This window comes from Muscardinus avellanarius (assembly GCF_963383645.1).
Source record: "Muscardinus avellanarius genome assembly, chromosome: 1".
NCBI classification, from domain to species: domain Eukaryota; kingdom Metazoa; phylum Chordata; class Mammalia; order Rodentia; family Gliridae; genus Muscardinus; species Muscardinus avellanarius.
In genome coordinates, this window is record NC_137786.1 from 194,187,739 (window position 1) to 194,259,827 (window position 72,089).

General features: G+C 38.4%; 2 protein-coding genes across 2 annotated transcripts; one reads left to right on the forward strand and one right to left on the reverse strand.

Moving 5' to 3' along the window:
• Window positions 1–4,377: 4,377 nt before the first annotated feature.
• On the forward strand, window positions 4,378–44,942 carry ZDHHC13 (zDHHC palmitoyltransferase 13; the record flags this gene model as incomplete). The annotated part of the gene is made up of 16 exons (XM_080706317.1): window positions 4,378–4,520; window positions 8,732–8,854; window positions 10,590–10,667; window positions 12,205–12,349; window positions 13,944–14,008; window positions 16,778–16,940; window positions 17,161–17,286; window positions 22,686–22,819; window positions 24,973–25,079; window positions 30,167–30,285; window positions 31,794–31,856; window positions 32,780–32,873; window positions 34,721–34,804; window positions 40,117–40,274; window positions 42,449–42,546; window positions 44,804–44,942. The coding sequence occupies exons 4-16, from the start codon at window positions 12,221–12,223 to the stop codon at window positions 44,940–44,942; spliced, it is 1,479 nt and encodes a 492-aa protein (XP_080562443.1). The 5' UTR covers window positions 4,378–4,520; window positions 8,732–8,854; window positions 10,590–10,667; window positions 12,205–12,220.
• Window positions 44,943–48,707: 3,765 nt separating this feature from the next.
• Window positions 48,708–58,779, reverse strand: CSRP3 (cysteine and glycine rich protein 3; the record flags this gene model as incomplete). Its single annotated transcript, XM_080716516.1, has 5 exons — window positions 58,653–58,779; window positions 53,415–53,583; window positions 51,530–51,662; window positions 50,285–50,378; window positions 48,708–48,784 (listed from the first exon to the last, which is right to left on the reverse strand). Exons 1-5 carry the CDS (start codon window positions 58,762–58,764, stop codon window positions 48,708–48,710), a joined length of 585 nt encoding a protein of 194 aa, XP_080572642.1. The 5' UTR covers window positions 58,765–58,779.
• Between the last annotated feature and the right edge of the window lie 13,310 nt (window positions 58,780–72,089).

Consider the following 72,089-nt stretch of genomic DNA (forward strand, 5'->3'; position numbering starts at 1 on the left):
CCCACAACATCAGAACCTGATAAAACAGAAAATCAGAGATTTCTAGAAGATCAAATCAGGAAAATAACTGTAGAAATAATAGAGGTGTTTCGAAAAGAATTCAGAGAGAGCCAAAAAGAGATAAAGGATGCAATTAATGAAGTAAAGGCCTCAATTCAAAGCATGAACAACCGATTAGACCACATGGAGAACAGAATCTTGCTCTTAGAAGATGATCATTCCAAAAATGAACGCATAGTTTCTAATCTAGAAAAAAATATCCGACAGCAGGAATCTGACATTGAAGAAATATGGGCCCATCTTAAGAGAGCTAACCTAAGAATAATTGGAATAGAGGAGGGAAAAGAAAGTGAAACCAAAGGGATCAACAATCTCTTCAAGGAAGTAATAGCAGAAAATTTTTCAAACATAGAGCAAGAGGTTGATACACAGGTCCAGGAAACTTATAGAACTCCCTTTAGACAGGATCGGAGAAGAGGATCCCCACGCCACATAATTGTCAAAATGACCAATGTGGAAGCCAAGCAGAGAATCTTAAAGGCAACAAAAACAAAGGGCCAAGTGACATTCAGAGGCAAACCAATTAGAATCACTCCAGACTTCCCAAACCAAGTCATGAGAGCCAGAAGGGCTTGGAGTAACATATTCCAAACTCTGAAAGAAAACAACTTCCAGCCAAAAATTTCCTATCCAGCAAAACTTTCTATCAAATTAGATGGAGAAATAAGAAGCTTCCATGACAAACAGAAACTGAAGGAATTTATGTCTTCAAAACCAGCGCTAGAGAAAATACTCAAAGAGATTAACTACAAAGAAGAAATAGGTAACACTCACCAGAACCAGAGAAACAAGATTTTCCATCCAACAGACAACTAAGATTGGTTATCTGTGGAGATTCATTATTTATGTTAGTCTGTTACCTATCTCTAAATTGTATTGTTTGCCTTTATTCTTGTTAATTTTTAGTATTTCTAGTTGGGATATTAATATACCTTCAGATATAGCATTTGGAAATATTTTATCCAATTCTATTAGTAACTTTTAACTCTGCTTACATTGTCTTTGGATATACAATTTTTTTTTTTTTTTAGGGAGTTTGTATATTCTTCTGTTGCCTGTGCCATTGAAATCATATCCAAGAAATCACTGCCAATTTCAATGTTGTAAGGTTTTATGACCTGGATTTTCTCCTAAAAGTTTATAGTCTTAAGATTTATATTTAGGTCTTTTATCTATTTTGAGTTAATACTTGTATGTGGGATTAGGTAAGGGTCCAATTTTATTCTTTTCCATGTAATTATTATTTTTCAACAATATTTAGTTAAAAGAATATTATTTCCACCACCAAATGTTCGTGGAAACTTTGTCAAAAATAACTTGACAATATAGGGAAGAATTTAGCTCTAGGCTTGTATTTAATTCCAATGGTTTATATATCTGCCTTTAGAACAGTACTACACTGTTTCAATTATTGTAGCTTTATATGGTTTGAAATCAGAAAATATATATCTGCTAGCTTTGTTCTTCTTCAAGATCGTTTTGGGTATCTAGAATTCATATTCCATATTAGGATAGATTTTTTTCTGAAAAATAAATATATAAATATATGATAGTTTCACCAAAAAAACAGAAAAAAATATGCTCTGGTAAGAAAGAAAGCAAAAAGAAATATTGAAATGTTATCTTTAAATCATCAAAAGCTTGGCATCAGACAAATGAAACTGTTATGTGAGATTATCATTTTTAATTTTGGATATTGCTATAATACTAGATGTCAACCACTAAGCCAAGCATGGGAGGGAGGGATGGGGAGAGAATGGGGTGGGGATCGGGTGGGGACTGATTGGACAATGTATGCATGTATGTCTACAAAAGTTTGTATCCCACTATGATGTATGAATACAGTGCACCAATAAAATAAAATTAAAAAAAAAGAGTTATTTCCCCACATCCTCACCAGCATTTATTATGGGTTTTTTGTTTGTTTGTTTGTTTGTTTGTTTGGTGGTACTTGGGTTCCTGGAAACCCTTCTACTTCCGGGTTACACTCCTAGACCTATTTTTATATTTTTATTTAGAAACAAGGTCTCTTAAGCCAGCACGGCTGGCTTCGAACCTATGCGATCCTCCCGTCTCCGCCTCCCAAGCGCAGAGATTATGCGCCACCATGCCCGGCTGGTTTGTGTTTTTGATAATTGACATTCTAACTAGAGTTAGATGTACTCTCAGTGTAATTTGATTTGCATTTCCCTGATTACTGAAGATGATAAATATTTTTATATGTTTATTGGTTATTTGTATGTCTTCTTTTGAGAAGTGTTTATTCAGTTCAACTGCCCATTTTTGATTAGGTCATTTGTTACTTTTTGTTTTGTTTTGTTTAGTGTTTTTAAGTGTTTTGTGTATTCTTGATATTTGTCAACTTGCTTTTCTCACCTAACAACGTATCTTGTAGAGCCTTGCAGGTTAGTATTAGTTGAATATCATACTATTGTTTAGATCTAGCATAATTTTTTCAACTCTTCTCTTACTGCTAGAGATACAGGTTGATTTCAGTCTTTTGATTCTACAAGTAATCCTACAATTAACACTCTGTACATTTTACTTTTATAGGATTGATTCCCCCAAATAGGACTGAGTTTTTAAAAAATGATTTCTAAACATAGATACTGACCAAATAGCTTTCCCATTTACATTCTCAAGAGCAAGGTATATAGGTGTTCTTTTTCCTACAAACCTTCCACCTTCCTAAAACTAGATGTTATCAGTCTTTTTATAGTCTTGTCAATTTGATGGCTAAAAAATGACACCCCGTTTTCATTTTCAGGCATCTCCTAACCAAGTCGAGTGTGGTGGTGTTACATATATTTTTTCTTTTGTGGACTACCTTTTCTCAGTTTTGCTAGTGCATTGTATTTATCTGTTTCTGTTTGTAAATTAGGAAGATTAATCCACTGTTTATATACAGATTTGTCATCACAGAAAATTGACTATTCTATAGGCCTAAGTGGTAATAGAAAAGAAAGACAAAATAGGTGCACAGTAAGATTTTATGATCAGTTATGACAGTTTTATGATTTTATGACAATTGTCCCATTGGCTTTTCTTAGTCGTTTTGGAGAATTCTGTATTGGGTTATGCTAAGGTCTCAGTTCAGTTTTTCAGATTAGAAATAATCTTTTTGACAAGTAAATCTAAAACTTTAAAGAAGCCAGGCATGGTGGCGCACGCTTGTAATCCCTGCACTTGGGAGGCAGAGACAGGAAGATTGTGTAGGTTCAAAGCCAGCCTCGCTGGCTTAGGAGACCCTGTTTCCAAATTTAAAAAAATATAGAAAATGGGTCTGGGAGTGTAGCCCGGAGGTAGAAGGGTTTCCAGGAACCCTAGTATCACCAAAAAGAAAAAAAATTAACTTTGCCGTTTGTTCCTGCTTTTAAATATATGGTCTGAATATTACATTTGCTGATTTAGTTGATGGGACTAGTTTGACAGTGATTCTTTTTACCCTCCCAGAATGCTGCAGTCACTTCTGTATTAGATATCTGTTGCTACATAACAAATTTTTACATTTTAGTGGCTTAAAACAACATCTATTTATTATTTCATAGTTTCGGTTTCTGGAGTCCAGGCACAACTTATCTTTGTCCTTTGCTCAAGATCTCACAAGGCTGATATCAAGGCTATGTCCCATTCCAAGGGCCTCAGGGTCCACTTCCATGCTCATGTGGCTGTTGGCAGAATTCAGTTCTTCATGCATCTCTGATCAAGATCTGTTTTCTTGCTAGCTGTCAGCCAGGAATACTTTCATTTTTTGAGGTTGTTTGAGGTTTTTTGCAGTGTGGCCCTCTCATAGCCCCTTTGGTACCACAGCAGTTTGCTTTCCCAAGACCAGCAGAAGGATCTGCTTAGACAATCTTATACAGAATAACATCCCATCTTTTGCCATAGCCCATTGTTTAAAAGTCACAGGTTGCACCCTTATTCAAAGGGGAGGGATAATATAAGAGCTTACTGCATGAGTGAGTATCCTTAGCACTTGTCCACCACAACCTCCCCAAAGCAGGGGCTTGACACCTTCCTGTGATGTTAGTAGCCATGATCCTCTATCCAGTGCAAGTAATAAGTAATTTGTGTTTTTCTGGATGACCTTTTTCTTAGAATAAGAGATATAATTTTAATTTTTCTAATATTAAGCACCTTTTCTAGTGAACAGAATTAAAATAAAGAAAATATTCCCTAGAATTCACTTAAGGTTACAAAATAATTCTAATTTATTGACATAGATATTGTTGGTAGGTAGCACATGCTTCATTATGTAATTAGATACGACATTAATTCTTTTATATGCTTTGTCAAATTGCTGTTATTTTTCAGTGCAGGAATCACAGCCGTGGCCTCCACCCTCCAGGATTTGGTCGACATGGCATCTGTGCACATGAGAACAAAGAACTTGCAAAGGCAAGAGAAGTTCTTCCTCTTATAGAGGACTCTAGTAACTGTGACATTGTCAAAGCTACTCAGTAAGTCTTCCAAATGCTTTATCCTTATATTCTGTTGAATTACAATAATGTATGTGCAGTTCGTGGTGCTTCATGAACTCGTTTTCTTCACTTCACACTGGTAGTTCATTGATAGCCACACTGTATGTTTCTCATACTAGCATCAGAACACTTAGTACAGTGTACTTAATTGCTCATGTACCAGGCTTTCTCATTAGATCACGAGCAAAAAAGTTTATCTTCTTTGTCTTTGTAGCCCTAGGGGTTTTCCACCGTTCCTATCGTCTATTAGGTGCCCAGTAAATGTTTGTTGGATGAATGAATGATTTAGAATGACACCAAGACAACCTCTGAATTTCAACATAAAATGTACCATGACCTAAATATATAGACAAGTTGGGAAATGTCAGCTCATAGGTTTGTGGATATATTTCAGCAATTATTTACTTATTGAGCTCTTCCTGCATTATTGTGTTCTGGGTACAATGGAAGAAAGATAATAAAGTAGAAATATATTCTCTGACCACTTGAAACACATTATGGGTTTGTTTTGCTTGCACTGAAAATAGAAATATATTTTAAAGTTTCTATTTAAGATTGCTATATGTGGGTATTTATGTTAAGTCAGTTATTTACAACATTCACCCCCATGAATCTTGTTAATAATTAGCAGCTACCTTGCCTCTTACCGTGAATATATTTTGAAGTTTTTTGTCTGTCAGATGCATTAAGTAGGAATTCAGTTTTTTAGTAATCAAGTGTAAATCTAATTGCCCATCAATGTAGACTATGCCCATCTATCTAATCAACATGAAAGTAACTAGTGTTACCACACTAACTTGATATAATTTCTTTTGAAAGCAAAGCAAAGGTGCTTGGTTATTAACCTGTTTGGTTTAAACATTGACTAATGTTTATGTTTGTTAAAAATACATTGGCAGCCGGGCGCGGTGGCGCACGCCTATAATCCCTGCGTTTGGGAGGCGGAGACAGGAGTATCGTGCAGGTTTGAAGCCAGCCGCGCTGGCTTAAGAGACCCTGTTTCCAAATAAAAATATAAAATAGGTCTGGGAGTGTAGCCTTCAGGTAGAAGGGTTTCAAGGAACCCCAGTACCACCAAAATAAATAAATAAATAAATAAATAAATAAATAAATAAATAAATAAATAAATGAATGAATGAATAAATATTGGCAATTATCAATGTATTCTAATGACCAGCTTATATGAACTTTAAAGGCCTCAGGAACTCTATGTGAATATTATTTGATATTACTTATATGAAGATAGAGTGTGCTTAAGATCAATATTTGCTTTAAGTAGAATGGAAACATTTAAATTATCAGAAAATGTGAGAAATTGTGTTATAGTCATTGGGAATCTCAAAAAATCTCATCTCTTAAAATTTCCTTTAGATCTTGAACCTTCTCTAATGGTTGTAGAGAGACATTTAAGTAGTATTTGGGATGTGTGTGTGTTTGTGATTGCATATATGTGCCTAAGTTTTCTAAATTACCAACTCCAAATTTATATGTACTCTTATGTTTCTCAAATAAAGGGAGTGTTTCTTTTCCAATAAAATGTTAAAAGTTGACATTTAAAAGATGGAAAATATAAATATGTCTTGTATTATTATAAAAAAATCTACTCAATATTTTTGCTTAGCACTGTCACATCATGTCTTTGCCTTTTTAAAAGTGCCCCAAATATACACACAAACATTTTGATACGGTAGAAATTATTCTAATTTGACAGTGTGGGAACAGGAGACAGTTTTTACTATTTGGTTTGGTTTGGTGTTTGACTTTGAGGACATATAACTTTTAGGTCCTTCTAGGTAGATAGAGTTTAAAAGAAACTGCTAAAAGGTCTCTTGGGACTTTTGTTTTTAGTGAAAGGAAATGATGCTAATAGTTGATTTAAAAATTATTAAAGCAGTATAGAAAGGTACTTCTCATTCTAATAGCTGGTTAAGCATCTCTCAGGTGCAATCCTTTTCCAGTACTGTTTCATACTTCAGGCTCTCATTGCCTCTCTCCTGTATTTGTTCCAACAGCTTCTAAACTGGCTTAATTTCTGTTCTCACCCTGTTCTGAGCAGCTTCCACACTCCCGCTCATGTGATCTTCCTTAAAACTCAGTCTGAGCCAGGCGTGGTGGCACATGCTTGTAATCCCAGCATTTGGGAGGCTGAGACAGGAGGATCGCAGTTTGCGGACAGCCTCAGCTACTACTTAGTGAGGCCCTGTGCAACTCAGTGAGACCCTGTTTAAAAATAAAGAATAAAAAAATGGGGCTGGGGGTGGGTGTAGGATGGAGGTAGAATGCCCCTGGGTTCCATCCCTGGTACTGCAAGCAAAAAAACCCCCAAAAAACTCAGTCTGAATATTTTTCTCTTTTAAATCCTTTACTGGTGTCTTTTATTGATTTATACTTTAACGATAAAGTCTAAACTTCACAACGTGGCCTAGAAGGCCTTCGTGGTCTTTGTTTACCTCTTATGACCTTATCTCTTTTGCTGCCGTCTCCTTGCTTTATACTACAGCATTGCTAAGTTGTTCATATTTCTCTGAATATCCATGCTGTATTTAACATCTCTGATATTTTTAAAATTTATTTATTTTTTATTTTGCAGTGCTGGGAATGGAACCCAGGGGCATTCTGCCTCCAAGATACACGTCCCTAGCCCTATTTTTTTAGTCTTTTAGTCTTTTTTTATTTTTTGAAACAAGGTCTCACTGAATTGTGAAGAGTCTCGCTAAGTAGCTGAGGCTGTCTGTGAACCGCTATCCTATGGTTTCCGCCTCCCAAATGCTGGGATTACAAGCGTGAGCCACCATGCCTGGCCTTGATTTTTTTTTTTTTTTTTTTTTTTTTTTTTGGTACTAGTTAGTGTTTGAAACCAGGGGCACTCTTATCACTGAACTAAATCCTCAGGCCTTTAAAATATTTTTTAAATTTTTGAGACAGGATCTAAGTTTCTTAGACTGGCCCCAAACCTGTGGTCCTCCTATCTCAGTTTCCTGAGTAGCTGTGATTACAGGCATGTACCACCACCATAGCTGCATCTCTGATTTTTGTATATGCTATTCCTCTTACCCCAGATGCCATCTTTTCTTTTGTCACCCTGTAAATATAGCTTGTATGTCATGTTTCCTTTCCTCAAGGAAAAGCTCATCATTTCTTTCTCTGCTAAACCTATATCATGTTCATATTTTGAATATATTCCATTTCAGGTTTGCTTTTAGTGTTTTTCTTACATTGTGAGGTTAGTGCGTGGGTTTGGTTTGATTCCAGGATAAGACTGTAGTCAGGAGTCAGCATCATGTGCTTTTGGCACATGGTGGAGGATCAACTAAAACCTACTGACAGAGGGCAAATGTGAGGGTTAAAGTTTAAGGAAATCAAGTTCAACTCTAAATGGATTAGTCTGATCAGAAAGGAAACCAGGTTTGCTTTTTCTGTGTAGCTTTATACTATGTCCCCTTTGTACATGTCTTTGTTAATTACAGTTAGCCCTGTGTGTCTGCAGGTTCTGCATTATAGATTCAGTCAATTAAAGCTTCAACCATCCTTGGGTCAAAATATTCTGAAAAAAAATTATGTCTGTACTAAAAATGTATAATCTTTTTTTCCCTGTCATTAATTGCTTATATAATACAGAATACAGTATAAAAATTGGCTATATTTACATAGTCTTCGCATTGTATTAGATGTTGCAAGTAATTTAGAGATGATATAAAGTATACGGGAGGGTATATAAATTTGTATGCAAATACTATACCTTGCCTGGGCGTGGTGGCCCATGCTTGTAATCCTTGAGCTCAGGAGGCAGAGACAGGAGGATCGAAGCCAGCCGTGCTGGCCTAAGAGACCCTGTTTCCAAAAATAAAAAAAGTATAAAATAGGTCTGGGAGTGTAGCCCAGAGGTAGAAGTGCTTCCAGGAACGCCAGTACCACCAAAAACAAACAAACAAACACTATGCCTTTTTATATAAAGGACTTAAACATCCATGGGTTTTGGTATTCATAGGATCCTGGATCCAATCCTTTGTGGATGCAGAAAGACAACTGTATTTTATTTCTGTGTTGTCAGAAAATTTGGATAAAAGAAATTGTAAAAAGAAAAAAAGTCTGGTTAAATAAAAGACATGGTAAAAGGAAGAAATTTTTGGTATTTGCATTGATTTTAATGGTATAAACTATGGCTTTCTTTTTTTTTTTTTTAACTTAAGATACGGGATTTTTGAGCGATGTAAAGAGTTGGTAGAAGCCGGATATGATGTCAGGCAACCAGACAAAGAAAATGTATCACTTCTTCATTGGGCTGCTATAAACAACAGGCTGGATCTTGTAAAGTAAGATGGGATAGATGTATGTTAATTGTGTATTTATGACACTGGACCTTCCTTTCATTTGTCTTTTTCTTCAAGTCTGAGTACTAAACCATTTGTAATCTTATAAATAAATCCTTGGAACTCTTTAATACACATGTCTATTTTTATAAAGTTGAAGAACTTAGAGATCATCCAATCCAGGACTCTCACTGGTCCAGTGAGAAAAATTAGAGAAAGATGACGGGGGCATCATAAAGATATTTGTTAGGAAGTGAAAGTGAACTTTTTTCTTAAAAGAAAAAGCATAACAAAACAAACTTTTTCAGGATAGAAAAATATTCCATTTTTAGAAGAGACATTGTGATATTTTATACTGTAATGTTAGGAGGAATAGGTAAGTAGGGAATTGAGCCTTTTTAAAAACTTAAATGTGAGCTGGAGATGGTGGTGCACACTTGTAATCCCAGTACATGAGAGGCTGAGACAGGAGGATCACAGTTCACGGCCAGCCTCAGCTACTTAGTGACACCTTATTTCAAAATAAAGAATAAAAATTAGGGCTGGGGGTATAGCTTGGAGGTAGAATACCCCTGAGTTCAATCCTCAGCACCACACACACACACACACACACACACACACACACACACACACACACAATATAAAATTAAATGTGGAATACATTTTTAGGTGGGCATGTATCAGATTGTATAAAATATTTCCCTTCATAAAGCCTTACTGCCTACTCATTATTTTATGTTTGTTTTATACCTTATATTTATAAAAAGTAAATGAAAATGGGAATATACATATAATTTATATTATGGAATTATATATTAAAATCCTTGAAGTTTAAAAATTATAACTCTAGTTTACAATTTTTTTTTTTTGTACTGGGGGTAAAACCCAGGGGCCTTCTACCTCTGGGCTACACTCTCAGACCTATTTTATATTTTATTTGGAAACAGGGTCTCACTAAGTTGTTGAAAGCCTCACTAAGTAGCTGAGGCTGGCTTCGAACCTGCTTGTTCCTCCTGTCTCAGCCTCCCAAGTGCAGGGATTACAAGCGTGCGCCACCATACCTGGAAATTTACAATATTCTAAAATACATCATAGTCATAGGAAAACTCCTGGTATATTATTTAGATAATATGATAATATAATACTTTGAAATAATGAAATGAACTCTTAAAAGCCACAGAAGAAAATCATTCTCATAATATTAACTTTGTTCAGTGTATCATATCTATGTCCCAAAGTAGAGAGCAAAACATTCAAATGTCTAACTTTTCTGAAAGGATTTTAAATTAAATGTTTACTACTTTTAGAATATTCCCCCATGATGATTCTAATTTTGAACTGTTAAAAGTGACATAATTTTACCTTTTTTCTTCCAAGTGAAGGAAAATATCTGTCTGATCCTAAACCTTTTGAATGTAAAGTATTTTAAGAGTACTGTGAGTAGTTATCACGTGTTTGATATGTGAGTTATAATGGAATGGAATGCCAATTTATGGCAGGAATAATTACTTACTTAGAATTAATTACTTAGAATTAATTAATGATGTTAAGAATGTTTCACCAGGGATTTGTCTAGCCATTTAAATTTTTGAGACTTCTGTATATCTGGGTCCCTTAAGGAGAGCTATTATTATAATTTCTGTTTTCTAATACATTTATTACTAAGAAAAATTTGGTGTTTTCTGTCTATGAATTTAAAGTTTCAAATCGTATTTTCATTTGTGTCTGTTTTTAATAGGTTTTATATTTCAAAAGGTGCTGTTGTAGATCAGTTGGGTGGAGATTTAAATTCTACTCCTCTTCACTGGGCCATCCGGTAAGGTTTCTTGAACTCCTGAAATTAAATAGCTGTATATGGCTGGTAGATACTATGTGGCAAACCACAGAGGCAGACAGTTTGAAGGGCTTTCCCCTCCCCACTTTGTTTAAAAAGAAATTACAGTTTTAAAGCATTCCCAGAAGGGATCTTTTGGTGTTTAATTTAGGGCTTCATTATGATTATCAAACCCAAATATTAATGTTATACTTTCTTTGGTATAAATAGAATGAACATCTTTTATATTTTGTCATCTGAATAAAAGCAATAGTTTAGTGAACTGTGAACTTAATCAGTTCAGCCTTTTGATAGATGCCAATTTGGTAATTATAGTTGTAATTTTATCTTAATGATATTCTATTTCAGAATAAATGTATCTTAGCCAGGCCTGGTGGGGCACACCTGTAATCCCAGTACTTGGAAGGCTAAGACAGGAGGATCAGGGGTTCAAGGCCATCCCCAGCAATTTAGCGAGACCCTGCATCAAAATAAAAAGAGCTTCTGAAGCGAAAGGAATATATCTGGACACTTAGTGGCTTCTTATTTTGTTTTAATTCTGCTCTCTGGTTGGCATGAACCTGAAATAGAAGTGAGTAATTGTCCCCGTAAAGCAAGGAGCGGAAGCTTTTCTCCATAAAGAGTTTTGACAAGTCTAGAGGGTAACTCAACCCCCTTTAAGTTACTAGAGTACAGTTCTTTACATGAAAGTGAACAATATTTGAGTAAAACAATGTACGTTTCTTAGGGCATGGTAGCACAAGCCTATAATCCTAATACTTGGGAGGATGAGACAAGAGGATCGATCGCACTTTAAACGCTAGCCTCAGCAACTTAGCAAAACTCCATTTTAAAATAAAAAACAAAATCTGGGGATATAGCTCAAAGGTAGAAAGCCCTAGGGTTCAATCCCCAGTACCAAAAAGAAAAAAAAAAAGGAGAGAAAGTATTGCACATCTGAATGACGATTTTTTTTTTTTTTTTTTTTTTTTTTTTGGTGGTACTGGGGATGGAACCCTTCTACCTCCGGGCTACACACTCCCAGACCTATTTTTTTTTTTTTTTATGTTTTTAAATTTGGAAACTGGGTCTCTTAAGCCAGCAAGGCTGGCTTTGAACCTGCATGATCCTCCTGTCTCTGCCTCCCAAGCATGGGGATTACAAGCTTGCGTCACCATGCATTTTTTTGTTTTGTTTTCAAAACAGCAACAGTGAAGTCAAAGGGCTTTTAAAGTATTTATTGTTAGCATTAGTCATATAAAATTATTATTTACACATGGTAGCAACATAAGTTTTCAGTCAGATTGGGAGGTTGTCAAATTTATCACTTGCCCTCAAGGACTATGCATATAGTTCTAATTTGGGAGCTTCCAAGTAAAAGACATTTGTTCAATCTGTAGTGTTTCAAAAATCTTACTTTTAGAAAATGATCTTTATATTTAATCAAAATCTCTCATGTTTTAGGATATTAGTTTCTTTTTTTTTCTGCCTAAATAGTTTTCAACAGAATATAGCATGCAGTTTTGTCTTCTATTTACAGACAAGGACATTTACCTATGGTCATATTGTTACTCCAGCATGGTGCAGACCCCACTCTCATTGATGGAGAAGGATTCAGCAGCATTCATCTGGCAGTATTATTCCAACACATGTCTATTATAGCATATCTTATCTCAAAGGGACAAGTATGTTTTGAAATAAACCTTATACTCTAGCTACTATAATCTAAAAAGATTAAGGAGATTATTAGTTGTAGTCTGTTCTTATTTTTAAAAGTGGAAGTTGATGAATATACAGATATTAAAAGATTATCCTTAGTAAGTCTATTAAATGCTATGTTTTTAGTTTCACTGAAGGAAAAGGGCAGTCATTTAGCTCAGTAGCATATAATATATGTTTCTGAAACTTGCAAACCTGTAATAGTTTCTCGTGAGCCCAGTAATTTGCAGTTTTTTTTTAAAAAATAAATGACTTCAAAGCCTATATTTTGTTTCTCATTGAATGTAGAAATGGTAGTCAAATCACTAAATTAACCCATCATTTGCTTTTATTATTTGAGCCCAAATGGGAGGCCAATTTCAGTGTATACTTCTTATTGTTCTCTATAGTAATTCCATGAAAAATGACTTGCCTTAAGAGGCAGAGGATAAATTATAGGTTATTGGCAGTGGGAGTTTCACCGTCAGCTGTACTTGCCTGGAATATACCTTCTGGTAGCAAAGTAGTTTATATATTAACAGTCTGACCTGGGATAGTCATGGAAACATGTTTGCACAAATGCTGTTGGAGTAATTGTGCTCCCTTTAAATAAGCACTTTCTCTCAGACTTAGACAGTTGACGTAGAATAATTATAACCTCTTGGTTTCATTTAAGGAGAATGTATGAGGAGTCCTTGCTGCTTCTCTTAGGGCTTCTTTCCAAATGCTCTTCCTCCAAAGCCTGTAAGACTCTTCAGTTACTGAAACTCTTTGTCTTTGGCTTGGTTAGAACCATTATTACACACCTCAGACCTGGACCTATTTTATTAAAGGAGCATATTCTCCTCAGGATATGATTTGCTCCTTTTACCCTCTCTCTATTTTGAATAATAAAAATAATTTTTCATGTTTGCTATTTGCTACTTAAAATAAGTCCAAAAGTACATGTGTCCTCAGAAGGTAGTGAGTTCAGTCTTACTACAAGTGTTTACGTGGCGACTGGATAACTGTTTGAGAAATAATAGCATGAATTCATTTATCGATGGAGTTCTAAATTAGGTGACTCCCAGCGTCTCTGCATCTCTTAAGTTTGATAGTAGGTTTTTACTTTTCTTCCTAGCTGCCCTCCATTCACATCACATAACAGTTTTCATCATATATTCAGATTTTTCCTTTAAAAATATTTTATAGAGCTGGGCGTGGTGTGCATGCTTATAATTCCAACATTTGGGAGGCTGAGGTAGGAGGATTGCTGTTCAAGAACAGCCTCAGCTACTTAGGCCCTTTGCAACTCAATGTGATCCTGTTTCAAAATAAAGAATAAAAAATAGGGCTGGAGGTATAACTCGAAGATAGAAAGCCCCTTGGATTCATCCTCAGTAATGCAAAAAATATATATACAGAGATGTTCATGGATTTTTACCTTATTGAAAGCAACGGTGAACATTTTTTACACAAATAATATTTGAACCCTTTTTGTAGAAATAATAGTGGTGCTGAATATATTAAAGAAGTATTTCTGTTAACAAAGAGACTTCTGACTGTTTATGGTTTTGTTAACTGATTTTTCTTTTTGAATAGAGTGTGAATATGACAGATGTAAACGGGCAGACACCTCTCATGTTATCAGCTCATAAAGTAATTGGGTGAGTTCAATTAAATTGCCTCCATCTGAGTTTTAGTTCCTACAGCTTCTTTTTCTATGTATATAAATTTTAAGTATTTTAGTCTATGTGAGGTGATAGTACATGCTGATGAAGATGATTCCCACCCTGGGTCTGTGATATGGACTTTTAAGATCATTTTAGTTAGAAATGCACCATGGCAATACATTTTCTTTTTTCTGATAGTTTTGATAAAAAGTTTGAAAACCACTAATAAGAAAAATATTTCCTTATACAACAAAAAGTTCCTTAGCAAATGTTTGTTAACATCACTGATATTTCATTCTTCTTAGTACTTCTTTCTATTATTTACCTTTTTTTTTTTTTTTTTTGGCATGGTACTGGAGATGGAATCTAGGGGTGTTCTACCTCTAAGTGACACCCCCAGCCCTGTTATTTTGTTTTGAAACAGAGTCTCACTAGTTGCTGAGGCTGGTTTGGAATCTGCGATTCTCCTGTCTCAGGCTCCCAAGTACTAGGATTACAAGTATGTGCCACCATGCTGGAATTTCTTTTGCATTTTTAAAAGTTGGCTACAAGCTGGGTTTTTTGGCAAATATCTGTAATCCCAGTACTTGGGAAGCTAAGACAGGAGGATCACAGATTCAGGGATAGTTTCAGCAACTTAGTGAGATGCTGTCTCAAAAAAAAAAAAATTAAAAAAAAAAGGGCTGGGAGTGTAGCTCAGAGGTTGAATTCCCTGGGCCAAAAAAAAAAAAAAAAAAAGAGAGAGAGAGGGAGAGGAAAAAAGATGGTTACAAGTTTAAATGTTCTTATAATTTGAAATCTAGACATTAAATGTGCTTTCTAGAAAATAACATGTTTTTAGATTGTCTGACCTTGCTATTGACTGCTCAGAAAATAATAAGAGTCTGTTTAAATGTTCACTGTTCACATCAGAAATTTATATACTTATATTTTTCTGTATAATTTGTAACCATGTAATTAATGACCACCATGTATTCCAACTTCTGGTGTTCATCTATGCAAACACATACTGCAGTTTCCACTTTATCATTGTTTCTACCTTTGTACCAAATTGTCAGTTCTGTTTTTCAATTGGATTTTTCTTCTAGGAAATTCTTTCTAACGCTGGTGGGTTTTGTTTGTTTTGTGCCAGAGTGTGTGTGTGTGTGTGTGTGTGTGTGTGTGTGTGTGTGTGCATTACTAGAAATTGAACTCAGGGGCCTTCTACCTCTAAGCTGTACCCCCAGACTTATTTTTATTTTGGGACAGGACCTTGTTAAGTTGCTGAAGTTCTTGGGTCTCAGCCTCCCAAGTACAGGGTTTAGAGGCATGTGCCACCATGCCTGGCTCTCTCCCCGCCCCTTTTTAAAAAAGTAAAATGGTGGAGCTAAGGGTCAAATTTTGTTAGAAACTATTTTCTCACTGGTATACACTGATACATGCCTGTAATCCCAGCTTGGAGACTGAGACAGGAAAACAGCAAGTTGGAGACTAGACTGGACAACTTAGACTATTTTTCTAAATAAAAGTTAAAAAAATGGCTGAGGATGTAGCGCAGAGGTAGAATACTTCTGGTTTTAATCCCTAATATGAAAGAAAAAAAGGGAAAGAGAGAAAGAAGAAGGAAAACCATTTTCTCTTTATTGATTACTCTGAAGTCATTTTAGCCTCTGGAAATCTTCATTGAATAATCAAAGTAGAATATTGTTATAATTGAGAGTTTCTTGAATATGAAAAAGGGAAAGTATTAATGGTATAGTAAAAATGTTTTATTGAATTCTGTCTTCTATTGTATAGCTTTCTAAAATGTACAAATATTTTAGAATGCTACAGGTTGAACATTCCTCCTCTGAAAATCTGAAATATTTCAATATCTGAAACTTTTTTTTCTGTGTGTGGGTCTGGGGATGGAAGCCAGGGGCATTTGACCTCAGAGCTACACCCCCAGCCCTATTTTTTATTCTTTATTTTGAAACCGGATCTCACTGAGTTGCAGAGGGCCTCACTAAGTAGCTGAGGCTGTCCACGAACCACAATCCTCCAGTCTCAGCCTCCCGAATGCTGGGATTACAAGCTTGCGCCACCAAGTTTGGCTCAAAATCTGAAACTTTTGAGGTAAATTGTGATGTCACAGTATAAAATTCCACATCATGAAATTGTTTCATGTACAAAATTACTAAAAATAGAACTTCAGGCTATGTGTATATTAGGCATAAATGAATTTCTTGTTTAGATTTGAATCCCATTCCTCCAAATCTCATTATATATGTGTAAATATTCTAAAATTTAATAATCCAAAGTCTTATCATTTTAGTTCCAGGCATTATGGATAAGGGATATTCAACCTGTACTTTTAATTGCTTCATTTAGTAACTGACTAAGAGAGTATAAAATTAGCATTTGGCTTATCTGCTCAGATATAGCAATATAACATTAATACATTTAATTATTAATTGAATAAATAGCATTTATTATTGGCCAAAGCTAAATCTACAATTTAAAAAATGTTAATAAATCAACAGCATGAAAGTAAGGTCTTTATCTTTATTCTGCTATATTAATATTTAAATTATATTATGTGTATAACAGCCTATCATTTAATATATAGATGTCTTCTTAAATTTTTTAATCTCTTCTATTAGTACCTAGATTAGAACTCTGCACAAAGCAGTTCCTTAGTTCAGAATACTTACTAGTTGGTTAACTGATTTATTATTTGTATTTATCCTCAAATCATCATCCCTATTAATACTTTTTGGTATTTTTGTTGTTGTTTTGAGATAGGCCAGAACCAACTGGATTTCTTTTAAAATTTAATCCTTCTCTCAATGTTGTTGATAAAATACACCAAAACACTCCTCTTCACTGGGCAGTTACAGCAGGAAATGTTAATGCTGTTGATAAACTTTTGGAGGCTGGTTCTAGCCTGGATATCCAAAATGCTAAGGTATGACCAGTTATTTATCTCCCTTAGTTAAGTATATCTTTAGTTAAAAGACTGATAATTTTAAATAATGATAAGCTAAGTATTTGTTTTCAGTTGCCACAAAATAGACATAAACAATAATTGCTAACTATTCTTAAAATACATATGTCAAGTCTTTGATTCTGATGAAAACGTGTTTAACACCAATGATATATAAAAAAATATAACTGATTTTTTTAAGGGACAAACTCCTCTTGATGTGGCCCTACAAAACAAAAATCAACTTATTATTCACATGCTAAAAACAGAAGCCAAAACAAGAGCCAACCAAAAGTTCCGACTTTGGAAATGGCTACAGAAATGCGAGGTATTTTCATATGGTCTTATTTTATGGGATATAACAGTTTTATTTTCAGATTGATATGGAAAACCAGAGAGTTGGCTTTGTGCTGCATTGTTTCTACTGATGATACTTTCCCCATATACTCTACAACCCAAAGTTGGAAATTAGGCATTTTATTGTTATACTTTTACTGGTCATCAGATAGCTGGCTCTAAAACTATAGGTTACCTTGTGGATATTATGGTGTTCTGCATTTGTTTACTGAATGAACTAAGATGCAGATGGTTTCAATTTTTAGAAAAGCAAAAGGAAAAATACTTTGTTGTTGCAAGGTATTTTATAGAAACTTTTATTAAAGAAATTGTTTACTATTAAGTTATTTTTCTTTAAAGGAAAATAATAACATTCCAAATATTTTGTTAGACTCATAAAGAGGTGGATTTTAAAAATGGTAATGTTATTAACCTCAGGCATGATGTGACTTCATAAAATAAAATATCTGGAATTTTGAGAGATGAAATCCAAATTGTATTCATTTTTTTAACTTAGCAATTTTTCTGAGCATAATTCCTCTAAATTTTAAAATGAACTGAAAAATAGTCCAAGGAAGTTCAACTTGTTCTAACAAATGCAAAAGAAAATCTAAGTTACAATAGTGAATATATTACTTGAATTTGTAAAATGTGGTATTGAATTGATTCCATTATTTCTGTTTTTTCAAATATGATAGCATTATCTAACAAAAATTAGTAGTTACATATTCAGAGTGATTCAAAACTAACAGGTACCAGATTTCTCTGTAGAGGATCATCATGAATACGTATACCTATTTTGTATTTAGAAATGTGAAGGAGAAGAGAAAGGTTACCTCTCAGCCTCCTTTGCCACCTTCTCTACTTTTCTGCTAGTTCATATTGGTAGGATGCCCTTGGAACTTCTTTTTTCCTTGAACTTCTTTTCTATTCATTCCCTACATGGCATCTATAAGTTGAAAACTCTCAAATTTGTCTCTCTAATTTAGACCTTTCCTGATTCATAAGCTCATAAAATCAAGTTATCTACTTGATTCATCCAGTTCAGGGTCCAGTAGGACCTAAAAATAATCAAAAACTGAACTCCTGATTCTGTGGGATAAAGCAGAGCCAGTTCTTTGAGGGAAGTTTATTGCTACAAGTGCCTACATTAAAAAATGATAGCAATCTAGAATAACCTAATGATGTATCTTAAGATCTTAGAAAAACAAAAACCAATTAAGTTTAAAACCAGTAGGAGAGAATAATAAAGAGCAGAGTTGAAATTACTGAAATAGAGATTAAAAGAACAATACAAAGGTTAATGAAACAAAGAATTGGTTCTTTGGAAAGATAAACAAGATTGATAAATCCTTAGCCAAATTAACCCAAAGAGAGAGGGCTGGGAATGTAGCCCACTGGCATGCACGAGGCTCTTGGATTGATCCCTAGTACCACGAGAGAGAGACACCCAAGTTAATAAAATTAGACACCAAAAGGGGATATTACAATAAATATTACTGAAATCAGGAGATCATTAAATACTATTTTGAAAACAGATTTTAATAAATAAATAAAATCTAGAAGAAATCGGTACAAATATGAACCCACCAGAATTGAACCAAGAGGGTATAAAAAACTGAAACAGGGCCAGGCGTGGTGCCACATGCTTGTAATCCCCATGCTTGGGAGGCTGAGACAGGAGGATCACACAGGTTTGAAGCCAGCCTTAGCTACTTAGTGAGGTTCTCAGCAACTTAGTGAGACCCTGTTTCCAAATAAAATATAAAATAGGTCTGGGAGTATAGCCCAGAGGTAGAAAGTCCCTGGGTTCCACCCTCAGTACCACCAAAAAAAAACCCCAAAAAAAAACCTGAAACAGATTATCTCAACATGCAGAAATAGCCTTCAACAAAATTCAGTGGCCCTTCATGATAAAAGCCCTGAAGAAACTAGGTATAGAAAGATCTTACCTCAACATAATGCTATAAACAAAGTCCCTGAATGGGGGAAACTTGAAAGTTTCCACAAGATGAGGATGTGTACTGTTACCACTCTTACTTAATATAATACTTGAAATTTAAGCCAAAGCAATTAGGCAAGAGAAGTAAATAAAAGGGATACAAATAGGAAGGGAAGGAGTGAAATTATTCCTATTTACAGTTGATATGATCATATAGTTAGAAGACCCTAAGAATTCCATCAGAAGACTTTTACATCTGATTAAATTAAATAAAGTAGCAGTATACAAACTCAACATATGAAAGTCAAAAAGTTTTTTGTACAGTAATAACAAACCTGCTGGGAGAAGTCAGGAAAACAGTCATTCCCAGTAGTTTAAAAAACAAAACTAATAATAACAAAAAAGCCTCTAAGTGGAAGCCTAATCAAAGGTATGGATATTATATAACACTTAAAGAAATGGGAGAAGATAGGAAGACTTCCCATGTTCATGAATCGGCAAAATTAATAGTTAAAATGGCCATATTACTGAATGCAATCTATAGATTCAGTACAATTTTTTTCAAAATATCATTGACATTTTTCTCAGAACTGTAGAAAATAATTGTAAAATTCACATGGAAGCAGAGAAGGCCCCAAATAATTAAAACAATTCTGACCAAAGAAACCAGTACTCAGTACTTAATTTCAAGTTAAACTATAGAGTCATAATAACAAAATCAGCATGGTACTGCCGTGAAAACAGACAACAAACCACTGGAATAGAAGAGAGGACACAGATAAACCCATGCAGCTCCAGCTATCTTAGGCTATTTTACTCTTGACAGAGATGTCAAAAACATTTGGAGAAAGGATAGCCTCTTTAACAAGTGGTGTTGGAAAAACTTTTTACCCATATGTAAGGGTTAAAACTGGATTCCTGTCTTTCACTTGTACAAAAATCAATTGAAAGTAGATCAAAGACCTGAATGTAAGACCTGAAATTTTGAAACTGCTAGAAGAAACATAGGGAAAATACTTTAAGATATAGGCACAATGCTGGGCGTGGTGGCACACGCTTGTAATCCCCGCTCTTGGGAGGCAGAGACAGGAGGATTGCGCAGGTTCGAAGCCAGCCACGCGTGCTGGCTTAGGAGACCCTGTTTCCAAATAAAAATGTAAAAATAGGTCTGGGAGTGTAGCTCGGAGGTAGAAGGGCTTCCAGGAACCCCAGTACCACCAAAAACAAAAAAGATATAGGCACAAGCAATAACATCCTGAATAAGACTCCAGTAGCCAAGGAAATAATAACAAGAATTGATAAATGGGTCTGTAACAAATTCAAAAGCTTTTACACAGCAAAGGAAATAATTAACAGACTGAAGACACAACCTACAGAATGGGAGAAAAGCTTTGCTAGCTACCCTGACAGGTTTATTACATATAGCATATAAAAAACTCAAAACAGTAACAGCAAGAAAATAGATAATCCAATTGATAAATGGGCAAATGAACTAAGCAAATACGTCCCAACAGAATACGTACAAATGGCCAATAAAAATAGGAAAAAATGTTCAGCTTTAGCCATCAGAGAAATTTAAATCCAAACTATAGTAAGATTCTTATCGTAGTATAATCACGTATCTGGTCTGTTAGAAAGACAGGTTGGGTAGTTCTGCCTTCAGCTTCTGTCCAGAAGCTGACCCTTCTTGCCACTCCAGCAATGCCGTATTAGTTCAGGAGATGAATCTTTAAAAATGTAAATGAGACCCTGTCATTTATCTGTTTTCTGTGATGTCTCACCATTTATTCCAGAGTAAAAGCAAAGCCTTATAGTGGCCTGCAAGGCTCTGTGTGATTCAGCTTTTTGTACTGTAAATTTTATATAATAGGCCTATTTATCTTCCCAGCTACAATTTAAGCTCCATGAAAGAATGACCTTAAATTAATTGATGTGTCCCAAATGTCTAGAACATTCTTGTGCTCAAATATTTGTTGACTAAATCAATAGTATGACTATGACCATCTAGAGGAGAGTTACATCTGAGATTTAGAGTTTTAAGATCTTTAATTCTTACTCAGTTCTGAGGCTATATTTTGCTTGTAGATTATGATTTTGCCTTTGTTTTGTTTTGTTTTTATACTGGAGATTGAACCCAGGGGCATTCTACCTCTGAGCTATATATTTTGAAATAAGGTCTCAATAAGTTTCTAAAGTTCTTATAAGTTGCTGAGGCTGGCCTCAACCTGTGATCCTCCTGACTTGCTCCCCCACCCTGTACTGGTATTACAGGTGTGTGCCACCACAAACAGCTGCATTTACTTTTTTTTTTAATCTAAACTTGCTTCTTATGTTTCACCAAGCAACTTGAAATTAGAAACATTTTAAAGATAAGATGTCCCGTCCCTGTCCCCAGGTATGACCTAGAGAAGTCAAACTGGTAAGAGAGAGGGCAAAAAAATAACTTTTTTTCCTCTTTGCTACTGCAAAAGCCCTGCTTGCTTTTGAGATCTTGTTTTTTGTAATTAAAGAGACTGCCTTGCACAAATGCAGAGCCTTCAGTACAGTCTGATTCAACAGACTGTTGTTTCATAGACATTTTATTCATTTAATTCTAGTAAAAATAATAGGAATCATTAGCATTCTGAACACTTATTTCAGTCTTGATCTCCATGTTACATTTGGCACCAAGAGCTACTTACTCTGTTCTTGAAACTCTCTTTCCTGGCTGTCTCTGAAACCTGCCTTTCCCCCAGGTTCTCATGCTGCCTTTCTGGCTAGGCTTTCTGGGTTACCTTTCGGGACTTTGTTTCTCACCTTAAACTTTTATGTTCTCCAAGATTGGCCCCTCTCTATCAGCAAACAGTCTTGGGTATGTTGTTCACTTATGGCTTTGCCACCAATATACTAATAACTCTCAAGTCTTTTTAAATAGCAGACCCGGTTTTTTAATTGCCTCTTGGATACATCCTGGTCATCCTTAGGCATTTAAATTCCACCTGCCCCAAACCAAGTTCATCTTTTTTACAGAGTTGTTCCTTCTAGCCTTCTCTATTGGGGGATGCCCAGATTGAGCTTTTATAGTCCCCTTATTGAGTCTTGCGTTATATTGATTTATGTTTAGTTCCTTTATGCTTTTTGATATAAAATGCAGCTTGAAAGAAATTCTTTTTTAAAATTTCAATTTTCATTAACACTTATGTAAAAGACTACAGTTTCTTAGAGGAAAGAAAAATAAAATACACGTAAGCAGCATTTTATAAAATTCAAGGTTTTTAAGATTATTTTCAAGATGTGTAAATTGTTCAAATTTCAAATTTATCAATCAGCTAATTTTGAAGTGAAATTCTGTATTCTATTATATTGATTGTTATTATCTACTTAGGAAGTAGTTCTTGTACTGAACTAATTATCATTATATACTTAATAAGCATATGTGGCAAGTTCTAAAATTCTGAATCTCTCAATAGCTCTTCCTGCTGCTGTTGCTTTCTGTGAGTACCGTGTGGGCTGTCGGATACATACTGGACTTCAATTCAGACTCTTGGCTTTTAAAAGGATGTCTTCTAGTAACATTGTTTTTTCTGACATCTTTGTTTCCAAGGTGTGTATATATTAATCTTTGCAAGGCTGATTATTGCATTTCCTGTGTAATTTCTTATTTTTGTTGTCACCTGGAATCACAGATTTATAATGAGCCACAACTCTTACTTAACCACATGAAAATATCCTCAGGCTGGTGGGAAGAAAGGGTTTTGGTAATGTATTTTGGGGGCTGAGAAATTTGCTTTAATTGACAATTGGTGGAAAATAAATACTCTGGGACACTTTTTGAATTGTTATTTTGGTGAATAATGGGAAGATTTTTGTTATCATTCTTGTACCGTGAAGCATTTTTGCCTTTTTTCAGAAACATAATTTATAAAATAAAGTTAGTTATTTTTGCTCTTAATTTTTAGTTAAAACAACCTAATTAAAATGAAAGATTATAAAATAGTAAATATGATGTGGTTCTATATTTAGAAAATACTTATGTATGATTAAATGTAATTAATGGTTAAGAGTCAGACTGCCTAGATTAAAGTCAAGCTTTAATACATAGCAGTCTGACTTTAAACAAGTTTCTTTCTCTCTATGCCTCAACTTCTTTTCTCTTTCTTTCTTTTCTTTTCTTTTGTATTGGGATTGAACCCAGAGGCAATCTGGCATTCTTCCTCTGAAATACATCCCAGCTCTATTTTCTTATTTTTTATTTTGAAACAATATTGCTAAGTTGCTGAGAGCCTAAGTTACTGAGGCTGTCTTCTGTCTTTTGATCCTCTGTCTCAGCCTCCCAAGTGCTGGAATTGCGAGCCTGCCGCCACCATGCCCGGCTCTGTTTCTCCAACTATAAAGTGAGGAAAATTTTTTTTTTTTTTTTTTTTTTTGTGGTACTGGGGTTCCTGGAAGCCCTTCTACCTCCGGGCTACGCTCCCAGACCTATTTTATATTTTTGAAACAGGGTCTCTTACGCCAGCACGGCTGGCTTCGAACCTGCACGATCCTCCTGTCTCCGCCTCCCAAGCGCGGGGATTACAAGCGTGTGCCACCACGCCCGGCACAGGAAAATTGTTTTGATACTGTCTTCCTCATGGTTAATACATTTAAATGCCTAGAGCAATGGCTGACACATAGTCAGTAGTCAGTAATCATGTCACACCCCATTCTCTTCTTTCTTCCCTGTCTCAGTGAAATGCCACCCAGTTCCTCATTTGAATATGGGTGTCACCTTGGGTTCCTGTCATCCTTGAGTCTTACCCCCTCCTTTACTTCTTGCGCTGCCTCCATTTGGTTCGCTTCTCCCCATTTCCTCAACTGGTACCCCAAACCAAGGCTCCTGACTGGTCTCCTGACTTCAACTCCTATAGTTTATCCTATAGTAAGTAGTCAAAATAGTCTTTGTTATTTGGGAAATTTAGAACTAATATTTACATGAATTATATTAGTATCTTATTTTACTAATACCTTTTTTTTTTATCTTTCAAATACCTTTCAAAAGCACAGATCAGTCTGTCTTTTCTCCCTGCTTAAATCTCTCTATTAGTTCAGAAGAAACCCAGACTCCTTGCCTGAGGTATTGTGTGACACCTTCGACTTCTTCCCTCCTTGTCTGAATCTCTTGTTCCTTGTTCCCATACTGTACTCACTGCCTTCCTTCTCTTCCTAGAACACATCACTTTTATTCCCACAGGGCCTTGGCTCTTTCTGGTGTCCTTGTCCCGAGTGTTCTGACACGTATCTTTATGCAGTTTGAGGTGTCACTCAGGCCTTAGTTCAAGAATCATCTCCTTAGTGAGGCCATTCCTGATTAACTCTTTTGCATCACCTGTTTTTCTTCCTAACAATCACGTTTCTGCAGTGTAAAGCCTATGAAAGCAAGAAACTTGTCTCTGCTATTAAGCATTTTCATTCACTGAATAAAAGAAAACTGTAATGATGATAATACTTAGAAAAGAATCTAAAAGGAAATACAGTATGGGCTCTTTGCAGGGTGTGATTGTAAGTATTTCTAAGTCCTTTTGCGTGCCAGTATTTGGGACATATACTAGTACTGCATGGAAAGTGACAAGTGACACATAGTAAGCATTCAGAAGGTGAAAGCTATTGCAGTTGCTCTTATTATTATTACCATTTTCTATTGGGTAACTTAGAACTAAAATTTTCATGAATCTTACTAGCACCTTATTTTACTAATACTTTTTATTTTTTTTCTTTTAGGTTCTTTGTCGGATATAAGAACCTTGTTTATTTACCATCAGTCTTTCTGCTAAGTTCCATTTTTTGGATATTTATGACTTGGTTCATCTTATTCTATCCTGATATCCTTTAAGCTTAAGTTTAGATGTCTATCTCATTTTCCCTTTAAAAAGTAGTAATGCTCCTGTTAGCAATTTAGATACTTGAAATGACCCATTGAGTGCAACTTACACTCATATTTATTTATTAATTTTAGTTAAATGTTTAATGTTAAAAATCTTTATTCTGGAAGTTATCCCAGCACACTCTGGAAGTAGTAGGTATCTAGTATTAATTACATAGAGGTGAGAACAGTAGAACAGTAGAATGAGTTTTTTTTTTTAACTTGGACCCATAATAATATGTTGGAATTGTTTTGAGATTTCTTCAGGATCAGATGGATCTTTTAGCTTGATTAGCAGTTAAAATTAATGAATAAATCTCCAAAGCAGTAAGGTGGCCTAGATGAGAGAGATACTTGGGAAAATATGGCTTCCTTGGTTTTAGGTATTATCTAAGGCAGTGATTCTCAATCCACAGCAAAAATAAATTTGTTTTGCTACTCAAAACATGTGAAATGAAAGTTTCAGAAAAGAATGTTCCTAATGTGTACTTTATCTTATTTTATCTAATTTCTTTTTAAAAAATATCTAGTCATGACCCAGTTAATTTTTTATGACTTATTAGTAAATGATAATTCCTGGTTTTAAGAGGAAAAACAAAAACTAGCTCATGTCTAAAGAATAGGTTTATATCACTTGTTGATTAGGGCCTAGGTCTAATTATAGCTTAAGAGTATAGGGTCTAGATATAGCTTATTTTTTGCGATATAATAACAGTTTGAACCAAAAGCACTTGTATAAGAAGATTAAAAGCTAATAAATTCTAGAGTAATAGACATGATACTGAAAAGCAGTGACTGATATTTTTGTTTACTAACCCATGTGGCAGTGAGATAAAGGTTTTGAAATTGTGGGGGTTTTAATGAATTTCTAAAGTTTAAGCAATTTAGATTATTTCAGATTTTGCCCAGAAAATAAGATTGTTTTATATGAATTATTTTAATTTTGCATAATTGAGGGTTTTTTGTTTTTTAGGGTTTTTTTTTTTTTGTGGTACTGGGGTTCCTGGAAGCCCTTCTACCTCTGGGCTACACTCCCAGACCTATTTTTTTAATATATATTTTTATTTAGGAACAGGGTCTCTTAAGCCAGTGCGGCTGGCTTCGAACCTGCTCGATCCTCCTGACTCCGCCTCCCAAGCATGGGGATTACAAGTGTGCGCCACCACGCCTGGCTATAATTGAGTTTTTTTAAATTATAAGTTTACTATATGAAAATCTCAACATAAATTAATATTCAGCTCAGTGTAAAACTAGGAACTGCTCAATATTTTTGAAGATGCTATTATATCAAAATAATTGATTTCCATAGTTAGGCAGAGTCTTAAGATGTTGGAACTAACAAGATAGAATGCTTTACTTGCCTGTAAGACTTAAGACCCTTTGATCCAGAGACCTGTTTGAAGCTGCTAGTGGTGAGGGATGTGAGTCAGTAGGTGGCACACTTCACCATCAGAGCAGTATTTTTCAAGCAGAATGTTAAAGGCTGTTGGAACTGCCTTGTAGATGAACTGAGGTCTGCCCTGTAAGACCTGTCTTCAGTATCTAGATACGTCTTGCTTTGGATTGTCAAGTCAAAATTGAGTGAGAGCTTCTGCTCCCTCAGTCTCTGGTTTGTTAGGAGAGGAGGGGAAGGTGCACTGTGGAAAGCACACGAAATTTGGAATCAGACAATTATTTTTAATTTTAGCTCTTTTTTCGTACTAGTTATGTACAGTTGGCCAAGTAATTTGATTTCACCAAGTCTCAATTTTTTCAATAAATTGGGCCAAGCTTATAAAACATGGCTTTAGGGATCACTATGCTATGATGACTCTGAAGGGCTAGCCACAATCCTGATTGTATAATTGGCATTGTGTAAATAATATTTTATTATTAATTACTTGTAATGAATAAAATGTGTGAGCAACTACACACTGAAGCTAATTGTAAAGACAACTCTAGGTTGGCTTCTCAGATTATCTTTTTTTTTTTTTTGTGGTGCCTTTTTTAGTCCTGTAATCAATGTTTATGTATTCTGTAAGAAGGATTTGATAAAAGAGAATAGAACTTTACTGATAAGTCAAAGGTATGGTTAAGACTGGGAAAGAATCGATGAAACAGTGTTACACTTGTAATACTGGCTATAACTTACTAAGTTTAAGAAGTCTAAATCTATGTGAAGGTCTATCCTCCATTTCAGATAATCATCTGTGTAAGTGCATGTTATGGGAGATACAGCAATTTAAGGGCATGTATGAAAAAATCAGGAACTTTGAATGTCCATTGTGGCTAGTCCTTAGATGATAAGGAAGCCAGTGTGTTTCTGAACAGTATTATAAGGATTCTAGTATCCTAGCAAAGGCAATTTCACTGTCCTTTGCACTGATCAGTACACACCTGAAGTGCATTTACAATGATGACTAGGAACACGAACAGGAACTGTTGTGTAAAGAACATTGTTACTGTTATCCTGGAGATGCAGTCAGTGCCTCCCAGTTTTAAGTGTTTGGTAATCTGTCATTTGGAAACCAGTACATTGGGTAGACTGGAAACTCAATTAAAAAAAAAAAAAAACTTGAACACGGGAGGGAATAAACTCAAGTAGGCTAGATAAAAAAAGAACAGGTGTAGTGTAGATCTAAAGGAGTAAATGGAAACTAGTTCGTCAAAGTTATAGAAGGGTAAATTTTAGCACTACATCGAGAGACTTTAACTGCAAGAGTCACCAGCTTACAGCGGAGGCTGACACATCTAAAGTCTAAGTGCCTTAGGAAAAGTATTCCTATGTTCAAGGAGAGGAAAAATTTAAGTTAGGTCTTGAAGGTAGTTAGGACTTGGACATTCTGAAAATGTGGCTGTAGAGTGTTTGTGGTTCATGAACCATAAACAAGGGTATGAAGCAAAGAATGTGTCTTTTATGTGAGGGGATAGAGTGCAATTCATTTTACCTGTGGAGAGGGGAATTTAGTGATTTTTCTGGGATTTGTCTTGCAAGATATTCCGAGCAGAAGCCCCAAATTCATTCAGTCTGTGATACAAGATCATCATATGATTAAACTGAATGCATTTTTGAGAATATGCCATGTGTGTTGATAAGGACTTGGGAAGATTAGATGTGATTAATTAGCAAAAGATCTTAAGGAGAAGATAGGTGATAGGAGGAACTCTAGATGAAGAAGAAGATACTGTAGATGAGCAAATAAGGTGACCTAACTGAGGGGATGGGGGGGGAATTCTCTAATGTTCATGTACATTAACAAACATCAAAGAAAATCACTAAGCCAAACATGAGAAGGAGGAAGGGGGAGGGAATGGGGCAGGAATTGGGTAAGGACTAATTGGGTGATGTGTGCATGTATGTCTCCATCATCTTGTACTCCATTAAGATGTATGACTAAAATGTACCAATAAATTAAAAAGAATCTAAGCCAGGTGTGGTGGCACATGAAATACAAATAACTTCAGATTTTTAAGTCATCAATAAATCTTACTTGTTTTAAGCAATAAATAAAGCCCTTTACTTTGATAAAGAATAAATAAATGTTATTTGTTGAAATTCAATTTCATGCAGCTTCTCTAGTCCCTGTCTCTTTCTGAAAGCTAGGCCCACCTACAGATAAACAGTGATAAACTAAGCCAACAAGATTGGTTCCTGTCTCTCTGAACCAAATGTGGTTGTGCTGGTTATTGTGGGTTAGATCAGTGCTTCTCAAACTTCAGCATGTTCGATCGTAGTAAAATCTATTGTCTGGTTCTATAGGTAGGTGGTGAGGCGTGAAATTCAGTGTTTTTTCTTACCTCTCTCTCCCCCTTTTTTCTTTTTTTCCCCTCAGTTTGGTGGTTGAATCAGGGGTGTTTTCTCACTAAGCTACATTCTCAGCCCTTTTTAATTTTATTTTTGTATGTTGAGACAGGATCTTGCTAAATTGCACAAACTGGCCTTTACTTGTGATCCTTCTGTTTCAGCGTCCTCAGTAGCTGGGATTATAGGTGTGTGCCACCAGACCTGGTGAAGTTCAGCTTTTCTAACAAGCTGTTGCTACAGGTCCATGAACCACACTTTGAGTAGGAAGGGCTTAGTCTTTTATGGCCTCTTTTTCCACTCATAAATTTGATTCAGGGTAGGTTAGCAACACTTCATAAGGTGGATACAGTGACTATGTCAACAGTTATTTAAATTGGGCAAGGACAGTTAATTTCCTAATGACTTTTTGATGTATTACCACACATTTATCTTTCACTGGATAAAAAAAAAAAACTTTACTTTTTAAAAATTTTGTGGTACTGGGGGTGGAACCCAGGGGCTTTTCTACCTCTGGGCTATACTCCCAGACCTATTTTATACTTATTTGGAAACAGGGTCTCACTAAGTTGCTGAGAGCCTCACTAAGTAGCTGAGTCTGGCTTTGAACCTTGTACAATCCTCCAGACGTTTCAGCCTCCCAAGCGCGGGGATTACAAGTGTGTGCTACCATGCCTGGCCATACTTATTCGTGAAACACATTTTATCCTAATTTATCCATAATTACCTTTCCCTAGTATCATGTAATTTATAATTATTTTACAAGGAAAGAATTTCTTAACTCACCTGAAAACAATTATAAAGTTTAGTTACTAAACTTGTCAGTAGGAAATTTTTACATTTATCTACTATCTAGGAAAATATTTTTAATTGGAATCTCTGAACTAAATTGTGCATTGCTTTGAATGATTTTGTTAAAATGATATTTTCCTGGATGCTCATTTCAGAGCTACAGTTACTCTATTGGAGATTAATTTATTTGGGTCTTTAATGTTTCTCAGTCTTTAGGATGTTCTTCATAAAAAATTGTGACTATTTTTATCAGTATTTAGTATGCTTCAACTAATGAAGCATTAACCTCTAGCCAGTCAGGAGCAAATTCCCTATGATTGGGCCATGTTTGGGGATAGGGATTTGTGCACACGGGGAAGTTGAAGGCAAAATGCAGAGAAGGGAGGTTCGTAAGCACCAATAATGAAATTTACTTGTATCACAATTACACTGTTCTTAATGGAAGTTTGTATTTTCCTTAACTTGGCTTCAACATGTAGCAGGTTCTCCTATCTATTTCATCTTTGTCTTCAGCATAATGGCTTTTCTCTACTTTTTCTACAAGACTTGGGCAACCGATCCAGGCTTTACTAAAGCTTCTGAAGAAGAAAGGAAAGTGGTGAGCTTTTCATATAATGTCTTGTGTGTGCTTGTTTTGTTTTTCTTTTAAATCAGAGAATATGAAGCTGGGTATGGTGTCACACATCTGTAATCCCTGTACTTGAGAGGCTGAGACAGGAGGATCACAGGTACAAGGACAGCCTCAGCAAGGAGTGAGACTCATCAACCTAGCAAGACCTTGTTTCCAAATATATAAAGTCAGGCTGGGGGTGTAGATCAAAGGTAGAATGCCTCTGGCTTCAATACTTAGTACCACATTTAAATAAATAAATAAATGGATATATAAACTTCACAAAGTTTCAGCCATGTTGGTTTTTGTAATGACTGCATAGCCAGTACCTGCCATCTAATAGATGGATGCATTAGAAATGTGAGGTGATTAAATCAGCAAAATGAGATTTCTTCATGGTTATACTTTTTTATTTGCATAGTGAAATTTTTTTTAATGTTAATTTCTTTGTAATTCCAATACTTGAAAAGCGGAGACAGGGATTGCAGGTTTGAGACCAGCCTCAGCTACTTAGTGAGACCCTCCAAAATTTAGTGAGACTCTGTTTAAAGACTAAAAAGTAGTGCATGGAGGTAGAATGCCCCTGGATTTAGTTCCTAGTACTGAAAAAGAAAGTTATTTTCTATAATTTTTTTTTTTTTTTTTTTTTTTTTTTTGTGTGTGTGTGTAGTACTGGGGATGGAAGTCAGGGGTATTCTACCTCTGAGCTATACCCCTAGCCCTATTTTTTAATCTTTATTTTGAAACAGGGTCTCACTGAGTTGCAAAGGGCCTAAGTAGCTGAGGCTGGCTACAAACCTAAGCAATCCTGTCTCAGCCTCCCAAATGCTGGGATTACAGGTGTGCACCACCATGCCCTGCTACTAAGACATTTTTAGATGTGATTTTTAAAAAAATATGATCTCCCACCTTCTTTTAATAATAGCTTTTAATTTAGTTTAAACTTCCTCACTATATGATAGGTAACTAAGCAAGGGCCAAGGGATTCCTTCTCTTTAGGGACCAAGGAGGTATTCCATTTCTTCCTCACATGTGAAGTTGTCAGATGACATGACACATTTTTCATTTGCTCATGAGTATTTACAGGTTAGAGAGAACATTGTCATTTGTTACCTAAAACCAGAATTCCTGACTTCGTCTTTAGTGCTTAGTTTTGCTATGTACTGGTTGTTGTTTTTTCTTTAATGGGTATGAATATATGAATATTTACTTTCTTCTAGTAGGTAATAAGTAGATATTTCTATTCATGAAAAGAAGGTTAGTGAAGGAGGTGGTGGGGCCAGCAGTTCTTATACAATCTAATTTATTGGCTATTGCCTGAAAATGCAGCCTTGAAAAGTTACATTATTTCAAGCACAGAATGATTTGTGGAAAGTATTCTAAATTGTTTTTCTAGCTATTTTAGTATGAGTGAGAGCTTTAAGAATAGTCCATAACTATGCATAATACATTCTTCAATAAAGTACCACCAAAAGGTCAAACTATATGTCTTTCAGAATATTATCACCCTTGCAGAAACTGGCTGTCTGGACTTCAGAACATTTTGTACGTCGTGTCTTGTGAGTCTTTTCTGTATAATTTTTTGTTTTCTATAGTAAAAAAGCAAATTCTTGGTAATATTGCCCACAAAAGCATTTGTCAAATATTCATGGCATTCTTTTATACCTTTCTTTCTCTCTCTCTCTTTCTTTCTTCCTTCCTTCCTTTCTTTCTTTCTTTCTTTCTTTCTTTCTTTCTTTCTTTCTTTCTTTCTTTTTTTTGTGGTACTTAGGACTGAACTCAGGGGCATTCTACCTCTGAGCTACAGTACTGGCCTGGGTCCTCCTGTCTCAGCCTCCCAAGTACTGAGTTTACAGGCATGCGCCACCACGCCCGGCTTATAAACCTTTTTTTTATTTATTATCCAGTTCTAACTTTGTATTACTGTCAAAACAATTTTCTGCTATGAACCTATGAAATAATGTTTATAATATCATGGAGTTGCTTATAGTCAAATTTCTTTGTGAATTATCCACAGTGTTTTGTTTGCTGTTTCCTGTCACAAAGCATATATTAGAACCAGGTTCAAGTCAGAGGCACATAATAACCTAGAAACCACATAGTAAAGCCTCTTATTTTGCAAACGAGGAATCAAGGGCTAGAGGAAGGAATTTAATCCCTCTAATTATTGGAAGAACCAGAAATGGAACTTGGGTTTTCTTTTTCTTAGTCAAGTGCTCAATCTGCTACATGGTACTGGCTCAGTGTCCTTTATTCAGGGTGAATAAATTCCAGAATACAAATGTTTCATACTGGTGACTAAATCAGAGTACATATAAGAGTAAATATTAATAAGACATTAAGAGACTTCATGTGAATGGAATATCTATTAAGGGTTATTTTCATCCGTGTCTTTATGACCTGGGATTTAATTTTTGCTTATGATTTGTTACCACTTTGAGACAATATTTTTTGCTTAGGCCTCTTTTAATTACCCACTTAGATAAGGAAGCCATTAAGGTCACTCCACTGCCATGTGTGCAACTCTTGTGTGGCTCGATACGATCAACACTGCCTGTGGACTGGACGGTGCATAGGTGAGAGATTTAATTTTTCAGTTACCACTCTGAAGTTAATGAATGCTTAGTTATATGTCTGGTTCATAGAAAAAGTAAAAGGGCATCCAAGGGCTTTTTGTAGATTTTTCTTAATCTGAGAATCATCTTTATTGCATAGTGTAGAGTTTTGGAAAACTGCTGAGGTTGATAATGATAATTATCATAATTATGTAGTATTTCACATATGATATCCAGTTTGATTATCAGAACTCTCCTGTGAGGTTGATAACTCCATTTTTAAGCCAAAAAAGTATAAAAGGTGAATTACTTGCTTAAGATCACTTTAGTAATACCACTCTTCCCCTCCAGATATCATGCTCTTTCTATATGTTCTTCTATAAGACAAGGTTGTGACTTGTCTTAATTCGTCCTCTCTGCTTGCCTCCTTCAAGGCTCAGGTAGGTACTAGAACCAGAGATGGCAGAAATCTGGGGATAGCCTTCTACCCAGGGAATATTCCTTTTCTTGATCTGCCCTCCTGAGTTTCCTCTGAGCCATCAGTAAAAGGCAGGGGTTTCTTACGAAGAACTCCAGAGGAACTATGATTGTGACTCTTGAGCTGATAGGCTTTTTTAAGGCTGAGGAATAGAATTGCCATAAGCTGTCAGGTTTCCTTGGTACATTTTGGGGTTCTCTCCATTTCCTAGAGAAAAGTAGCTAAGTGATTTTTGGAGACGCTAAACTTTCTGGACCCCATCCACCATAAAGGTTAGATTATTGGCATTATTTCAAGCAGCATTGAATGGCAGCAGAAAAACAATATCCCCGAGCTCAAACATTTTTACACACTCCTTTTAATAGTGTCTTCACATGCATCATCTTGTTTGGTTGCCACAGGTCTGCAAAGTAAAAAAGATGTTATCTTCATATTATAAGTAAGAATGTCAGTGTAGGAAAATTAAACAACTTAACCTACAGAGACACAGTTAATAATCAGTAACCCTAGATCTCTTGATTTCAGTGGGTATTGCTCTTTCTGCCAGGCTTTGCTGCTGCAGGAGAAAACAGGACCTGATGTGATGATACCTGAAGGGCATTTGTACCATTAACATTAAAATGTTCCATCTCTAGCATCAAGTAGGCGCAAGCAAGAAGCCAGCACATACAGGAAAGGGGCATGTCTGCCTGGCACCCCTCGCCCTTCTGTCTCTGTACACTTTGGTAGGCTGCAGGTTTCTCCCCTTCTGCTGTGTCCAGTCTCCTGCAACATGTATATATGTTGCTCTTCCTTGGATTTGTTTTCTCTGTTCCCAGGATCAATTCAGTCCTTGATTCTTATAAACATTTTCATGGAAGGAAGAAAGAGACAGTATGATTTTCCTAAAATTCTGCCTGTTTGCCTCCCTCCAACACAGTATAGGCCAGCCTAGAGCTGTGTTTCCTAATTAACTTTATTCTATTTATACAAAGTATCTTCTCATAGGTAAATAGGAAATAAACATTAATTAATATGGACAACTGGCTATAGCCTAGCAGAAGCATTTGATATTTTAAAAGCAAAGCAACAGCATATTTCTGTTTTACTGTGGTGACGGCATTTTCAGGAACTGGCTTAAAGATCTTATTTAGCCGGGCGTGGTGGCGCACGCTTGTAATCCCCGTGCTTGGGAGGCAGAGACAGGAGGATCGCGCAGGTTCAAAGCCAGCCGCACGCTCTGGCTTAGGAGACCCTGTTTCCAAATAAAAATGTAAAAATAGGTCTGGGAGTGTAGCCTGGAGGTAGAAGGGCTTCCAGGAACCCCAGTAACACCAAGAAAAAAGAAAAGATCTAGGAAGTCATTATATGAAAAGCAAGTATTAAGTATCATGTTCTTTTTTTTATTTAGGCTTTGGCAACCATCACTATTATATATTCTTCTTGTTTTTCCTTTCCTTGGTATGTGACTGGATTATATATGGATCTTTCATCTGTAAGTATAAATTTTTCTTATAAGCTTATGCACCTGAACCCAATTCTACTTTCCTTATAACTCATTATATATCGTATTCTGGCTGGGTGACTATAAACCATCCCCCTAATAAAAATGGAGTGGATACCTCTAAGACTCAACATTATAAAGCTACAAGTAATGTTAGGTTAGCTCTCCATACTTTGGAAAAAAACTTAATATTTTTGGGAAGTGGTTAAAAATAGAAACTCATTTAAGGCAGATATAGATTTGTTCCCCCCAGGAAGGCAAAAAGCTGGCTGCTCAAGGACAAAACAAAGTGAAAAAAAAAAAAAAGAAAGAAAGTATTGTAGGTAGAAAGGTTGAGGAATAATGGACACAGTAAACTGAGAGACAAATGTCTGAAAGCACATGCTCTTGGGTAAGTATAACCTGAAACTGAGAACTAGTGGGAAAATTATAATAATTGAAAGGTGGGAAATAATAACTTGGAAGAAAACATTAGATCACTTATTCTGCAGCCCTGATAAAAGAAAATAACTTTCAGTAATAGTTTAAAGGGTGTCTAGGAGTGACATGTAAGGAATGACATCCAGCTGTTCTGAAGTAATTGACTAAGAACAAGATTTAATTTTTATTTTTATTTATTTGTATTTTTATGTAGATCATTGAAAATGGCAGACATTCAGACAGTGCTTGGTGTCCCCCTTTCCCCTTCCCTCCCTCCCAACAATGAGTGTCCAGGTTAACCATGCTACATTCACACTTATACACATACTCGAATGTAGCTCCTTCATTAATCAACCTCAGCCTTCTTCCTCTCCTACTCTTCCTTTCTAGGTTTGCTGAGGTTTCCCCTCCATTATCTGGAGTCCCTCTGGTATCCCCAGTACTCCCTGGTTTGGGCATATTAGAGAAAGTATATGTCCCTTCTCTTTCTGTGCTTAGCTGATCTCACTTAACATAATTAAGAACAGAATTGAAATTGAAGCAGGAAGTATTAGGTTAGATTTTGGATTACATGACTTCCCTGTAATCAGCTACTCTGGAGGCCAAGACAGGAGGATTCTAATTTCAAGACTAGCCTGTAGCAAGACTCTGTCTCAAATAAAGCTAAGAATAATAAAAATAAAAAGTCTAGAGATGTAGTTCTGTGCTGTGGTGCTTGCAAGCTGGAGGCCCTAGATTCAATCCCCAATGCTGTCAAAAAAAAGTTTTATTATACTTTTCAAACCTTGAAATAGAAAACTCACTAGAAAAACTTTTACTTTTTATTTATTTGGACTTTAACTGTTTATTATTTACTTTGAAGGCTTTGGGAAAATTTGGACACAGAATCTTGTAATTTGCTTCTATCCTTTTTTTCCCTTTTTTTTTTATTCTTTATTTTGAAACAGGTTCTCACTGAGTTGCAAAGGGCCTCCTCACTAAGTAGATGAGTCTTTCCTCAAACCGTGATCCTCCTGTCTCAGCCTCCCAAATGCTGGGATTACAGGCATGCGCCACCACACCCGATTTCTATCTATTCTTATGTTACCATAAAGTACTATTTTGTTTCTTCAGCTGAAATCTGCAAAAAGACATTAGGAAAGTTTTTCCCTTCATTCTTTTCTTTTTCTCTGAGTATACCCAGTCCCAACATTCTTGTGAGCTCATGATCTTTCTTCTCATCCCTTACCCCCTACTTTCTTTAGATTTACTTTTTTATTTATTTATTTATTTGTGGTACTGGGGTTCCTGGAAACCCTTATACCTCCGGGCTCCACTCCCAGACCTTTTTTTTGGAAACAGGGTCTCTTATGCCAGCATGGCTGGCTTCGAACCTGCACAATCCTCCTGTCTCCACCTCCCAAGCTCAGGGATTACAAGCGTGCACCACCACGCCCGGCTTAAATTTACTTTTTGAAAGACAGTTTCTTTATATTGCCCTCCAGCTTCCCAGTTCCCTTTCCAGGTAATATCTAGTATTACACAATTTGTTGTTTTGGGGGTTTATGTGTAGGGATTGCTGGTATCTATATGAAATTATTATTTTTTTGCCTGACATAGGCATGACAAGAGCTTCAGGTACCTTGTAAGACCCTTTCCCACCTGACACCTTAGGTGTCTGATCTCTAGGGAATGGTATGTAGCTAAATATAGATGTCACCATCTCACAAAGGACCATGATAGTTAGAAGGCTAAGTCTCCTGAGCTAAAAGCCAGGTGGTGTGTTCCTGTAATCCCAGCTTCTCAGGAGTCTGAGGCTGGAAGGATCACAAGTCTGGAGTCAACCTATGAAACTTAGCAAGACCCTGTCTCAAAATAAAATTTAAAAAGGGTTGGATGTAGCTCAATGGTAGAGCAGTTGGCTAGCATGTCTAAAGCTGTGGGTTTAATCCTCAGTACTATAAAAAATAAAGATTCCTGAGTCACTTCTTGTCAAAGGCCACCAGTAACCTTGAGCACTGGAATATTAAAATCTTAGATTATGTATTTGTCACAAGAAATAAAATATATTTTGACAGTGCTTTAGAGACAGCTGCCTCTTTAAGGCTTGACAATAAAACATATTCTTGGAAAACCTTTCTGGGTTGGCTCAGTGACCAGTTTGTCTCTTGGACTTGATCCTAGGGGAGAGAAGCCAGATTTTACACCGCTCTTGTCTCTCCTCTCTTCCCTCTCCTTGCCAAAAATAGTTTCTATGTTCAGCATAAGACTCTATTGATAAGGACAGAAGCAATTTTCCATCACATTCAGTCTGCCCATGTTAGTTTTTTTTTAAATTACACACATCGCTTCAGAGCCCCCCCCCCCGCTCTGAACTAGTGTTTTTACTGTTTTGTGAGAAACAATCCTTCCTTACCCTGACTCTGTATACTACCCTGTAGACTAGCTGAACATACTTGCTTACGTTTATTTCATTTATATTCTAACGGTATTTCTTTGCAATGAGTGAGTGCATGGTATCATTTATCATTCCTTCACAGACAGGAAACTCAGATTTGCGCTCCATTTCTCTAGTGAGGCTCACTGTCATCCCATCCACTTTGTTTACCATTAACACTCTTACCACTAGAGTCCTGCTATGTCCCCTCTTCCTCATGTGGCCCTGTAGCATCGACTTCTGCCTCTGCATGGCCTCCTTCTACTTCATCTTTTGTAAGGTGTATTTTCAGAGTGAACACTAAGTGAGCCAGAAAGTGTCAGCAGCCCTACAAGTTATAGGGAGAAAGATAATAGACCAGTATGAGGAAGAACTGGCAGAGCTATCTCACTATGAAACAGTTTACTTGAAACAATATAAATGCACTTCATTAACATGACTACATGTTAAGAATATATTAACACAAATTAAAGTGATATATTGTGTAAGATAATGTGAACAACCACTTGCAGCCATATCTTTGATATTAAATCTCAAATCAATATTTCAGTGTGAGAACATCACCATAATTTTATTCTGTGTTATCAAAAAATTTCTCAGTAGTTAGCAGTAGAAATCCATAAACTAAAAGAAAGTAGTTATTTTATCCATTTGGAAGTTGTTTTCTCTCCTTGCTGTTGGAAATTATTTCTTTACTTATTTATTTTTGTGATATCAACTGCATTGGATGCATCTTTCTCTGCCATCCTAAACTGGAATTTTAAAGACAGTATAATTTACCTGACTTGTCACCATGAGTTGTTACTCTTATGGTAATTGCTCTTAAAATGCTTCTGATATATATTCACGAAAGGTGGTTAGAAATCAAATGAGACTCAAAAAAGGGAGGGAAAAATGATATTTAGGAGTAAAATGGACAGTTGATAATGAAGTCATGGACTTATTTTTTTTTTTCCTGTCCTAGGAGTTCTTCAATGCTGCTTTGGGTTAGTGTCTGAAAATCCTTGTCAAATTTTCAGGCTCTTATGAAACCTCAAAGTGCAATTGAGAAATAACGCCCCCCCCCCACACACACACACACACTTTTTTGTACTGGGGATTGAACTCAGGGGCATTCTTCCTCCACTCTATGCCCTTAGATCTTTTTATTTTTTATTTTTAAACAGAAACTCACTGAGATACTAAGGGTCTTGCCAAATTTCTGAGGCTGGCCCTCAACCTGAGATCCTCCTATCTCAGGTTTCCAAGGAATGGAATGATAGGTGTTTGCCCTCAGCCCATCTATAATTCAGTCTTTATGTATGGCTATGATGCCTGTAACAGTCAAGACCTTGAAGATGTGTTACCCTTGTTTTCTACTGATTCCTATCTGTATTTCTCCTTATGACTGCTCTTGGTTCATGGGTTAGGGGGTCAATATCATATAAGTCATGGTGAAGTTCTCACTTTCATTTGACATATAGCTGCCCTGGATGAGAAAGTGAGCTCTGGCCATCTGATTCTTGCTTTGTGTTCTTTCTTGGATGTGTCTGTATTATAAGTCCCTTTGCCTGTTCTTTTTTCCCCTGCAGGGATAGTTGTGGTGCTGGTGCTGAGGTATACCCATCCTTGGCTCCCTTTGTGCTGTTTAGGTTGTGTTCTGATAGTACTGAGGCACTTGTAGAATGTCTTGTGCCCAGAGCAATCGTCTGTTCATCTGAAGCTGTGTCTGTGTGTCAGGGAGTGTGTGTCCTTGGGCACTCTCTGTAGGGGCAATGCTCTGGCACTGTAACACTGAGCTTCATCCCCAGCCCTTTTCATTTTTCATTTTGAGGCAGAGTCTCACTATGTTGCCCAGTGGGATCTGCTATCCTACCTCAGCCTCACAAGTGGCTGGAATTACAGGTGTATACCCCCATGCCCAGCTCATTTGAACTTTTGATAAAAGTTTATAATCAGGCCTGTAATAGACCCATAATTTGCTATAATATGAATAAAATGGATAATTTTCTAGAACAAATATTTTATTGAATAGAATCATTCTCTGTTGTCAAGACCTTAAACAATCATGGCCAATACATTTTATGCTGAGTATGCTGAAGTGAATGAAGGTTTTATGCACATTTTTCACTTGTCCTTTACAGTTGTTGATGTGGTGACCACATCAACACTTCACTAACACTCAGATGCCATTTTCTCATGTTTGGTAGCTGAACTGCCATTTGGAAAATAACCTCTTTAAGTTGCACTCCTGGGGTTTTGTCTGTATCTCTGTTCAGTGCTGGGGACTGAACTGATGGCCTCACTACATGCTAAGCATGCACTCTACCACTGAGCTATTCCTCCAGCCCCTGAAGTCGAATTCTTATCTGTGCTATCATGTCTTTCATATCTCCCTAAATATGACTTCAGTGTGTTTATGTTCTTGAAGAATGTTCACTAGTTTTTTGTCACTTTTAATAATGAGTTCCTTTTTGTGAATTCACAGATTGGTCAAATCATTGTACCACAACATTCAAGGAAGATGGACTGTGGACCTACCTCAATCAGATCGTGGCCTGTTCCCCTTGGGTTTTATATATCTTCATGTTAGCAGTTTTCCATTTTTCATGGTCAACATTTTTGTTAGTAAATCAACTATTTCAGGTAGTTATTTCCCATAATGCTTTTAAAGAAAATTTCTGGTAACCTACAGTGAGGTAGAGAGATTTGAATTTAAAATTGGAAGATTTAGATTCTAAATTCATTGTATCTCTTTGTGAGTGTAGGCACATCGTTTGAACACTCTTGAATTTCAGTTTCCTTGTCTGTAAAATGAGGATATCAATGCCTATCTACTTTACTGGATGGTTTTAAAGGTTAGGATGGTAAAGTATGTGTTAAGACTAGACCAAGGGATGATCTAATCTGACCTCTATTTTACAGATAGAGGTACAGTGAGGTGAAATGAGTTTCTCGTGGTCATCCTGTGAGTGTGAGTGGTAAAATCAGAACTGGAAACTTAGTTCTTTGGACAGCTCCCATAAAGGGCTCTTTCCATCAAACAAATTATATAATGAGTGAATGCATAAGTATAAGCTGTAAAACATCCTAAAAATATGAGGCAATCATTTTCTCTCGGTTTTTCCACTGTGTTCCCCTATGCAGTGCTTGGGTGGATAGGAGTAGGAAGAAAGGAAAGATACACCCCTAACAAGCTCATGGCCATTAGAAAGTTCAAGCTCATGGCCATTAGAAAGTTCAAGCTCTAAGTAAGGCAGAAGTCACCTTCAGCTTTCCACAAAACTTCTATCCCCTCCCAGCTGCCTTCTTCCCCCTAGGGTCTACACTAATTTTCATTGTTGCTGTGACCTACCCACATGGAATGGGACAGTGGTCGTCAGTCTGAACCAATTTCTGCAAGATCTCAGATAACTAGAGCAGATAACTCAAGTAAAAGGAATTCCACTTTTATGTGGAAGTAACCAATTAAAAAATGATAATGATAATAAAAATAAAGGAAGGAGAAGAGAAAGAGAGGGAGAGAGAAAATCCTAAGGGAAGTAGTTAATACTGACTAAACTGAGATTTCTGGGTATTCATATTAATCTATCCCTCTGACATTACCAGTTCAGGTAATAAGAATGGATATTAGCATCAATGATACTAGCATCAGTGATTATTAATATTAATCACTATCATTTAAAATAGCTGATATTTATATATTAGATACATTTTACAAATAATTTACCTTCCCATTTCCTCATAGCATTTGAGATGTAGACCATGCCAAAGTAGTATATGTATTTTATGGATGAGAAAACTAAACCTAAGAGATGTTGAGTGCCTTGCTTATTATGGCCATAATAAGAGCTGGGGTTAGAAGTAGAACCCAAGATATAAAACGCCAATTTTAATTCTCTTCTTTTCTGGACTCTTAGAACAAGTACAAGTAATATGAGGTTATAATATCCTTAATTTCTCAAAAAAAAAGGTTATATGTTTGTCTATACTTTGTATGGAAGAAAACTGGGCTCAGGATAATTTTTAATAAAAATTCAGAGCAGAGTTGTTTTCTTAAAATAATCCAGTTTTTTTTTAAAACTTTCATTTCCTGAGATACCGTTTAGTCATGATTTTGACTAAGCATACAGGCTAGGAGCAGGGGCTGTGTCCTCACACTGACCCAGGTCACTCTCAGCACTGCCACCCTCAGCCGTGTTGCCTTGTTATTTCACCTCGATTAGCCTCAGCACTCGGTATTTTAAATATATTATCAAATCCTTGAAAAACAGTATAAGGGTGGTAAGATTAGCTTCACTTTACAAATTGGGAAATTGATATTTCAGTTGTTTTGAGGATTGAGTATTTGATAGTTACTGTTTTTAAGTCACTTTCATTCTTACTCTTCCCAAGTTTATGGATTTAAATATTCTTCACTGCAGTTTATTAACTTTTTTCTTTGGCACCTCTTCAAAGAGATTCTAACTAGTATACGGATCTTTCATGTGTTTAATGCATTGAAAATCTAAACATGAACGTACCCATAAGCTATGGCTTGAATTAATAAAGTAGTTATTTTCTGAATCTAAGTAAATGTATAGTGTTTCCTAGTAGGTAATTAAAGTCAGAAAGACTAAAAGAAAAAACTTCTAGATTTATATAGGAGAATATAATTTAGGGGCTCTGAACTTTGCCCTCACCATGATCTATGATTAGAAGACTGAAGATACTGCTTTCAGAGGAGTTCTAAATGCTTGCCAGTGTCCTGTGATGTACTCTTAAGAGTGATGGATCTATGCTACGGTATTTTTCATGTACCTTCCAATATTCTTTTTCAGATTGCTTTTCTGGGCCTAACCTCCCATGAGAGAATCAGCCTGCTAAAGCAGAGCAGACATATGAAACAGACCTTGTCCCTCAGGAAGACACCATACAAGTAAGTGAATTCTGTTGTGGCCCCTGAGTTCTGTGGAAGATCCCTAGCCGCTTTCTTCCTAACCTAGGGCCACCACCCATGGCCACTCTGCTACACTCTGACTTGCTATCTGGTAAAATTGAATCCCTCTTTCGTGAATACCTCAGTGACAGGGGTGGGTGGTAAGATCATAAGCCCCAGGGTGGTGAGGAATTTAGTCTGCTGGACTCAGCACAAATAGTAAGTGACTTTGAAGCTTTGCCAAGATGGAGAGTCTCTCAGTCAAGCCAGGTGGTCACAAGGTTGCATGTCACTGGCAGGAGTCCGTGTGAGATAATTAAGCATGTGGCTGAGTAAGCCAGCCACAGGGCTCTCTATAGCGAGCATCAGATTGTGTGCTTTGCCAGGATTTCCAACCTGGCTTTCTAGCACCAGAAATTATTTTAGCCCCATGCTTTTAGTATCAGTGCGAGGCTACTTTTTAGGTTTGGGTTAAGTGCCCCTTAGAGCATCAGTTTTGTAAGGCTTGTTCTCAGTTGAAAATGAGAGTGTTTATAGGAAGGCTGTCGTCTTGTGATAGGAAAGATCAGGCTTTGAAGCTTATCTTCCTGCCACCTACATCAGGGTCTTGGAGGCCGGGAGTGCTGCAGAGGTGACCCAGAACCCTCCAGGGATTTGAGCACTCACTGCATATCTCATGAGCAGAGTCTATTTTAAAGTCTACTCTTGGTACAAGATGAAAGTGTTAGGCTGTTAAGACAAATCAGAGATTGGGATATGACTACAGTGTGTATTTAGAGAGGAGAGAAGTTGACTTAATTGGGAAGAGGTGGCTCTAGCAATGAGAGTGGAGAGAGTAGTGTAAATCTTGTAATGATTATTTCAGACTGAAAATAATAGAGTCCCTTTCTCAGTGATTTAACAGAAGAATAAAATTTACTCTGCTAAAATATAGGAGCCTTGTGAAACAGGTGGAATTTTAAGCTGAGCTTTAGGAGATCTGGGTCAGGGTGTGATGGAGGTGGGAGAAAGGACATCCCAAACCCGAAGAAGAGTCTGAAAGGAGGTAGAAGTAAGAGCTGGTGTGTGTTTGTTAAGTAATAGCAACGTAAACTCAAGGTACGAAAGCAAAGCCTTAGAGCCACTTTAAATCTTACTTCTGAAGTCTTGCCCAGATCATAGATTTTATGTATTTGCTCTCCTCTAAGTTACTTTTACTTATTAATTAGGTGTTGAGCCAGGCCCTGTAATTCCTAGCCATCTCCCCGCTACCACTCCATCAATTCATACAGTGGGCCCTTTTCCTAGAAAGCTTCTTCCTGGGTAGTATTGATTCTTCACTGATATCATCCTTATGCACATGTGTGTTTTTATGTTTGCAGAGAGTTGGGTGAGACACTTAAAAGATAGGGCATAAGTGTAAAATAAGCGTTCATCATACTGGACTAAGATAACAGTTTAGGAGTTTAATGGAAAAAGAGTGATGCTAAGGACAGTTGTAGTAGGAAAGTTTCTAAGGGCATATGAATGCTAAACGGGCCTTGAAAACTTGTAGGACTTAGAAGAATGAGGGGGTTGCCTGAGGTAAGGATATGGGAGTATGGGTTCCAGGCCCGTGCAGTTATGATCACGGGGAATATAGAACCAGCATAGGAGCAGGAGGCTTGTAGAAATGAGTTGGGGAACTAAAACTTGAGCTCATTGTGTAGAACCTTGAATACAAAGAAGAAGAGTTTAGATTTGAGCCTCTGGGTATAGGATTGTCTTGAAGAATTGTGATTGGGAGGTGAGGGGCTATGAATATATCAAGTTTTGGAGGACTAGACAGTCTATAGTATGTAAGATGAAAGGAATTGCAACACGAACATCATTTAGAGAGCTATTGAAAAAAGCTTAGGGGAAAGTCTGTCTTGTTGACAACAGTTGTTCTGCCCTCCTATGTAGTAGGTTTTGAGGTAACCAAAGTCGAATTAGGGCAGTGAGACTTGAAAGAAAGAACTTAAAGTGAAAGGGATATGTATCCCAAAATGGTACAGTGAAGAAAAGCCCAGTTGTTGCTGGGCAGAATCTCAGAATAGAGATTCAGGTCCAGAAATGGAACTCAGTTTCAGTTTTAAGGTTCCCTAAGCCCAGAAACAGTATGATTACCACTGGATTTATGTAGGATCTTTAAAGGACACTGTACCTTACATCCTCAATGAATGTTTATGCTTTGAAGGACTGTTGGTCAGTAGCTACTCAGAAAGTGTAGTGAGACATGTTCTTTTTTTCTTGGCAGCCTTGGATTCACACAGAACCTAGCAGATTTTTTCCGGTGTGGCTGCTTTGGCTTGGTGAAGCCCTGTGCAATTGATTGGACATCCCAGTATACCATGGTCTTTCACCCAGCCAAAGAGAAGGTTCTTCGCTCCGTATGAAGAAAAGCAACTCAAAATTCTCATTCTGACTTTTATGTTGGTGTTCTGTGGTCTGAAAATGAAGTGAAATTTAGAGTTCACCCAAGCCCAAAGGAAAACACAGGTGGTTTTAAAGTGACTTTGGTAAAATGGTTCTCAATAAAGGCATATGCTCTTTCAGATTTAGAAAGGCTGTTCTTGAACAATCTTGGAAGACACCTTAAAAAAACTTCTATTTTTCACAAAAAATACAAGTTACTGTTTTTGGAAAATAATATTCACTGATGATGGACAAAATAAAAGTATTTTCAGATACTATATTGGTTATTTCAAAATAGTACTATTTGTTAAAGTAATTTTTGATATGTTATTTTTGTCTTTGTTGTATCTATTAATGTGTAAAGAATATTTAAATAGATATACCTGTTTTGCTTTCACACTTAATAAATTTGTTTTTGTAATTGAGACTTAGTTTCTGACACTTAAAACTTCTAGAATCTAAATTGAATCTGAATTTTTATATGATTTAAAGAAACTTAATTCACATCCCCAGGAATGAGTTGAGATTGCTGTCAGTACCAATAAGCAAGGTTTAATTTAGTGTTCCATCTTACTTAGAAAATTGAACATAGGAAGTCTTAAAGACATTACTAACATTACTTGATACCATTAAAATATTAGACTAGTCTAATTATAATTTCCCTTGTTCTAAAGGAAATGCTGGTTCACCTTTGATGCTAGTATAGTATATACAACCCTGTGTATGACAGCTTCCTGCTGTAAGTCATTTCTTACGGTCCCATTGTTTGGGGTAAAAGCTAAAATTATCAACATGACCTGCAAGGTTCTGAATAATGCAACCCTGTTTTATTTTGCCAGTGTCACTCTGGACCACATTCTACTCTACTCATGTTGACTGGTTCCTCAAAGAATTGTTTCTCTTTATTCCATAGAACTTTTGTAGATAAGGAAATCAAACCAAAAGACGCTTGTATCCTCTCCAAAGTCAACAAGATGCTAAGTGTGGTTGCCATTCCTAAAGTACCAATCACCTAGACTATCACCCAACCCATGGTATTTGTTCAATAAATATTTATATAATTTGTAGAGCAGAATAAAAGACTTTTAAGGAAGACATGATGTGATCAAAATTATATTTGAATACTCCAATTCTCAACAGGAGGACTTTTTAAAGCTTTATTCCCCCTTTCTTACCAACCCTTACCCAGTAAGTATTCTCAAGTTGTGGTCCAGAGGCTATTTAGATCAGAATCACTAGGGACAGAGGGAGAGTCCAGAGCTTACTTGTTTAAAATTCAAATTCCCCACCTCACATCTTCCCAACCAGTATATTCTAGTGCTTCTAACTGAATGGCTGTTTTGGGAGAAAGAACCTTTAAGAGGTAATTATAATTAAAGAAGATTATATAGATGGGCCTTAATCCAAATGACTGGTGTCCTTATTAAAAGAGAAGTAGAGAAGTTTAGGGCTCTGATACACGGAAAGAAGATCATGTGAAGACAGAAGAAGATGGCCTTCCTGCCAAGGAGAGAGGCTTCAGAAGAAACCAACCCTGCTGACCCCTTGACCATGGACCTCCAGCCCCCAGAACTGTGAGGAATTTTCTTTTGTCAAGGTACCCCATCTGTAGTACTTTTTTATGGCAGCTCTAGCAAACTGATATGCACACCAAAGAGTAGGAATGGACGGGATGTCTTCTAGAGGTGCCTGGGAGCGAGAATCAAGGAGACTTGGGCAGTGAGGTGAGGGTGAGGGAGTGAGCACAGTGAAGGATGATGAGGTTTGGCTTCGGTTTCCTGGGTACGTGAGTGGTGTGGCTAGTAACAGAAGTGCAGCGAGGGAAAGAAGGCTACATGGTCCTATAGACATGGCACGTGTATCTTGCCCCTCGGCAAGCCTGGAAATTTATGTAGGATTTTGTGCATAAATGAGCAGCACTGGGTAATTTCTCATTTTAAAGACAGCCTTTCTTGTGACTTGGAGCATAGGGAAACCCATGATTTAGCCTAGTGTTTCACAGTGAGTATAGGTTTTTTTTTTCTTTTTAATAGACTATTCCAGGATCTTGTTTGTGGTGCCAGGCAAGTGATCTCCCACTGAGCTATACCGTGTGTGTGCGTGTGTGTGTGTGTGTGTGTGTGTGTGTGTGTGTACACCAGAACCAGGATTTTATGTATATCATGAGTGAAAGATAGGTGAAGGGGAAGACCTGTAGACCTGTATTGCAGTAGGTCTCCTGCCTTGTCTCTTTTTGACTCCTCATGGCCTTCCATCCTTTCTTGAGTCTATTCTTGGGGCCTCATCTTTTTTCTTTTGGGCAAAGAAGAAAGAGGTTCCTGGATAGCACAGGGCTCTGGTGCCTGGTCACCTGCTTGGGTGGTGAAGGCAGGAGAATTGATCTGCACTGGAGAGGGGTGATCCTGATGGTCCCGGAGGGTATGAACATGTGGAAATTGTAGGTAGACAGCTCAGGCCATGTCCATGTGATCCCTCAGGGTAGGAACCCACAGAGGAGTGGGTAGCCTATCGGAGAAAGGCTCTGCAGAGGGCAGCTGGCAGAGGTGCACAGCGGGAGTCTCACTGGCAGCTCCTATAAGAGGAGTAGAGGGGTGGTCCCACCCAGCAGCCAGGGCACGGCAGGCCTGGGAACAAGGGTGGACAGCAGTGCCCATGACCACACCCATGATTGAAAGATGCCCATGTAGAGCACTGTGGAATCAAATCAGAGAAGAGTAAGAAACCCAGAGCGCTCTCCTTGATCCCAGTTCTCAGAAATTAAGGGCACAGTGTACAGCTGGCCCTGTGATGTCACTGGAACATGTGACACAGGGCACATGGTGCCGGGAACCTCATAGTCAGGAAGAGACGCCAGCTGCAGGCCCTGCCCCAGTGATAGATTTTTTTATTTGCTTCCATGGACTACCAATAATTCAGAATTGCTTAGAGATGGAAGAAATAGTGTAGCCATTAAATAAAGAGCTCAAGAAGAAACAACCACACAAGCTGCTGGAGACTTGCTGAAGAGGCAGAAAGAAAGGCATCTTTAATTGGCTGCATTTCATTTGTGGGGCTGGCAGTTTGATGAAGGAGAAGTTTTAAGAAAACTACTAAACCCCAGGGAATTGTCCTAGAATAAAAGAAAATCATCTCGTGTTGTTTCTAATACAGAAACAAGTACTATGTTGTCATTTCTCAGTTTTCACAAAATGTGTAATATTGCAAAGCCCATCATAGGACAAAAGGATCAACTCTTACAAATTTTTTAGTTTTGATTTTTCTTTTAGAATTTTTATATTCTTTATTTCCAGCCCACCTGTTTTCTTCTCTGCTAGCAGTAACTAGGAAGACATTGAGCTGATAGGTTCTGGAAGACCATCTTCCTTGGCCCATTGTTTATCCCTTCCACTCCTTTCCCATTTGACATCCAGATTTATTCACTGTAGCCAATTTTTTGAAGTAGCTTCGTTTTTTGAAAATTCTCCTCTATCAAAAAAAAAAACCTAAATAATAATAAGATCCAGAGTCATACGAGGTACCACTAAAATATTTATTGCCTCTCCCACCCCAAGAATCATAAATAATAAATCATTTGTTGAAGATTCAATTTTAAGTAATTTTTTCCCAAAAGTCTCTTCTCACTTTGAGTAAAGCCTACAAATACTTCTGAAGAGAAATGTTGTCCAGCTACCAACAAGGCTGTTTGGGGAAAGCTTTCATCCGTGCAGGTGTAACTTGGTGAAAGATCTGAGTATGGGTGTACTTGCTCACTCTTTCTTTTCTACTTGTTGTGTAAGGCCTCCAAACCCAATGCCTGTGGGACCAAAATTTTTGGCATAGCAAACTGTAAAGAAAGGGATGAAGGGAGAGAAAATATATTGGTTAGTATCATTATTTTAGGTCTTTCTTCCTGGGCACAGATCTTTTACCTTTTAGATAAATTCATGCATATGCATAAGTTTAACTATCAAGTAAACTATTCTTATCTTAAATTTGCTAGTAAAAAAAAAAATATTGTTTCTGCTTCTTTGTGCTTCACTGTGCTCACAGACATCTTCTTATTGGAATCATCATCTTACTCCAGACTGCCTGCTCAGCCTCAAGTCCTGCTTCCTCCTGCCTCTGCCTCCTGTAAATTCTGGATAGATAGAAATGCTTGCATTTCTCAAAATGTACCAAGATGTCCAGGCTTAGGTGTCACTGCTCCCTCCTACTAGAATGCTCTTTGTCACACCTACAGTCACTCTTCAGGCCCCATAGGAAGCACATCTTCTAAGAAGCCTTCTCTATCACCCCAAGCTGATTACTTTCCTCTGTGGGTTGCTCCACTGTGAATATTGCTCTATTATAGCTTTATTCATTTTGAAATGCCATTTTTTACATATTGACCTTCCTATTGGTAGTGAGAATTTAGGGTTTTGTGGCCTATGAATGTCAACGATCCTTCTATGTTTTCTATTACCAGGAGAAAGTAACTTCCTGTAATGTTGAATGAGTACCCATCCTTTCTCATCATGGGAAAATCTTTCGCAACCCACCACGTTCATTAACAAAATTGTTAGCCCACTTTCCTTTGCTCCCTCCCCATTTCGCTCCACCGTACACATCCGGAGATTCCTGAGACACCATCATTAAGTGATAATGTTCCCACTAAGCAGTAGATTAGACCTTGCAGAGGCTCTGGGGTTGAAGACATTGCCTTGACCCTAGTGCCTCTCCTTCTTCATACCATCAGGAGGGAGCTGAGCCTCACTATCTCCACAAGACCAAAGGATTACAGGCAGCTAAGGGCAAAGTATGAGGCCCAAGGGGGAAAGCCAGTTCTGACTGTGTGGTCAGAAACAAATGTCAGGAGGGAGGAGGAAGAGGAGGAGAGGGGGAAGGACCACTGGAAGAAAGAGGGGAGATAGGCACATAGAGGAAAGAGAGAGGGAAAATGTCTTGATAAAGTCAAGTGAAACCAAACTCCTGGTCCTCCCCCATTCACCTCTACCTGTCACTCGGGTAGACAGAGGATGTTTAGGTTTTCAGTAGAGATTATGATGCCATTTATCCAGGCCTGAAGCTTCTTTCAAGCCCAGAAACAGGACACTGTTTGCTCCTCTTTCTCTTCCACCTTGAAGCACTGAGCCCCTGATTCCCACAGGTGCTCCAGTAGAGAGGACCAGCGCTGAATTTTCTCTATGTGCCTCATGATTTTTATTCCCATCCTCATAGCCCAAACCCTGCCCAGGCTGAACCACCCTACCTCAAACAGACATGGGCAGGCCTCAGCATGGACACAGTTCCTCTCATGAGCCCTTCCTGGGAAAATAAGTCTCAAAAATGTCTCCAGAGCACTCACCTTTGCAGTAAAGTTCCCCATCCTTGTCAGTGACGTTTGTGGACTCTAGACTCTTCCCACAGATGGCGCAGCGGAAGCAGGTTTTGTGCCAAGGCTGAGGGGCACAAGAGAGTTGTATATCAAGAAAATGGGAAGCACATTCTATTTCCATTTCAAGTCACCCAGCCAGCAGCATACAAAGGATTGCCACTGTGTTAAGCCTTTCCCTTGTTTAATGGCTCCCAGAATTATCTTCCCAAGGGTTTGAAGAATGTGAGACGCAATGGCGTTGGCCAACCATTCTCAGAACCCTATAAATGGATTTAGCTTGGTAATTTGTGTATGTGTTTCTTCAGAATAGACTAAACAGGAAAGGGGTTCCCTTGGGTGAGAAGATCCCAGAAACAAACTGGTTGGGAAAGCACTTAAGCTTGGGACAGTGTGTATTGTGTATATCAAATACAAAGTTAGAGAAGCCAAAAGTTAAGAAATAGGCAGTCTCGCAGATTGTCCACCTTGTTTGAACTGCATGATCCCAGTGGCAGAGAGTTGCCTGTCTAGGATGGTGCAGAAGATTGCATTCCTCCTGCATGCACACACTCGTCTGCCAGGCACAGCCTGGAGATTCTGTATGTCTGCACCAGGTTGGTCTTTGTGTGGAAACTGTCCCTACGACTGAACTCAGACCTCTCCATGACCCTTTTTCTTCACATTTAGTATTAACAGGATTTTTTTCTTTGCTCAGGTCCAGATCCTTTGGTGAACTACCTGGCTTTGGGCCTGAAATGGAGCTCATAGAGTGGTGTGCATTACCCTCTGGACATTTCCTGAGAGCCAGACATTTGTTGGTGAGCATGCCTTTTGCTGCCATGAGATAGTTGCTGTACAATGGCAGCAGGAGGTTGAGTTACAGCATTGGTGACACATTCCCAAGGATGACGCCCTTCTGGAAGGATTGTGAACCCTGACGGGCAGGGGTGTTGTGTGATTTTGTATCCCCACAGCTTTTAGATGGTTGCCTTTCTCTAGTAGGTTGCACTTGTAGCAAACTGTACTAGTCCTACCTATCTGATTGGACTGTCAGGTGACAGTCATACAGCCTGGGAATGTGGACGAGAATGTGTAGCATCTAAAGAAGTTCTATGAGGTAAGGACAATGAAGAGTCTGTCCCTCACCTACCCACAGTTTCCACTTTCTTCTCTCATTCCTCACAACTGATCCAATGGAAACAGTCAAATCCCATTCAGCTCACACAGGGGCCTTACCTTGCCACCCCCCATGACCTTTTCAGCAGCATAGACCGACTTTCCGCATCTTGGGCACTTCTCTGACTCTCCAAACTTTGCAGTGAACTTGGAAGGATTGCTAGTGGTGGCTGAGCGGGCCGGCTTTGGGGACCTGGTGGAAATGAATGAATGAATGAATCAACTATAAATCTCCCTTGGCACACAGTTGTCGAGGGGTTAAATTTGGTGACACGTAAAAGCACTGAGAGCAGTGCCTGCCTGGCATGGATGAGCTGATAAATGTTAGATATATGAGTTTAAGCCTTTTCTTTCTGTTGTAAAGCATTTAGCAAGTGCACCTTGTATGTTCATGTCTGTTATCATCATTGTTAAGATGTAATTATTGCTGTGCTTGTTGGTTTAGGTTTTTCTATACCATCTTTAAGTCCCTTAGTTTGCTATGTAAATTGAGTTGTCAGTTTAGGTCAAGTTCTAGGCCAAGTGCTAGGGTGCAACTCAGTGGCAGCAGAGTGTTTGCCCGGCATATGCAAGGTCCTGGGTTTGATCCCTAGCATCACAAAAAATAAAAATTAAAAAATAGGACAAAATAATAAAATTCTAGGTCAAGATGGGATTTTGACTATTGATACTAATCAGTTCCTGACAAACCACAATCTTACATCCAAAGGCCACCTGTCTCCACAAAAGTGATGTCCAAAGCAAAATAATAAACCCTTGTGTTTTGATCTCTTTTGGTGTTCTCTTGTACATGTTATCACTTGATCCTTACCATGACCCTATAAAATATGCAGAAATAGTTATAAGAGAGCAAGGATCAGAGCAGTAAAACTGCCCAAGGCCAGGCAGCCCATAGCTAGAGCTGGGACGATACTCCAGGTCTTTGGATTCTTGTCACTCTTTGGCTAGCATCACAAGAAAGCCCTAATGCCAAAAAGTGAGCTTTAGATACACAAGACAGAGAATGCAGTTAGTTTCACCTCTTCTTCTTTAAGAAGGGTCTCCAGTAGGAGTGGAGTAATGAAAGAAATTACAGAGTTCTCTCCTTGGAATGAAAAATCACACATCCCTTTGCTTTTTCAAGCTCTATGGGGGGTTACTCTCTTCTGAAGGGACCAACAACTCCTCAGATGGCCTAAATCCTCTCTGGAGGAGACTTCCTCAATTGGGCTGTCTTCCTAACCAGTCCCACAGCAGAACTGAGCCTGGACTCTAAATAGTCAAATGGCTGCAGGCCAGTAGCCATCAGAATGTCTCGGTTCTGGGGTGGAGGTCAGTGTCATCAAGAAAGTAGACCTAGGGGAGTAGACTTATAAATGTAGGCCATTGTGATATACCATCTTCTTATGCTGATCTTGAGGAAAATCCATCAGTGTATCAGAAACAGGCAGCCAGAAGGCCATAGAACAGTACTAATTGATTTTTACTTCTGCAGCTCAGCTCATCCTCAGAGACACCCCCTCCCCCTGCACAATAGGAGCATTAGTCATCTTACACCCCAAGGAAAGAAATCTTTCAGTGACAAGCACACAGAGAATGGCCATCCTTCCCTGCCATATGTATGTGATATACACAGAAATGCTCAAAGGGGAAGAAAAGGGACTTCATGCGGTTTTGCAAAGGTCAAACAATAGAACATCTGTACATTCAGGGTTTTCTCTTAACATGCAAACCAAGAGCCATGGTGTAAAAGTAATTGCCCTTTAGAAAGGCAGATAATTTAAAGAGAGTCTTTGGAGAGATGACATATTGTTCGAACTTGGTCAGACTGAGTATTCCTATTGTTGGCAAATCAACAATAGAGTCCATTCTCCCACTTCCAGAAAACGTTGCTATGGGAACAGAATGAACTGTCCTGGTAATTGGAGACTCTAACAGGGAGGGAAGACGTATGGCAGTGACTCACTGTTGGAACTGCAGGCCGAGGTGCTCTCCCGTGTCAGTGCTGAGACAGCCGGCGCCTTGTCCATATCCGATCCCCTTGGGGCCATATCTGCGTCCATAGCAGACTTTGCAATAGATCTCTGACTCATGAGCTGCCACTGTGGTGCTGTCCAGAGCCTTCCTGCAGGCCACTGAGGAGGAAAGAGAAAAGGAAGGGTCAGGGCTGGGGTTGAGATTCTTTTCCCCTTTCCAGTCCCCCCAGGCCAAGAACACAAATTAAATTTCTGACCAGAGGCTCTGTCCTGAGTCATGGACTCCAAGAGAGTCCCAGTTTCACTGATGAGGAAATTGGTGCACAGAAAAGGGAAGTGACGTGTGTTCAGTTACCCAGCTGGCAGTGGGCAGAAGCTAACATTGGGATTAGGCATATTGCCTTGGACACGCTAAGAACAATGTCCCTTCACAGTGAACCATGGCAGATAATATTGTGGTTTGGATATGGGATGTCCTCCCAGAAAGTTTACATGTTGACAGTGTAGAAATGTTCAGAGGTTAGTTAAATAGTTGAAGCAGGCCTCTAACCTCATCAGCGGACACATCCATTGATGGGTTAATAATGTGAATGAACTTACTGGGTGGTGATTATAAGAGGAGATAGGTCACTGGGGCATGGCCTTGGGGATTGTGTCTGTCCCTGGTCCCTTCTCTGTCACTCTCTGTTTCTGGCCACCACAAGTTGAGCAGCTGTTCTCTGCCATGCCCTGCTGCTGTGATGTTTCTGCCCCGGAGCCAGCCAACCTGGACTGAACTACTGACACTATGAACCAAGCACACCTTTCCTCCTCTAAGTTGTTCTTGTCAGGTGTTTTGCTCATGGAAGTGGAAAAGCTGACCGAAACATGTTATTGGGGAGTTGGTGTGCTTGTGGGTAGGGCGGGGACAGGTAGGAGAGGAATTTATTTTTCCCTAATCATGTAAGAATCCAAAATGAGATGTTTCTATGCTTACCATGGCCTTTAAAGGACTCTCTGATACTCAAGGAGACCTCTGGACCAATATAGGTCCAATCCTAGAAACAAGGAGGGGAAGAGGGGACAGACCAGGCTCATAGATCCCTTAGGCTTCCATTGGCTCAGGCCTCCTGGTCACTGTATATTACCTCATGTGAACTATCCCCAAATATAAGGCACCCATTTTTTCCAGGTAGATTTATAGAAAGATTTTATTTGTGAACTTGAAGGAAAAAAAAGTTAAAGATATAAATTGAAAATGTCTAATGTGTTCTTATTTAATACTAAGCATAAGCAATATATTGATTTAGAAATGTTACTTTTTTCTAAACTCATGCAGATTCAGAGAACAGTAGTATCCAATTATTTCTTTGAATCCTCCTTATCTCCAGAGTTATTATGAGATTAGCTGACCTGGCATCGCTGAGCAGCTCACCTCCATTTCTATCTGTCTGTTGAGAGGCAGCTCTCTTTGGTACTGACTAGGAGCTGTAGCTTGGAAATTGTATCTCAAAAAGGACTAATTCACATAACATTAAGGCAGCTTTAAAATACATGAAGGATTTCCACAAGTTAATAATTTGCTGTATTACTTTATAACAGTAATACTTTAGGTTTGCTTATAGTGATGTTCAGTGCTTAAGATGGTGAGATTATATCTCCAGGAACAATAAAATATATTCATTAGATGTATTTGCCTTTGTTTTTTAAACCAGTTCTATCAAGTCCTATCTATAAGCAATCCAACATGGAATGAGGTTTTTTTTCAGGCCAATATGCCTTTCTTAAGTGGTATTTTGTTGTTTTAAAAAAATAAAAGAATTGGAAGCTGGACGTGTTGGCACACACTTGTAATCCCAGCATTTGGGAGGCAGAGACCAGAGGATCGCAGTTCACGGACAGCCTCAGCTACTTAGCAAGTCCCTTCACAACTCAGTGAGACCCTGTTTCAAAAATAAAGAGACTAGAGTCAGGCGTGGTGGCGCACGCTTGTAATCCCAGCCCTTGGGAGGCTGAGACAGGAGGATCACACAGGTTCAAAGCCAGCCTCAGCTACTTAGTGAGGCTCTCAGCAACTCAGTGAGACCCTGTTTCCAAATAAAATAGAAAATAGGTCTGGGAGTGTACCTCTGATTCCATCCCCAGCACCACAATAAATAAATAAATAAATAAATAAATAAATAAATAAACTAAAAAATAGGGCTGGGAATGTAGCTCAGAAATAAAATACCCTGGGTTCCATCCCCACTACTGCAAAAATAAAATAAAATAAAATAATTGGATGTGGGACTGGAGGATGCTAAGGCTGTAAATGAGGTGAAATTGTCCAGGGGCTTGCTGGTTGCAGGGCTAGGAAGAGGAGTATATGGGAGGGAACTTAGTCAATTGTTTTCTCAGTATTATGTGGATGAAAAATTCTCTATTAAGAAGTTTTAAGAGCTGAGCGTGGTGGCACAGGCTTGTAATCCCAGCATTCAGGAGGCTGAGACCGGAGGATCGTGGTTCGCGGACAGCCTCAGCTACTTAGTGAGGCCCTCTGCAACTCAGTGAGACCCGATTTCAAAATAAAGAATAAAAAAACAATAGGGCAGGGGGTGTAGCTCAGAGGTCAAATGCCCCTGGTTTCCAACCCCACACCCACACACAAAAAATGTTTTAAGTATATAAAGCTTTGAACACAAGGCAAATATGTTCTGTGAAGAATAATTTTGAGAGAAATGCCTTATGTTGGGGCATAGAAAGTGTGTACCTGTCTCTACCTTTCTTGTTGTTATCAGTCACTATCCTCTACAACAACTGCTCTTGTCTTCACTAATGGTCTAAATCCTGAGTTTCTGGAGGGTAAAGCATTTATCTCGGTGTACTGCACATGGCAAAGAGCCTCGGCCAGAGTTAATCCTCTGTAAGTATTATGAATGAATGAGTGAATGGATGAATATTTGTGTCAGTGAAGATCAGTGACTTGTACACAAATACACGATAGTAAATCACAGAACTATGGCTGGCCTCAGATCCTTTGACTCCTGGTCCAGTGCTCATTGCCAGCACACCCTGCCCCTGGCCATTCTGTAGCCACTTCCTGGCTTCCAACTTTTTGCACACAGATTTTGTGCTCAGGCCAAGGACAGCTGTGCTGTCCAGTACCAGAGCCAATAGCCATATGATGTGCTGTAAGCACAAAATACACATCTGATTTCAAATAGTACAAGACAAAAAATATAAAATATTCCATTGATCATTAGTATATGATTACACATTGAATTTATAACTAGATATAAATGAAATATTTTAAACTTAATTTTACCTGGTTCTTGGTATACTTTCAAAATAATGGTTACTAGGACATTTAAATGTACATATTATGACTTGCACTGTATTTCTTTTTGATTAGTGCTGGTATAGAGGACTTGTCTGGAGACTAATTATGGAGATTTATCTAGAAGTCTGAAAAACTTTGACTGGGTACATGACAAGGTAGGCCTTGTGTCTCTGAACTCTGTTTCCAGCAAATAGAGCTTTGCCTGTGGAAAGGTAAGATATGAAGATACCTTAGAAAACTCTGCTCCTCTCAAGGGCCCTTCTGACCACCACTACTGAAACTTACACTGCTTATTTCCCCAGCCCACCTACGAGTTGTAAAGGAATGGTGAAGTGTTTAAAGGGAGGTACCAGCAAACACTCAAATCTGTTCTACCATGGCTCTACTGAACAGGCGTCTTCCTCTTCCTGGGAAGGATAAGACACCCTCTCCCGTGGAAAGCTCCTCAATTGTTTCCTATTCTCACATAGACATCAGAATTAGTCAAAGAAGAATAAAATGTCCAGGTCGAGAGCCCCAGTTTCCTCCCCTAACAAACTGTACAGTAGGGATAACTTATCTCCATTCTATAGATGGGAAGACTGAGGCTCATGACAGTAAAATGACTTGCCCGAGGTTGCAGAGTCAGTAAGTGGCAGAGCCCAGAGTCAAACTTTGCTCCTCTTTCATTCCAATTCCAGCGTTCTTTCCGATACTCCTCACTCCCACTCTTTTGAAAGAACATTAGCCATTTTTAGCCAGAAGTTTATGGAATGAACTCTTGATAATGAATAATTCTGGATCATCATCATAATAACGAATAATAGTGATGAATCTGAGGGATGTGTGAGATGACTTTAATTACCCATCATTAAAAGCCAAAGCATCAATCAGTAAGTCTGCCAGCCCAAACAGAGCAGTATTTCTCCTTTTTCTTCCACGATAGACATGTTTGCTGTAGGAGGTAAAGGATCATGGAAACTCCTGAATCTCTTAAAATGTTACTATTTCTGGCATGTTAGGATGGAGTATCTCCCTACCCTAACACAGCCCACCCCTAGTTTGAAACCTGACCTGTGTATAGGACGCCTTGCAACCACTGGGCTGAGGCACGATGTGTGGTGGAGTAAGGGCAGGGAGCTAGGAAGGAGGGGGCCTGCCAAGTATCCAGCGAAGTCAGCCCTGAAGCCGGACATACAGGGGGAAGGCAGAGAAGGGAAGTGCTGATTTCAAAGCTGTGGTCAATTTCTCCCCAAACAGGACTAGCTAACTAGGAAACAACAGAATGCAGTGGTATCAGAGCACTGGACTAAGAGTCTGAAGATATGTGTTCTATCCCTGTCTCTGCTGCAAACAAATGTGACCTGGGCTTAGAGGTGAGAAATTACTTGTTCAAAGTCAAATGTGTCTGCCTGTGAGCCCCAGGAGCTCAGGGCTCCCTCAGTTTTGACCTTTGTGCTTCTGTGCCAGTAACGATTCCCTTCATGAAGTCACTGGGGCCTGGGGCTTTAACAGAAATGGTGCTGCCACTTGCCTGACATAGGTCCTTTCTTAGGAAAGACTGGTCACAGCTGACCTCAGGGACAGCTGGCTAGTGGGGGCAACACTTAAGCCAAGTCCACTCGGGCTTTAGATAAGTGCTGGTTTGCCTTCTCTGCCAAGTCACACTTTGTAAATGTCGCCCCTGAGTCAAGGTTTTTGCCATGGATTATGGAGAGAAGCCAGCTTGTCACAACTTTGAGCTGCAGGGAAATGGCTGGGAACATGGTTGAGAACAGGTGCTGAGGAAAACACTTCCTGTCTTAGATGGGTCCCACAGGTTAGATTCCTCACAAGTTTCCAGGTAAGGCTCCTGCATGCTGACCTCATTGGGAGAAACACTAAGGTTCCGTATCAGTGGCTTAATAAGAACTTTGGCATGACCTCTGGACGCCGGGGCCACCCAACTCACTGCAGTGGAAGCAGGTCTTGTGGAAACTCCGCCCATTGCACTGGATCTCTTCCGCGTGGTAGACGGTCTTTTCACAGGCTCCGCATTTTGCTCCACCACCCCAGTTTGGCATCTTGAAGACTCTCTGATCAAGGTTGCGTCTAAGGGGGTATAAAGTAAATACCCTAAATTGAGGTGGCTCCAGGAGCGAACCAACCCTTAGAAGTACAGTGATCTGAGGACCAGTATCCAGTCCTATTTGTTTGGAAGCTCATTTATTCATTCATTTATTCATTCAGCAAATAGCTAGGATGTGCAAATCACTGAGTTCAGATAGGTAGATCGCTTTAGATGGTTGCTTTGCCACTTTGGGACTCAATTTCCTCTTCTGTTAAATCTATAGCACCTGCTATGTCCATAAAATTATGTATGAATATAAGTATTATTATTTTTCTATCTAAGCTTTAAAAAATCCCATCAGAATGGTGTCATCTATGAAAATAGCATTATTATTTTTTGTCAGAATTCAGAGTTTCTTGAGATCCCAATAAAATATGGACTCTGGTTTGATATATAAGGGGAGAGACAATATCAATGCAGCTAACAGTGAACTACCCTTTGGGTAGCAAGGTCTTAGCTTATTTTGCTAGTAAAAATGTGTACTACATAAAACTTCATATTCAGATTTATTTCTTATATCTATACACTCCTTCATAGAATGGCATTACTCAAAAAATAAAATGCATTGACTTTCTACCAGGTCAGTAGTTTGGAAGCCTACCTTGTGCATTCAGAGTCACCTCAACTGGCTGTGTGCATCTGGAAGAACTACATACAGAGCTTCTCTTTACCCCTTCCCACCCTTTCTATGAAGGCAGCCATGCTTGTCCATGCTGTTTTACAGTGTTGTTTAGAGGACCAAAGGCCACTGTATGCAGGAAAGGACTTGACAGAGTCCACAGTGCTCCACAAGAGCCCTACAATGATACCGACATGTCCCTTCCCCAGCTTGGAGAACACGCTGCTGCAAGGAGCCACTTTGGCCACAACCAGGCTACTGTCTTTTCATCAGAGGATTATGTTTAAGAGATACCCAAGAGAAGGATTTTAAAAACTAATTTTTATATTTCATATTTTAAGTATGAATCCAGGCTTTCAGTTTCCCTAGAGCAGAACTAGAAAAAGCCATAGATATTTAATAAAATTTCTGAAATCATGCCAGCCACCCAGGAGGCTGAATTTTCGCTGAGATCTTTTTGTTTCTAAGAAGTCTGGTATGTCATCTTGTCATGGACACTAAACACTATCAGGCCATTCCAAGTGGCTGTTCTGACCTTTTCTTTCCCTTCTGGGAAGCCAGTCACCTTCTTATAATAGTTGGCGATTAACACTAAGCCCTTCTGGGTCAACTGCTCCGGGTTGTATCTCAGTCTCACAACAAAGTTTTTGCTAAGAAACAGAAAGTAAATAGCAAACAGACCACTAAACCTGACACTGGGACTGAAGGGAATGTTCCTATCTAAATATCTTCCCAAAGAGTTTTTCCTGCTTAGATAAGCCATGAGGTTAGCTAGAAACATCCTATACTTCCTTTTGTAGAAGCAGGCTCTTCTGTTTAGGTAATACAATTTTAGAAAATAACTTCAAAAAAGGAATAGTGTTCCTATTTCTTCTTGGGTGCAGGCTGTTTAGTATGATGGAAAGAATAATAGATTTTTCGTTGAAAGAATTGGAATAGAGCCTGCATTCACTCACTCACTCACTCATTCATTCATTTGCCACATGTTTACTACCTGCCTACTATGTGTCAAGCACTGTACTAGGCTCTCAGTGGTACATCAAGGAAGGGAGGAAATTATAAAAATGAGTAATTGCCAGGCATGGTAGTGTACACCTGAGATCCTGGTTACTTGAGAGACTAAAGGCAGGAGGATAGCAAGTTTGAGGCCAACCTGGGCAACTTAGTGAAACCCTTTTTCAAAATAAATAATTTTAAGAGGGGCCGTGGGTGTGGCTTAGTGGTAGATCACTTGCCTAGCAAAAGGAAGTCCATGGGTTCCATCTCCAGCATCATACAAACACACAAAGGAGTAATTTGTGCCCCCTGCCATTGAGATGCCCACACTATAGCGAGGAGATGGACAGGGACCATTTTACTCTGGACCAGAGAAGAGTCTTGTGAGCAGTGTATGGAAACTCAGATGAGGACATGGCAGCAGGTGTTTGGAGGCCACAGAAGAGATCACAACCAGAGTTTTGAAGAGTGAGCAGTAGAAAGCAAAGAAGAGAAAGGGCATTTCAGGCAGAGATAAAAACAAGCAGGAAGGCATAGAAGCTTAACATCTCCTAGAAGACTAAGTAGTTTATTTTGGACTTCATTAAAACCATGGACTTTTAGTGTTGGAATAGATGTTTGGTGGAACTGGGGTTCCTGGAAACCTATCTACCTACAGGCTACACTCCCAGACCCCCTTTTTTTAAAAATTTGAAAACAGGGTCTCCTAAGCCAGCAAGACTGGCTTCAAACCTGCGCGATCCTCCTGTCTCTGCCTCCCAAGCGCGGGGATTACAAGCATGCGCCATCATGACCAGCATGGAATAGATTTTTAAGACTGTCTGAACCCCTCATTTACAACCAAGATTTAGCACAAACACTTAGGGGCATTTTCTTAACTCATTTCTTTTCTCAGATCCATCTTTTTCTCACAAAAGATAATACATTTTCTAGAAAAGAGCAGAATCATGTAATTTTATTCATTTTGATCCTGAGTTTCAGCGTCATGTAAAATATAAGAGAAATGTAATATATTTCACCCAGGAATGTGACAGTGACACTTGTGAAATTAGAGGTATAGAATTTTTCAATGAAAATAACCCTAGGTCAAGTTTCACATATCATATCTTCAGTGATGATTTCATTGGCATGTCCTTTAAGTTAATGAGAAGCAGATCTCTTGGGAGATATATATATTTTTTTCAGCAATTGCCTAGACATACATTTCAAAATGAGGATAAGATTACAGATAATACCTTCTTCATAAACTAATGTATCCTAGCACAGCTTATTTTTAAGTGATCATGAATATCTGACATACATCAGGACTTAAAACCGAAAATAGAAATCCGTAAGTATTCTATTAACAGATGCTTAGTTCTATTTCTAAAGATGGAATGTAGCAATAGAGGCTAAACACAGAAAATGTCAGATTTCTTCTTCCAGTGCTCACAAGCCATAAGTTGGAGGGTGTTTTAAAGTATCCTGCATCCAAAAATATGGATTCTAATCATGACCTTATGACCTTGAATTTGAGTGGAAAATATTGATATTATCTCTTGCACAGGACAATCATGAAGGTCATAGAAATATGATGGACTTGAAACAGTATTGAGAAGCTGCTAAAAGGCAGGTGCTATTATCCACCTTATTTCTGGTTATTTAAACAGCACCATGTGCTAATTAAGTCCCAATGATTTGAAAACACATTTAGGCCCTGGCTTACAAACAAAACCTTTTTAGTCTCTGCATTGCTTTGGAATTCCTGAGTCTCAACACCCTCCTAGCCAGGCTAGGAATGTGAGTTTACCCTGGCAAGGTACCAAGAGATGGGCCATGTGTTTATCAGTGTTGCCTGGAACTGGCAAAGGTCATTGAAGGTGGGACACCAAATATAGGCTTGCCCATCACTCAGCCCATTTATCGCCTGGGTTACTGTCTCCATAGCACCACCTGGCACTCTGCTCTGGGCCTGCCCTGAAGTGGCTGTGTGGTCACAGACATGTAGGTTAGGACTGAAATGGGGGACAGTTGGGAATTTATTAGAATAGCATATCAGGGCCCCACTCTGCCAGCTTGGGACAGGTTGGACTCCAGTCCTGGATACACAGATCCCAGTGAGAGACTACCTTGTGTAGACTTCCTAACCAGTAATTCTGTAGAAGACAGTGTCTTGGGAATGTGCTGCAGTGGGTGGGCAGAACTGACACAGGCCAGAGTTCTAGTTTGTTTTTGTCTCGTCAAAGTTGTATGATCTGGTGAAACCACTCAAACTCTCTGAACTAAAGTATCCTTCCAAAAGTAGGGACAGTAATCTTTGCTGTCTCACTATCACTGGGAGAATTGTTTCAAATACTGTCAGATCACTTTGTAAACTATATTCTTATAAAATATTAAGAGTTTCTTAGTTCTGCCACAACACTAGGTTGTCACATATCAATCTGAATTTTTAAAATAATAGCCAAACTATCTCGGGCACATTCTTTCTAATACAATCCTCTCTTCTTTCCTTCCTTTATTTCTTCCTTCTTTCCTTCCTTCCCCCTATTCTCCTTTCTCTTTCTCTCTCCATCTATTTCTCTTTCCTTCCCTCCCCATCTATGAAACTGAAAGATGATGTCTTAGGGCAAAAGTGGGTGGAGTACACAGAATGGCTACAGTTTCCCTTTCTAGAGGACCATGGAAGAATCTGGGAGGGAATCTTAGACCAAGATTTTGAAAAAAGACCTCAAACTACAATGCCACAATGTTTTCAGCTCAGGGCTGGTTCCCTCAAGTTACTCTAATCATTCACAGTGAGTTAAATAGCCCACACCAGATGACATAAAGATTTTGGATCATGGGAACACATATCTGGAATCTGGATGATACTCATGACCATCCAACATAGTCATTTTAACATTGACGCTAACATGGAACACAGCCCTTGATTTGGGTGTTGAGTGCATCTCATGAGCTTTGCAGCAATCCTTCAGGATAGGTACTACAAACACTGTCTTCTCAGATGGGGAGATGGAGTCTTAAGGCAATTACATTATTTTCCCAAATCACATAGCGAGAATGTGTCACATGATTAGACTGGAACTCAGATTTCTGATTCCAAAGCTACATTCTTACATGAACATTAGCTACTATTTCTATTCATCAATTCCTTTCAGTATATTATCTTTAATGCTTACAATAGCCCTTCACAGCAAATTTTGTTATCCTCATCCTAGTCAAGGTGCTTCTATTTCCAAGCTTCTGCCTATAGCATACCGGAGAGCCAGGGCCTCTACTAACTAAATTCAGTTGATGGGAATTGAGATCTGACGGATCTATTATTTCTCCATGGGACACAAAGACAAAACATTTGTGGGAGGAGTAAAGGGAATTTGATTCAGTAAAGTAAAAGGACTTTCTAAGAGTCAGTGCTATTCAAACCTGGAAAGGGCTTCCTTGGACACTAGATTCTCTCTCTCTCTCTCTCTCTCTCTCTCTCTCTCTCTCTCTCTCTCTCTCTTTCTCTCTCTCTCTCATTTGTTGATTTTCAGTTCTGGTGAAAATGTATGATCATGATGCAGTGAATCCCTTTCAAGGGCCCTTCAAGCCCTGAGACAGATTCAAGAGTCTAAACAGCAATTGAAACCTCTCCCTTGTGGAGGTACTGCCCAATGGTGCCCCTCCCAAATGCTGCCTCTTTTCTTAATTCAGGTAAGAAATATGGCATAGCTTCATGGAAAGCCTGGGATTTGGAAAGAACCAAGCCATGGTTCAGAATAATAACTGTTGAACTTTGGGCAAACTGCTTACATTATTGAGCTCCATCCTCAGGTATGTAAAGGCAAGATGATAGAGCTTGTATGGGAAGACTGTTTTTAGGTTTGAAAAAAGATAATAGCTAAAATGCTATATAGAAATGCTTACTTAACAGCAGCTCTTTAAATTTTTTATTGCTTTCATTATTACTATTCTTGGTGGTGATATTATTTGATCTCCAGTTTTCAAACCTGTTTTCTTAACACAAGTAAATTTTCCCCATGGTCTTTTGGTGAAGAAAATGAACCAACTCTGTTTCTCAGCTTTTAGAATGTGCCACACAGGTATGGCCAGGCCAGGGCCCAGGTGGTTCCCTCAGGGAAGATCAGGCTGCTTGATGCAAGGTCCCAAGACTCTGCCTCAACAGCCTCTGCCTTTCTTTGGCAGTTCTGGCTGAGATCAACTTGCTGGTAATCTGGGTTTTGAAGGCATGAAGCATGCCTCCCCTACAGAGGGGCCCTTTGGTCCAGGGGAAGCACACTATTCTGCTCCTGGAGTAAGACAGTCAAGATCAGTGGCTTCCTCCTCAGTGTCTGAATCCAGATTATAAATATATTATGTAATCTCCCAGCCATTGGCCCTTTTACAAAGCCTAGGAGGCTTCTTATTCTCAGCATGGAAATATACCCAAGCATTGGCTCTCACCCCTTTAAAACTCATGCACATTAATCACACAGTCAGAATAAGGTGGTAACACATGGTCATATTATACCTTTTCTAAAATTATCTCTAATTTGTGGCCGACTTTCACTCTCAGAAATTCACTCTTTGTTCTATTTTGTCCTTCACACTTTATTTTTAAAACCTACATTGTACCTCACATCTTGGCTCCGTCCCTCTCTTGTCATGTGATCCTGTGTGATTACTATGCTCCTTTGAATTTCAGTGTCTTCCTCCAAAGAATGATTCTTCTAGGACTTCTCATGACAGATAAATAAGCTGATGCTTGTCCTGAGCCTGCCTAGGGCAGTCAACCACCACATCATGACCAACCCTTGACCGGGATGTGGCCCACAGTGAGGCTCAGAAATGGCTTCCATGCTCCATGGCTCCTTGAGATAATTTCTGTCTCCTTTTCTGCGTTCCTTGTCTGGGGTAAATACCTACATTTTGCATATTTGCAGCCATCACATTTCTCTTTGACCATGAAAAGCAACCCTTCATACAGTATCCCCAGATATCTGAGTAGCACACTTGTGATTGGAAGGCTGCCTGCCTGTTTGTATTTCCTGGGTATTGTATCCTTAGGCCTGTGCCTTCCTCTTGTAAAACAAATTAATCATCTGATTTCTGGTCAACTTGTTACCCACTCTGACCTCTGAAACTCCTGTGTATTTGCAGAAAATCCTCTGTACCTCGTCAGGCGTGGCCCTGGGGCTTTTTTGAAGTATATATTATTTGTACTGTTTAATTTCTCAAACTACTTTTCTATACTTTATCTCATTCAGTTCTTGCAAATCCCTTTGAGACCGGCAGTTTTACTTTAATTTTACTGCTCAGTAAATGGAAACTGAGAAGCTAAGTGCTACTCAGAGTGAGGATTTGAATTGACTCTATGATGGATGGATGCTCTTTGTTCCATTTTCTCCTCAAGGTTCCTAGGATTTCAGTTCATACTCTACTACAATTCTATCTCCACTTCCTCCAAGAGGGTTTTTGTCATGTGTCTGTCTACTGAATGCAGCTGCTCATCCTCCATGTCCCCCTCCACCATGTCCTGCCTCCCTGATGGATAGCATGTCTGTCCAGGCTGTGGGGGTAAGCACAGAGCCCTGCTCAGCTGCACCTCCCGCCTGACAGCCAGGGATCATTTCCACTGACCACCAATGACTGAGTTGTACAGAAAGGAACCCAAGCCAAATCACAAAAATCTCCCACATTTTCTGGGCCATTAAGGAATTTTATATACATTGTGATGAATTGGATGCTCCCAGCATTGAAACTCAACCCCAGAAGTAAAGCAAGGGCACAGGCTTTCCCCATTTCCCTCTTGTCCTATTGTTCCAGCCTACCCTTTCCTGCATAGTGCTACCTCTAACTGCCCCCACTCTGAAACATAGGATGGCCAATACATGCTTAGTAAATTGTATCGAACTATTATGCAGTTAGGCAAGTTTCCTTGGTAGTCAACTAACTCCAAGTGGTGGAGGAATCGCCACCCTGGCTTAGGGAAGGAGCAGAATTAGAAGCGGGAGCTTTGATCTCTGCTCAGCGTTTCCACTCGGGCCATTGCTTCCAGCCACTGCTTAATCACACTTATGCCCATCAGTCTCTGGATATGAAAAAGAAATCCTTGACTGAAACCTAGAGGAAACACAGGGAATCCCCCCTCGCTCCCAGCTGGGAATTATCTCCCATTAAAGAAGAGCTTTTAGTGGATTTTCAACATAGCAATGTCTTTTTTGAGAACTGGTTTTCATTAATTTTAAACGATTAAAAGCAAGCCTATTTCTGTACACCTTTGGGATATAAAATCTATTTTAAACCAACAACTCCAAATCTCAGTCATTTACCCATACCTTTTAAATAGCACAATTCAACGTAATTTGAGCTTGGGAAGCCTATCTTCTGTGCTCTTGCACCTATTACAAATGCTTTGTATCTGTATGGTACTTTGTAGCTAAAATTTTTTTTAAAAGTCACCACATTGATATGGACCCTTGAAGAAGAGAAGACCCCAGAGGCTGTAATTTTCTTCAAGTCCCTCATCCACTAGTTGTGTGGTGAACTTTGGCCAGAATGAAGGTCTATTGAACTTTGTTCCAGCAGACTTTTTGACTATTTCCTTCTGCTTTCACAACATCCCGACAACAGTGACAGGAAACATTTTACTGGCTTTAGACCAAAAATAATCCCTTACTCATTTCTCTGTCTATAAGCTTCCTTTGACCCCCCCTCCATAATTTCCAATTTTTTTGTTTGATGTACTAGGATTGAACCCAGGACCTCACACATACTAGGCAAGTGTTTTATCACTGAGCTAAACCCTCAGCTCCTAAACCACAAAGTATTAATCATGCTTTTAGGAATTTTTAACAACCATAAAACTTGAGCCTCTCTACATACAGCCAGAGTGTATGGTGTGATTGGGATGGGAAACATACCCTCACTTTCTAGGACCCGGCGTCATCCCAAGAATTCACTCGGCCTGCCCAACGCCAGCCCAAATGCCTGCTTTCCACCACTTACCTGCCCGTGTGGCCTCTGTCAGCTGAACTGAGTAAGGGGGCGGCTCTTGTCCTCTTTAAATATATGGAGGCTGTCACCAACCTTGTCCTGCCAAGGGAAGGGCAGGAGGGAGGCTGAGGGGAGAGGGTGAATGAGACATGAGTAACACAACTGCTATCAGAGGCTGAAAATAGCCTGTGACCACAGCCCTGAGTTTTGCCCCCGCCCCACGCCAGCTGGGAGGCTCTTAGAGAACAATATCACTCAGGGTCTATTTTAATTGCCACTTGCCTTTGGCACCAAGCGATCAATTTGTGGAGCGAACAATTCCCAATCAAGTGGTTAGAATGGGAAGAACAAAGGATGCCATATCTAGAGTCCTTTCTCCAGGCGTCCACCCCACTGACTGTCCTGGGAATGGACACAAGTTACCTGCATATGACTCATGAGGCATGTCTGGGAGCCTTGGGTATTCTGAGACACAGGTCACTACACTCGTGAGGAGAGCTCAGAGCTAAAAATAAGAGAGTGATGGGGGTCTGAAGAGATAGTCAGCTAATCTCTTCGAGGAAGCGTGTGGTGGGGGGAGGTCAACTTATCATCAGAGGCTTGCCATGTCTAGCCTATGAAGAAAAGTTTTTATCAAGATTTGAGTTAGCTTATGATTTTTTTCTGGATAAGAATTTGACACAATAGTACATTATTTTTTATCATCATAACATCATATTTGTGACAAATCTTGATAAATCTCTATAGACCACACAGGAATTATTCTAATAATTCTCCTTTATGGGTCTAATTCCACTTTGTCCAGAATGCACGGTTTGGCTTTGATCAAACCGCATGCATTCAAATGAATCATTGAATTAAATAGCTGGCAAGCTCAGAGACTTAAAGGCTAAGTCTTTATGTTATGGGTCAGAAAACGGAGGCATTTAACCCGGAGAATGGCAGAGTCTAGAATGGAATTCAGGTAATTTGTTTCTTATAGTTTCCATTCATGTTGACCTGGATGTATAATTAGATCCAACCAGAAGATTTATGAAATTTAGTCTTTCACCCAGGCATGATGGTGCACGCCTGTGATCCCAGGAGCTGAGGCAGGAGGATTGCAGGTTCACAGCCAGCCCCAGCAACTTAACAAGGCCCACAGCAACATAGCAAGACCCTATTTCCAAATTAAAATAAAAAAATAGGGCTGAGGTGTCACTAACAGTAGAACACCCCGGGTTCATTCCTTTAGTATGGACAGAAAGAAACAAAGGGTGAAAGGGAAGGAGGGAGGGAGGGAGAGAAGGAAGGAAGGAATTCAAATAAACCATATTTGCTGTTTGGTCACATGCTCACAAAGCAATGGGTTGAATGATAGGATACTTCACTGTCAAGACAGTGTTGTGATGCCGGGCGTGGTGGCGCACGCCTGTAATCCCCGCGCTTGGGAGGCTGAGACAGGAGGATCGCACGGGTTCGAAGCCAGCCTCAGCTACTTAGTGAGGCTTTCAGCAACTTAGTGAGACCCTGTTTCCAAATAAAATATAAAAAAAGGTCTGGGAGTATAACCCGGGGCTGGAAAGCCTCTGGGTTCCACCCCCAGTACCACCACCAAAAAAAAAAAAAAAAAAAAGATGGTGTGATTTCACAAAGATGGCTATAGCACTGCTTCCTTATGGGATATCCTTGGTCAGGGTTTTCATCATCTTAGAAATGAGGCAATGATGATGAACACCCTGGAAATTTAAGGCTAGAGAGGACTTTAAGAGTCAGCTAGGATGGTGACTTTCAAAACTGTATGGGTTAGCATCATTACTTTTCTCTATAATGGAACATCAATGCATATTAGCAGATAAAACCAAGAGGAGCTTTATAGTTTGAAAGGAATCAGACACTTTTACCATCACTACATTTCCCTCTCCCCACACCCTGACCTTGCCTTTACACTCCTGCCCATAAGACAATGTCTTGATCTTCTAGGATTTTAGTTTCAGGTTGTCATTGGTTTGGGTCATTATGCATTAGTAGATACTTTATCCTATTTATAAATTCCACTACTCTTTCCATTCACCTGCTTCTTATATACTTTTTGTATCTTGCATTTTAAAAAGTGTGTGTGTGTGTGCTCATGTGTCACAGACTGGGTGACTTAAATAACAGGAATGTATTTTTCTCACGATTTTAGAGGCTGGAAGTCCAAGACCAAGAGGTCAGTAGTGTGGGTTTCTTCTGAGGCCCCTCTCTCTCTGGCTTGCAGAGGACGTCATCATCTCCTTGTGACTTCACATGGTCTGCTTTCTGTGTGTGTGTCCTAATCTCCTCTTCTTATAAAATGCAGTCATATTGGACTAGGTCCCACCTTATGACCTCATTTTACCTTTGCTACTTTTTGAAGGCCCTCTCTCCAGATATAATATCACATTCTGAGGTAGAGGGGGTTAAGGCTTAAACAGGAATTTTAGAGACACCCAATTCAGTCTTAACTTTTAATCAGATTTTGGAAGAAATGTTTCTATTATAATCTAGTAATGTAGATGATGGTTCTGGTGTAAGTCTTATTGATGTTCCCTTATTAACTTGGCTATTAACTTGGAAACTTTTATGGTCTTCTCTTGAATTTTATGAAAATTTTCTCAGGGTTTTTTTTTTTTTTTTTTACAATTTATTTTGCTTTAAATTTAGTAGGAAGCTGGGCGTGGTGGTACATGCTTGTAATCCCAGCATTTGGAAAGCTGAGACAGGAGGATTGCGGTTCACTGACAGTCTCAGCTACTTAGTGAGGCCCTTTGCAACTCAGTGAGACCCTGTTTCAAAATAGAGAATAAAAATAAATAGGGCTGGGGATGTAGCTTGAAGGTGGAATCCCCCTGGGTTCCATCCCCATTATCACACACACAAAAAAATTAGTAGGTCATATTAACCTGAAATCTCTTTTTTTTCAGGTTTGGGAAAATTATTATTTATTTATTTATTTTATTTTTTGGTGGTACTGGGGTTTCTGGAAGCCCTTCTACCTCCGAGCTACATTCCCAGACCTATTTTTATATTTTTTATTTTGGAAACAGGTCTCTTAAGCCAGCACAGCTGGCTTCGAGCCTGCATGATCCTCCTGTCTCTGGTTCCCAAGCACGGGGATTACAAGTGTGCGCCACCACACCTGGCTGAGAAAATTATTATTTCTTTCATTAATTCCTTCCTCTACTACCATGAGAACATCTTTGTCCTATTATGTTTAGTCATGAATTATTTAGCTCAATCTTACATAGAACTAACTTATATTTCATCCATATTCATCCTGCTACTCCTGTTCTAATTTTTAAATAATTTTATAATTTTAAATAATTCTTAAAAATATCAGACATGTAATTTTTCATAAGGCTATCATTCCTTTATTAATGATGCATTCTCTTGAATCTTTTTAAGGATATTAATTACATGAATTCTGGGGAGGTCTTCTGTTTGTCTTATTAATGCTGTTTTCTTGGGTATTAGTTTATCAAGTTGGGTATTTCTTCTTGGTGCTAGATTTTCAAATGTATTTGAGATTCTTGGTTATATATTTGTCATTTTATTTGATAATTCCTGTTCATCTACTGGTAGATTAAAGAAGCTTTCTGTTTTCTCTCTGGAATTCTTCAAAGCTTCTCACATGCTCAAGTTTTTTTTTAATGTTATTTCTGATTTATTTTTTCTTAAATCTCTGCAGTCTTCTAGCAATCACTAGGTTGTTTTGTACAACACAGAACAAATTGAAATTATTATTATTATTTTTATTTATTTTTTTGGTGGTACTGGGGTTCCTGGAAGCCCTCCTACCTCCGGGCTACACTCCCAGACCTATTTTATATTTTTTTATTTGGAAACAGGGTCTCTTAAGCCAGCAAGGCTGGCTTCGAACCAGCGCGATCCTCCTGTCTCTGCCTCCCAAGTGCGGGGATTACAAGCGTGCGCCACCATGCCCGGCCAAATTGAAATTATTTAAAATTAAAATTTTAACCAGGTGTGGTGGCGCACATTGTAAACCTAGTACTTGGGAGGCTGAGACAGGAAGATCACAGATTTGAGGACAGTCTCAGCAAGTAGACTGTTATAAATCTATCAAGATCCTGTTACCAAATGAAAAACAAAACAACACATACACACACAAAAAACCAAAACAAAACAAAAAAAAAAACAAAAACAAACAGGTCTGGGGTGTAGCCAGGAGGTAGAATGCCTCTGGGTTCCATCTCCAGTATTACAAAAAATAAGTAAACTGATAAATAAATAAATTAATTTAATAAATTTTAAAACTGAGTTCTTCAGTCTCAGTCACCTCATTCCAAGTGTTTAATGGTCATATGTGACTAGTGCCTACCTACTGGATAGCATAGATGTTGAAAGACCCAAAGTTATAGGAAGTTTTCACAAACAACATGGCTGTAGAGCTCTTACACCTGAAAAGTGAAGAAATCCCGAAATCTCTTTAAGGATGCTGTGAAGAACACTCAGCAGGGTGCTCACGCAGTACCGGCTGGATGCTCAGTGGTACGTGAATAGTAGTGCTAAGATGAGAACTCACTGTTCCAGCCTCATTGTTCCCCCAAGATAACCACAAACGAGTAAGCAAGCCGTTGAGAAGCAGGTCATGACGGACACCAGGCAAGAGAGTTAGACAGGACAGTGAAGGCAATCTAAAAACATGTGCCTTCAAACATTACCTTCATACCCAAAATCAGAAAGAAAAG